At 33.4% G+C, this 56,680-nt stretch overlaps 4 protein-coding genes and 2 pseudogenes across 8 annotated transcripts; 1 reads left to right on the plus strand and 5 right to left on the minus strand.

The window, feature by feature from the left end:
* The first annotated feature begins 11,647 nt into the window (after positions 1-11,647).
* On the plus strand, positions 11,648-15,685 carry LOC146899616 (mitochondrial Rho GTPase 1 pseudogene; annotated as a pseudogene). Of its 2 annotated transcripts, XR_015022497.1 has the most exons (3): positions 11,648-11,985; positions 12,077-15,084; positions 15,235-15,685. The product of XR_015022497.1 is annotated as a mitochondrial Rho GTPase 1 pseudogene, transcript variant X1 (transcript). The 2 variants fall into 2 exon arrangements; XR_015022498.1 differs by having other exon boundaries at positions 12,077-15,685.
* Positions 15,686-22,918: 7,233 nt separating this feature from the next.
* On the minus strand, positions 22,919-25,671 carry LOC146899617 (pectate lyase-like). The gene is made up of 3 exons (XM_085734964.1): positions 25,291-25,671; positions 23,982-24,633; positions 22,919-23,634 (listed from the first exon to the last, which is right to left on the minus strand). Exons 1-3 carry the CDS (start codon positions 25,512-25,514, stop codon positions 23,146-23,148), a joined length of 1,365 nt encoding a protein of 454 aa, XP_085591090.1. The 5' UTR covers positions 25,515-25,671; the 3' UTR covers positions 22,919-23,145.
* Positions 25,672-29,306: 3,635 nt separating this feature from the next.
* Positions 29,307-38,135, minus strand: AMY3 (alpha-amylase-like 3). 2 transcript variants are annotated; one of them, XM_085734962.1, is made up of 14 exons: positions 37,775-38,135; positions 37,008-37,138; positions 36,637-36,691; positions 36,420-36,542; positions 36,186-36,306; positions 35,733-35,792; positions 35,258-35,613; positions 34,184-34,848; positions 33,579-33,768; positions 32,975-33,081; positions 31,812-32,061; positions 31,116-31,238; positions 30,571-30,738; positions 29,307-29,821 (listed from the first exon to the last, which is right to left on the minus strand). In XM_085734962.1, the coding sequence occupies exons 1-14, from the start codon at positions 38,063-38,065 to the stop codon at positions 29,657-29,659; spliced, it is 2,805 nt and encodes a 934-aa protein (XP_085591088.1). In that variant the 5' UTR covers positions 38,066-38,135; the 3' UTR covers positions 29,307-29,656. The 2 variants fall into 2 exon arrangements, with proteins under 2 accessions (XP_085591088.1, XP_085591089.1); XM_085734963.1 differs by lacking the exon at positions 35,733-35,792.
* Positions 38,136-43,260: 5,125 nt separating this feature from the next.
* Positions 43,261-44,714, minus strand: LOC146899619 (ribonucleoside-diphosphate reductase small chain-like). The gene has a single exon (XM_085733802.1). The coding sequence runs from the start codon at positions 44,438-44,440 to the stop codon at positions 43,463-43,465; it is 978 nt and encodes a 325-aa protein (XP_085589928.1). The 5' UTR covers positions 44,441-44,714; the 3' UTR covers positions 43,261-43,462.
* Positions 44,715-46,387: 1,673 nt separating this feature from the next.
* On the minus strand, positions 46,388-51,287 carry LOC146899620 (FBD-associated F-box protein At4g10400-like; annotated as a pseudogene). The gene is made up of 5 exons (XR_015021498.1): positions 50,790-51,287; positions 49,325-49,811; positions 49,085-49,234; positions 48,688-48,976; positions 46,388-46,731 (listed from the first exon to the last, which is right to left on the minus strand). The product of XR_015021498.1 is annotated as an FBD-associated F-box protein At4g10400-like (transcript).
* Positions 51,288-54,435: 3,148 nt separating this feature from the next.
* LOC146899621 (toll/interleukin-1 receptor-like protein) lies at positions 54,436-56,060 on the minus strand. The gene is made up of 2 exons (XM_085732745.1): positions 55,438-56,060; positions 54,436-55,001 (listed from the first exon to the last, which is right to left on the minus strand). The coding sequence occupies exons 1-2, from the start codon at positions 55,926-55,928 to the stop codon at positions 54,599-54,601; spliced, it is 894 nt and encodes a 297-aa protein (XP_085588871.1). The 5' UTR covers positions 55,929-56,060; the 3' UTR covers positions 54,436-54,598.
* Positions 56,061-56,680: the final 620 nt, after the last annotated feature.

Raw genomic sequence — 56,680 nt, forward strand, 5'->3', positions numbered from 1 at the left:
TCAAAATAGAATTTGGGAATCCAAATACAATAGTTTGCAAATCCTAAAATAATAACAAAAATGACGCAAGCCACAAAGTTTGTTTTTTATGGTAATATGTCACGTAGTTGTCTCCATACAAATATAGAGACCTTCAAAGGAACCTGTCTTTGCCACATTAGATATGCCGATGTTTCCAAAGTCATCGAATCCTTCGAAGTTAATAGCTGGTAAACGGGCTTCCACTCCCACTGATCTGTTCAGATGATTCTACAAAACAATGTCAAGAAGTAACGTCCTACACTCCACTAACAACTCCTGCTCCCATACCCACAACCGCGTATGCAACTTCTACGCCTAAACCGCCTACCCCAACCTAATAAGGAAAACATCCAGCCACCATACTCGACTTATTCTCCGCTAAGTCAAATAAACGCCTAAACCGCACACACAAAGGAGACCGTCCTAACTACGGGTCATACCAAAAATAAGAATATGCCCATTTCCCACCTTTTTAGATACATATTTTCGATACACTCTTTTATTTGAAATTAGTACAGTTTCTAATAAAAATATTATACAGTGGACAAATTTAATATTTCCCTTCACTATATCAATTTAATATTTAATTGTAAATTCCTAAAAAAAACATCAAAATTAGTACCTAACATTTTTATACGATGGACAAATTATTCTATCGGTTATTTTTCATTCATGTTTGATTAGTTGCTCCCTAACCTGTGTCACGTTAAAGCAATGATGATTCCTTACTTATCTTGAGTACTTTGAAAATGCTTAACTCAATAAAACCATTTATGAATTTAACATGAATTGTATTTCCCAAAGGAGTGAAGGAGGAATTTGGATCACAAGCTCGATTGGGATTAGGTGACGATATGGATATATGGATGTATGGTGATTTTACTACTCAGCAAACCTTTCTAATAGAAAGAATTTGAAGCTTGGGAGCAGTTGAACTACACGATCCCAATTATGAAATGAGTAATCAGAAAAAGACAGGTCAATATGAATTACGTTTGAAAACACTTGAATGACTTTGAAAGACTCCTTTTGATCTATGATTATACGTAGAAACTTGACATTTTTAATGACATTAAAGTGAGCATCCATCACGTTGCTTCAACCAATTTGGATGTGTTCTTTCGACACGGTTTCCTACAAAAGACTTGTTCAGCATGCAAATCTTCTAGGTTGGGACAAGCAGAAAGTAAACCTATGTAATCATTCGGATTTTCAAAATAAACATATCTTAAATGTAGGGTTTTGAGCGAGGGAAGATCAACACAGGAAGTATCGTTTCCAATGTCTACCCACGTAAGTTTGAGAGAACAACAAGGGTTTGAGAGATGAAAGTTATGGAATTTAAGATGTGAAAAAACATAGTTACATGAAACTCCTCAACACGAAGCTGTTTCGCCGCTTCAAACCATGCATTGAAGATGTGATTATATTGCTCGCCCTTTCCAAAAGAGATGAGGAGAAAAGTTTTGAGGGGTTTGTTGGTTGAAATATGAGAGAGCATGAGAGTGTCTAAAAAATGGCTGAAGCGATAGAAGGTGTCTTCGACGTGTTGCTCAGATAGACCGCAGTTCTCCCTACCAAATTCAAAGTGGAGAACAGGGAGTGAATAGCAGAGTGGGGTCCATCACTTGGAAAGAACGGTTGTAGCGAAAGCAAGTTTAGTTGGGAGAAAATAGAGAATGTGCGAAAATAACTCATCCGATAAATCACTGATTCGATCCACCGTCATGGTTGAGGCGAAGGAAGGAACCAATGGAAGGGTTTGGGAGAGCGGTTGGGGATTAGTCAAATAGGGAGAAGGAAGGGTTTGCGACAACATGTGAATTAGGGTAACTTTCTATTTATAAGAAACTTTCTATTTATAAGATGAAAGATAGTTTGCGACAACATGTGAATTAGGGTAACTTTCTATTGATAAGAAACTTTCTATTTATAAGATGAAAGATTACCGAAACAAATAGAATTGGGTAACAGGTAAACATAAAAAATCACCTTTCCCTCAAAAAAAAAAAAAATTCCGTCAAAAATGTCATCGTAAAAAAATATTCAAATCTTATATGATACCATTAAAGCTTTGCTTTTTTTTTTAAATATATATTTTTTTAAGGAAAAAAAAAGCAAAGCTTTATATATATATATATATTCTCTAATTACTTGTCAAAAAAAATATATTCTCTAATTAGCAAAGTTAAAATGCCTAGCAAAAAGACAATTTTGCCCCATCTTAATATTTTGTCACCGGAGCTATATTTCCCCATTTGTGTTTTTCTTTATTAATTTTTTTTTGACAGAAATCGATAAGTTTTTCTTTATTAATTATTAATTATTATTAATTATATATATTTCTATTCTCTAATTATGAAACTTAATGAGTACCACAAATACAATCTTACCCTTTCTTAATTTTTTGACACATCATCAAAATTATATCTTTTTGTGTCTTTTGGTTCAACCTCCCACTATTTTTTCTGGCCTAAAAAACAAATTAAAACAAACTCACTCAAGTAAAACACACTAACTTAATCTTTTTTCCTTGAAAAAAACTTAATCCTTTTTATTTAAGAAAAAACATAAACTTAATCTTAACCCGATCAAAAAATAAACTTAATCTTTTTTTTAAAGAACAAATTAACTTATGGCCCGTTTGTTACGGATTAAAATAAAAGTGATTTTGACATAAAATAATTTAGAGATTATTTTTTAGAGATTTTGGATGTGTTTGTTTTAGCTTTAAAAAATAGATTTTGTGTTAAAAGAATCTAGAGATTAATTTTTAGAGATTTTTAAAAAAATCTGAAGTTATTTTTGTTTGCCTACTACCCATAAAAATCTATTTTTTTTAAAAGAAAATGAGTTTTAACATGTACATTTATTACCTCATTGTTTTTGAAAAAAATGAGAAAAGTTAATCCTAATAGCTTTTCATTTTAGGGTCAAAATAAATTTTTTTTGATAAAATGATTTTTCTAAAAATCTAAAACAAACACTTAAAAATGAAAAAAGTTATTTATTTAAGAAAAAAATAGATATTTTTGGAAAAAATCCAAAACAAACGGGGCCTTAGGGCCTGTTTATTACGGATTAAAATAAAAGTGATTTTACCATAAATAATATTTTATAGACATTTTAAGAAAATTAAGAATCTACATTTCGTTTGTTGACTCTAATAGAAGTCTCCGTGAGCTTAACTCAGTTGGTAGGACAATGCATAATATATGTAAGATCTAAGGTTCGAACCCCGGCCAGCACCAAAAAAACTCTAATAAAAATCACTTTTTTAAAAAAAAATAATTGAGTTTGTTTGGATACAGCTATAATTTAAAAGCGATTTTTTGTTACAAAATTAATTCAATCTTTTGATCCATATTTTCTCATTTGAAGTTGTTTTTAGATTTTTTTTAGATTCTGATTTTTTTTTTAAAAGCTATAACTAATGGATGCAATACTCTTAAAAGTGATTATTTTTATAAAAAAATAATTTATTTATTTTTTTTTGAAAGAATAAACTAACAAAACAAAACAAAAGAATAAACTAACAAAACAAAACAAATTTTCCTATAATTTCACTTCTAAAAAACAAAAGAGTCTTTCTATAATTATGAAAGTTAACAAAAGAGAAATTTTCCTATAATTTCTCTAATTATGAAAGTTTTTTTTTGAACAAGCCAAAATGAAATATATTACCACCACAAATGTAATTGTTATAGCACAAGGAGTGCTAAACAATCACAAAAAGAACAAGGTCCTCTCAAATTTACAAAGTTTTTAGTCGATACCCATACATACCAAAGGGCTCGACCACCAATTATGAGTTGCAAAGCTAAAAACAACATTACTAACTTTTAACCACCACAATGAAGATGATTTTACTTTGTCCAACATTTGTGGTAAAGAGCTCTGCTTATTTCTAAAAATCCTGTCATTCCTGTCATTCTATAATTATGAAAGTTAATCACCAGTAAAAACAATTTTATCTCATCTTAATCATTTCTCACAAAACCGACCAGAAAGCACCACAGTATTTCATGAGAACCCTTTTTTCTCTTCTTGTAACATTCCTCTGATAAATCTGAGTTGTTAAGATTCATACCTTGGAAGGGCATGTTGTATCCTGAGATATTTGTGAGGCAAATAAATCCTCAAGTCAACGACTAAGGTTATATAACAGTTTATCATTTTGCAGGTTGTCCTCGTTCATGATTTCGTGATGGTTTACCTGCCGTTGCCAATATCAAATTACCACCATTTTGATCATGGATAAGTTTACTAGATCTCTTTCTTATTTATTCCAATTTAACATGTAATTGATGCTCATATTTACATGCTAGATTTTTATACTAAGAAATTGTTATGCTCATATATTTTTATTTTGTGAAGTACTTTGGTTAAATGTCAAAAGAGAACTTCACATTACCAAATCTCCATTAATTGAGAGAACCATTATCCCTTTATTCTTTTTTTTTTTTTTGTCAACCATTAATTGTGAGTGTTTTACTTATTATTATTTTGCCTACTTTTACTCAATTGTTCAGTTACACATTTGACCACATGTTTCTTTTATTTAGCATACTTGGTCAGAGGCTAACCTTTAGCCAATAACTATATTTCACTTGCTATATATATGGAACATATACTATTAATGGATCCACAAATTTCTATGTTTTTCTAACAAAACAGATCAGAAAGCATCACACTATTTAATATGAAAATATACCACTTTCATGAGAACGTCAATACCCCCTTTTGTCTCTTCTTTTCTTCTCCTATTTTTGGTTTTTTCTGGTAACATCCACCTCTGATCTCTGATAAATCCGAGTTGTTATGTTAGCTTATGTAAGATTTGTACTTGCAAAAAGCACAATAAGGGATACTAGGATTCAGTATCGTATTCTAGGTTTTAGACAGATTATTGGATGCCTTGAAAGTGTTCTCAAGGTTGTATTTATAGCCTTATATGGGTTTTGGATTATGGTCACTTGAGCCTCAAGTAATAAGGGTATTTTGGTATATAAGGCGCGTTCTAGATGCTTCTAGAAGCGGATGAAGGTGGTCTATGAGATTTAGGCGCGCTTTGGGCCTAATGACCCTTCTAAAGGGCGTTGAGGCCTCATGGAGGGTTTAAGAGCCCTTTTGGGGGTCTCTTAAACCTTTAGGAATATTATGACAGTTCAAGATTCTTACTCGAGAAGGGCATGTTGTATCAATGACTCAGGTTATATAACTGTTTATCATTGGTTATATAAGATTTTATCATTTTGCATAGGACTGAGCAAAAAGGCCGGACCCGCCCGTAACCCGACCAGTCCGATTGAGAAATGAAGTAAACGGGCGGATATGAACGGTTTGCGAAGTTGGATAAATCAGTCTTGCACGGGTATCTATGGTCGGATGCGGATTTGAAAAGCTTGAATTGTCGGTACCCGAGCCCGACCGTAACTTAATTATACCATAGTGCTTTACGGTAGCTTGTCCAATCAATACTTTTCAAAGACAACTCTATTAACCTACTACACCTAGTACATATACACTCATGTTCCTTGAGACCCACAAAAACCCACTTTTCCTGTTTTCCATTAAACAATTCACTGACTCAGCAGTTATTTTCAAGACACACGTCTTGTTTCTTTGATAGATTTCCAAGACATTGCCATAAATATTAATATAAAATAGTATGTGATGTTAATAAAATAAGTATATTATAATATAATTAATAATTGCAGTAGTAGTACTCCTTATTTCTTTCACACATAAACTAACCTCTCTAATCTTTATTCTACAAGCAGGAACTCAACCACACCTCCATCGTGGAACTCCACCACCACGCCTCTCTCTTCCTTGGAACCTCTCTAACCTCAAACTTCAATCTCCATTGTTTTTCAAACTCCATCGTCCTCTTCTCTTTTCACCCTCATATTCTTCTTTTTCTCATGTTCTGTGCGTATTTGCATTGTATGTTTGTTATTTTCTGCAGAGGTAAAAAGAGAGGCTCAACTCATGTCCATTTTCTTCCTCTTCCTGCTTGTCTGTAATTTTTTGGGCTTAAAAGTGGACTTTAAAATAAAGCAGATTTTTTATATTATTTTTTTCAAAAAATTTCATAACCGATTCAACCCAACCGCCCAAACCGAGAGTCGCCCAAACCGAGAACCGCCCAAACCGAAAGTGTATGTGGGCGGAATTGGGCCTTGGAATCAGGTGATCGGTTTCATCCATCATGGCAGGTTCAGCCCCGAACCCGTCCGAAACCGACCGTTGCTCACTCCTAATTTTGCAGGTTGTCGTCACTCATGATTTCGTGATGGTTTACTTGCGGTTGCCAATATCAAATTACCACCATTTTGATCATGGATAAGTTTACTATATCTCTTTCTTATTTATTCTCATTTAACATTTAATTGATTCTCATATTTATATGTTGATTTTTATTAGAAGATATTGTTATGACAATGAGTGAAATTGGATAAACTTATAAAAAATCACTAATCACTAATCACTAATCACATCTCCTTGTTTAAGTGTAAATTGGATTCTACATCATAATTCATACTTTTTTGAGAAGTTATTTAATTTAATTTAACTCTAGAAATCTATAGTTCATACATACTTTTCCGTAAGTTAAGAATCACAAAATTTAATTTAATTGAAAAGCTTCCTTTAATTCATACTTTTCCGTAAAACAATATAAGTTATCATATCTTAATCTATTTTTGTTGCAGTTACAAGTTTTTGGGCTTATTTGAGTTTCCTCCTATTTTTGTTGCACTTTCACATTGTTTTCAATGGTGTTGTATACAATTTTCTTACGACAATGCAGCAATCCTATGGTTCATGCATTTTTGAATTTATTGAATTTATGTGTTCATTATTTAAGAAACAGAACATTCTTTATTCACATTGGTACTTTTGATGCCATCGTCCAGACTTATACCAACTGAAGGTGACTCGAATTTTTATTTCCAGGTAAGCATACTTCAATTCATTGTGATACCATTTCTCAATGGTGTTGCATCTTTTTTTTTTCAGCGAGATAATCATTTTTTTTGTGCGTAGCATAGATTTGATAATGTTTGTGCTTATATTTTGATTATTTGTAATACTTATAAATACTTTGAGGCTCAAAATGACTTTTACCTAAGTTGAAGTTAAACATATGAACAATCATTCAAAATGACATTTACCTATGGACAATGCATAATTGACGATAAAATAGAAAAATCACATTCCAATGACAGACCGTGGTTAGTTTTTTTTTTTTTTTAACTTTTTAGGTGCCTCTAAATTTGAGGCCCTGTGCTATAGCTATAGACTAATTACTTTTTTATTTGGAGTGGACAAAAAATTTCAATGTGGCATAGACAATCAGAGGGATTGAAAGAGTAAAGTTCATAAAGCCTACACAAAACTCAAAGGTATGAGATCCTTTTCGCGTGTCATGGAAATATAGTAATATAGTACTTGAACTTCATCGTTTTTTTTTCTTTCAATTCTATAAATTTAATAACAATCATATCCAAAAAATAAATAATATTTTTTCCTTGACATAGCTTCACTAGCACATTTTCTGTTTTTATCTTCTTCTATCTATCTTCTCATACCTTGCGTTCTGCCCTCCTACTTATTCATATTCAAACTTTCAAGAAAAGTCTATGCAAATTGCATAGACTTACTTGTCTTAAATGCTACCCTAGTATACTCGTAGTGCCACAATAAGTCAACCCATTCAGTGGTTTTTATGGTGTCTTTGCCAACTCACGATGTAATTTTTTGTGAGTTGGCAAGGACACCATAAAAACAACGGACAGGGTTGAGATTTTGTGGTCGTACAAGTATTCAAGCGTTGCATTTAAGACAGGCAAGTCTAGGAAATTTACGTAGACTTTTTATTGGATGTTTGAACATGAAAAGGTAGGAAAGCGGGACGTACTATATGAGAAGAAAGATAAAAAAAAAAAGAAAAAAAACATAAATTGTGTTAGTGAAGGCATGTTTGAGGGAGAAAGAGCTTTTTTTTGTTTTGTTTTATTTCTTGGATTCTCCTTATTCTTCGTTTTGATTGTCTCGGATTCTCCACCCTTTTTATAGCCTGGACAACGAAACTCCTCTGCTAGCCATTTGTATTTCACTTACACCCGATCCTTTTCATGACGATCGATTTTCTCGTGTATTCATGATTGAATCATATCCTCAATTGATTCCTCAGTCTTAATCGATTCCTGATTGAGTCACATCTTGCTCTGATTTTCTCGTGTGTTTTGAATGGCTAAATCACATTCTCACATCAAGAATCACCTTCGATTCTCTCATGTATTTTGACTAGAAAATAGTAAACCAAGATCCCACTAACTTGCAAGATTTGGATAAGATGAAGCAATATTTTGCATCTCTATCTCATTCAGGGCAGTCTTAACAAATTTGTTGGCCCTGTTTTGGTTTTTAAGGATGGAAAAAAAAAAATTTAAATTTTGGGCCCCAAAAGACTAAATAATGCACTAAAAAGAAAATTATTAAAGAAAATTATATTCAGGGCTGTCTTAACAAATTTGTTGGCCCTGTTTTGGTTTTTAAGGATGGAAAAAAAAAATTTAAATTTTGGGCCCCAAAAGACTAAATAATGCACTAAAAAGAAAATTATTAAAGAAAATTATATTCAGGGCTGTCTTAACAAATTTGTTGGCCCTGTTTTGGTTTTTAAGGATGGAAAAAAAACATTAAATTTTGGGCCCCAAAAGACTAAATAATGCACTAAAAGAAAATTATTAATAAAAATCCCTCTAATGAAAATTAAATTATTAATAAAAAATCCCTCTAGGTAGGTGCGCCACTGAAACACGCTAATTTGTTTGAAATATTAGTGCATTAACTAAATATAAATATTAATTAGGGTTAAATATGTTTTTGGTCCCTATAAAATTGCGACCTTCTAAGTTTAGTCCTTACTTAATTTTAATAGCTTTTTTAATCCCTACAAAAAAAAATTACTTCTAATTTTAGTCCCTGCTAAAGTAAATTTTGTATAATTATCCTTAAACTCTTAAATTTTTTAACGATTCTTTTTATACAAGTTTAGAACACTACGAAAGATTCATTTACTAAAATCTATAATTTTTTAACATGAAATAAATTAAATATGAATTTTTTAAAACGACAAAAATTTAAGATATAAGTAACAAAAATATGGACGTAGAAATCAAATTTTTGCGATATTTTTTTCGAAGGACCTTTTAATAATGTTCTTAACACGCCTGTAAAAAATTGTTGAAAAACTTAAGAGTTTAAACATAAATTAAACAAATTTGGATTGAGTAAGGACTAATATTGAGTGCAGAAATTTTTTGTAGGGACCAAAAACATAATTAACCCTATTAATTAAGTGCCTTGCATATTAAAAAAAAATCTGTTTTGGGCCCCCAAAAAATCAAGGCCCAGTGCCATCGCCCAGCCTCGACGAGCTATGGGTCGGCCCTGATCTCATTACAACCCACCAACTTTAGGATGATGAAGCAATATTTAGATAAGATGAAGTTATTTATACATTTATGTTATCATTTTACTAATTAGCATTGGAATAAACAATAAATGATCGTAATTTTGTTTTTATTTTATATACAGATAAACCAAAATGCATCGGGTTAATAAATAATTTCCTTATATATTTTGACAATAAGTTGTAGATAAATCGATGTACGACTTATTTTCATTAACATTTAAAAAAAATTATCACGGTTGACCATAGTTTTTTAGTGAGAGAAACTCGAAGTTCTCTCTAAACTTTCTTTCTCCTTCATTCATCGAAGAGGGATGGTTTTAGGTCATTTTTGACCTAAAATCACCCTTCTACATATTTTTTCCTCTTTTCTTTCAATCTAAATAAGTGGTTTTCACATATATCAAGTTTTTCCTTTTGTGTTTTAGTCATTTCGTCGTCAAATTGAGGAGTTGTGTTGTTAGTTGTCTTGTGCGGCGTTTGATTTCGCGTCTTGTCGCGCTGTTCGTTTAGTTCCTATTGAAAGATCGACATCAGTCAATTACAAATTTAATCAATGATTTGGGCGTCAACGTTGCAAATCCGGAAGCATGGGTAGTTCGGTGATTTAGATTTTATCATATTATTTGTAGGAATTTTGTCGTTGTATGTTATTAACTTGGGTGTTTTGAGTTTGTTCGCAGATTCATCCTTTACATTTTTAGCGATGTTTGTATCTGATGTACTTTATCAATTTGAATGAATGAATATCGTTTTGTTTTTGTCAAAAAATTAAAATTAAAATTTTAATCAAAATTATATAAACAAGCATAATAAAATATACACACACGGTAGCGTAGTAAAAAGAGACATTGTCCATATCTTATATGGAATAGTCGTAAAATGATCATTAATGCCACAATACTTTTTTTTTATTTGAAATATTAGTGCCACAATTATTAATAATAAAATTTTCAAGTATGTCTCCTTAAGCTTAGCTTAATTGGTAGGGACAATTGATAATATATGCAGGGGTCGGGGTTCGAACTCAGACACCTCACTTCTCAATATTTAAAATGTGTGAGCTACATCCAGTACTAGAAAAAAAATTAAAAAAAATCAATTATTTTATAGGTGGCTTCTAGGATGAGGGCTCAATTATGTCTCTCACTGGCGGACAATGAGAAAAACACCGTTTAACTGAATCAATGGTCAAGATTTATTGAAAATAAAATTGAGAATAACTAGACATTTTCTTATACAATCTTGTCTCTATTATATTTCTTCATCCTCTTCCTTAGAATCTTGAAATCTGTAAATCTATATGCTTGCAGAAAAAATCTACATCCATTCTAAAATGAAAAAGTAGAGATGGGAAAGTGACAATGATCGCAATTTCTTTCACCAAACATTTTCACATCGTTACAAAATGCAAAATTAAAATCAGTGTCGATCACTACTGTGTCAAAAGAAAAACCATAAAATTTGAAACTTTAAATACTTCATGGTGAAAAACGCTACCAAGAATAATGTTAGGTTCCGGCTTCAACAAAAAAAAAAAAAAAATTGAAACTTCGTTTGAAATGAAGGTGATAAAAAATGGCCTTTCAGCTTTAAAATTATTCGTAGGAACATTGCAAAATTGATATGCTTTCTTTTTGGTCTTAGCATATACATATATAAGCAAAGACAACTAATTAAAGTGTACATCTTTAACGAAAGTTGAATGTTTGCAAACACTAGTTAGTCACAATTGAATGTATGAACATGTGTTCATTTTTTTATTTTAATAAATCTAGACCATTAAATAGATCTAATGGTATTTTTGTCATGGTACAACGGTGAAGGATTCTTTTTTTTGATGGTCTCATTTTTTATTTTAATAAATCTAGACCATTAATTAGATCTAATGGTATTTTTGTCATGGTACAACGGTGAGGGTTTTTTTTTTTGTAGTGAAGGGTGAGGGATTTAATTGAGCTGTCACTTTAGAATCTACCTATTTTATAATAATGCATATTTTTTTATAATTTTTTTTTTGTTTTGTTTTGGTAGTGAAAAAAAAATCATTTAACAAATATTTAAGAATTAAGACCCATCTAACCAATATTGATACAAATGTGTTCCAATAATTAAGGGAAAGTTTGTAGTGTTTTTCTCTCTCTCTCTTCACTAAGCTGAAGAATTTGAAATTTATTATAATTAAATTTTCCTGATCTATCATTAATAGAATTAAATTTATGTCACGATTTTTTCCATGTTTTTAGTGTTTTGAAACAACACGGTATCGGGTCAGATTCACCATCTTGATTTCCGCCCCTGGTTTTTATATTAGGGTTTGGTGTGTTGCTCTGATACGTATTAGGGTTTGGTTTATTAGTATAAATAGAAACCAAGTTATACAATTGGAGAATTATTGATTCATTCCTTCAGCTGTGAAGAAAAGAAGGGAACAACGAGAATCGAAGGAAAAAGTAGCTTCATCTTCTTCTACGATTCAGGTTAACTGCTACTGCTTTGTATATCTGTTTGTATGAAATAATCATAGATTTTTATTCATAGCCAACTAATATTTTTTATTTATTTTTCCAGACTTTATACTCATGAAAAAAGGGTTACTCAGAGTCAGAATTCTGAGAGAGGTTTCTTCGCGATTCTAAGGTTTCTTATCGCGTGTTTTGCTGTAAGTCTCGATGCCGGAAGTGAGAGCTTCATCTAAGTCGGTGAATCGTATTGTTGTCGCTGGAGACAGTGGAACGGGTAAAACCAGCCTCATTGTAACCGAGGCTTGCCTTAAATTCCAGGAAAATCTCGGCCCCATCTTATTACCCTCGTATTGCAATTTCGACTCAGTCACATACATAGACACCTCTTCCCGTATTGGGGATGCTGATAAAGTTGCTGAAGAATTACAGCTGGCTGACTCAGTTATCCTAACATATGCATGTGATCGCACTGAGACACTTGAAGATATAACTACATTTTGGCTCCCCCGTCTTCGCAAATTACAGGTCAAAGTTCCAGTTATAGTAGCTGGTTGCAAACTTGATATGATAGATGAAAATCAACAGGCGGGCCTAGAACAGGCGATGTCACAAATGAGGAAGCAGTTCTGCGAGATTGAATCATACATTCAGTGTTCAGCACACAAGCGGATCCAGGTTTCTGATGTTTTCTACTTGGCACAAAAGGCCGCTCTTTATCCCACGGCTCCTTTATTTGACAAGGAGTCAAAGACTCTAAATTCTCGATGTGGGCGGGCTTTGAAGCGAATTTTTATTCTTTGTGACCGTGACAAAGATGGCGCACTAAGCGATGCCGAACTTAATGCTTTCCAGCTTAAATGTTTCTATGCTCCTTTGAAACCATGCGAGATTGTGACTGTTAAGAAGGTTGTGCAGAAAAATTTCTCCGAAGGTGTGAATGAACGAGGACTTACTCTGAAAGGATTTCTATTTCTTCATGCCCTTTTTGTCGAAAAAGGTCCTATTGAGATAACATGGACCACACTCAGGAACTTTGGATATAATGATGATTTCCAGCTTGCTCATGATTTGTTTCCACCTTTGAAGCGTGCACCTGATCAGAGTGTTGAATTGACCAAGGAGGCACTTGATTTTTTGGAGACAGTCTTTGATGAATTTGATGGTGATTTTGACAAGGTGCTGCAACCCCATGAACTTGAAGAATTGTTTTCGACTGCCCCGGAAAATCCCTGGATTGAAAATCCATACAAGGATGCCGTAAAAAGGAATGCAGTTGGGGGACTATCACTTGATGCATTTTTGTCAGAGTGGGCACTCATGACACTTATAAACCCAACCTTAAGCATGAAGAACCTGCGATACATTGGTTATCCTGGTGATTCATCATCTGCTATCCATGTGACTAGGAGGCGACACCTGGATCGCAAAAAACAACACTCAGAAAGAAATGTATTGCAGTGCTTTATTTTTGGCACTATGAAGGCTGGAAAATCTGCTTTAATGAATTCTTTCATTGGAAGGCCATATTCTGAAGCTTACAACCCAACCAACGAGGATCGTTATGCTGTGAATGCTGTTGATATCTCGAGGGAAAACAAAAAATATCTTGTGCTGAGAGAGATTTCTGAAGGTGGAGTCACAAAGCTTCTGGCCGACAAGGAGTCTTTGGCCACATGTGACGTTGCAGTTTTTGTTTACGACAGGTCTGACGAGTCTTCATGGGAGGCATCATCTGAACTCTTGTTAAAAATTACTGGTCATGGAGAAGACACTGGCTTTCAGGTGCCCTGTGTAATAGTTGCAGCTAAAGATGATCAGGATTCATTTACAATGGATATACCAGAGGCAACTATGGTTAGTCAGGACATGGCAGCAGAGGCTCCCATGCCAATCAGTGTGACGTTAGAAGATTTCGACAATATATTTCGCCGAATTGTAACTGCTGCCAAGCACCCTCATTTAGGCATCCCAAAAACTAAACCTGAAAAAACCTACAAACAGTACCACACACTCATAGATCGTTCTCTTTTGTTTGTTTCAGTTGGACTTGGAGTGGCTGTGGCGGTTGGTGTGCGTGTTGCAAGGAATAATGCGTCATGACTCATATCTATACATTTTGATCTGGATGCAGCCTGCTCCTGGTTAAAGCTATGTTTCCTTTAACATTAAAGGCATTTTTGCGACATCTATCGTAAAGTTTTCAATTTTATTTTTGTCAAGGTTGAACTATGTTAACACAATGGCTTGAGGGTCTGATTTAATATATATTATATATAATAGATTAAAAAAAAAAAAATTTTTTTTTTACAGCACGCACTCTACAATTGTGGAAACAGCTCGGTCGATAGAATAAGCGATTTACCAGATGAGTTATTGATTTACATTCTCGCTTTTCTCCCAACCAAACTAGCTTTTACTACAACCATTCTTTCCAAGCGGTGGACCCCACTCTGCTATTCACTCCCCATAATCGACCTCAGCTATAAAACCATAAAAAAAATGTAGAACCTTTAAGCGCTTCTGTCGTTTTGTCAATAATGTCATGCTCTCTCCTCTTTCAACCAACCAACCCATGAAAATTTTCCGCTTCAAGTGTCTCTTTATATACCACCAGAGAAATAGTAAATTTAATGTGACTAAGTGGCTAGAAGCAGCAAAACAGCGCCATATAGAGGAAATTCATCTCAGTTTGCCTTCCCATACCTTGATGCCCGATCTTTTTGTCTCTCAAACCCTTGTTCTAAAACTTGAAGGTTTATATGTTGGAAAGGGTACTTCGTGTGTTCATCTTCCATCAATTAAAACCCTAAATCTGACATCAGTTTGTTTTCAAAATTGGAATGATTACATAAATTTTATTTATGCTCGTCCTATCCTAGAAGATTTGTATGCAGAATAGGGATAAGGGCTGCTGTGGTTATTGGTATTAATAATGTCACGTTTCTACGCGTAGACATGGATTGCACAAAAGCTTTATCTTTGAAATCCATTCCACTCTTTCAAAACTTAATTTCCATCGAACTAGTGTTTCCTAGTTATTCATATATTTGTTGGAATGGTGTAGTAGAATTACTCTGCCATTGTCCCAAGCTTCAAATTCTTTTCATTAAAAAGGTATTTTTGTTTGTGTGTTGTTTTTTGTTTCTCCATATATTTTTATAAATGTTATTTTATAGATCATTATGGCGTCATGCGATCTATGTTGTAGCTGACCTCACTTAGTTGAATAATGCTTGTTAATGTTAATTTTTATCCCTTTGACAGTGGTGGTGGTTAACCAGCTTATCCGAGGAATGGAAATGTCCAATTTCAGTACTTGAATGTGTTTCATCTCACCTTAGATCATGCACTATTTTAAATATCGATGGTACGAGCAATGATATTCAATTGGCAAATGATATTCGATTTGCAAAAAATATTTTACAGAACGCGGGTCTTTTACAAGACATGACAATTGGCATTATAATTGGCGTTATTCCTGATTTCTTCGATAGCAAGTCAAATTGAAGAAGAATTGTCCTACTATCCAAGGATATCTCCGGGATGTAAACTTTCATTTGAATTTAAGTATGAAGATGTTCCGTGACCTTGCAAGGGAAGGAAGATTATTTCTACTTGTTCGTTTAATTCATTATGTTTTATTTCTGAATAAAATGTATTCGTTGTTCGTATCCAATGAACACAAGCTACTTAAATACGGTAATTTGAACTGAAATTTTGTTGCAGTCATATGCTGTTGATTTGCATACTTTTTTTGGACATTAATGCACTGTCTTTACAATCTCGAAGTTAATAAGTTCATTCTCATTCTTTTGTGTTCATACTTGTGCATGCACTTGTCTACAGTGTGACATATTGTATCTGTTTTGACTTCTCCATATTCCGCTTTTGAATTTGAATATTACTTCTGTGAATTTAAAATCTTCACCTTTGTTTGCTATTCAATTTTCTCGTCTCCTCCAAAGGGACCAAAGTTTACATGGTTCTGTTGAAGGTAACTTTTTTATTCCTTTTATGTCAATGAACATGTTGCTTTGGCGATTTGGTTGGCTAACTCAAATTTTTATTAGTTTTATTTTCAAAATATCCCTCTTCCTTTGTAATATTGTTTCTTTGGTGAGGTTTGTTTATACTTTGAAATCCGATAAATCAACGAATTTCAACTTGAGGGGAAGCAAATATCTTATTCTCAATAGCAGCTAATAGATAGAATAAATTATAAAAAGGGCTAAAATCAAAGCTCATGGCCTTTTTGACTTTGCTGGTTTTTTAGCAGCATTGTTGATTCCTTGTATGAAGTCCATGTTAAGATGCACATTATTTTGATTCACAATTTAAAAACATGTTGTAGATGTATTTTCGGAGAAGATATAAGTGAACTAAGAAATAGAAAGCTCACACGTTTGTTTTGTAGTGAGTAGTGATGATGAATATTTTGAATTCTGTTTTTTCTGCATTATTGGTTTTCTGCATATTTTGAGTTTGTAACAGATCTGAAATTTAAGTCTAAATGAAGGCTAATTCTTATATAATAGTCAATAATATTCCTTTCATCTTACACTATCTTTCTCACAATGATTTTTTAATGCCAAGTCTAGTTGATATTCAAACCCCAAGGGTAGTTCTTTTTTTTATCTAGTTGACACTTATTGATATTCTAACTCGTTCTTTTCATCTACAAGCTTAAGTTGTTATGTGGAAATGCATGAAAGGTGTTATGTCCAACACGAAACTGGCGATTTTGCTGGCCAAATCTAATTCTATAAGTTTATGTTTAAAACTCTGCTGCTCTTCGTTTGTTTTAACTACATACTTATTTAACACAGAAGCACAGGAAAAAGAGAAATAAAACTTACCTAAGCAAGTTTTCTAACTACTAAAAAGAAAATCAAGTTTTCTAACTCCAAAGGGGAGAATCTAAAACATGAATTCCTATATTCTTCTTTAGACTCAAGGAAGTTGGCACATTCATGGAAGAAATTCTAAATGATAGTTTTTTCTATCTTATTTGCTTTGAATTTTAGTCTATGGCTTTTGTTTCATGGAAGAGGATTTGCTTATAATTAATTCTTTGTGTAACATGACTAATTAAATATAAAAAATTTGTAAGTATTGAAAATACATATAATCTAGCAATTATTTTTAAGGTATAACTATCCAAGCTTACGCCATAGAAACAATCGCCTAATTTTTAAGGTATAACTATCCGAGCTTACGCCATAGAAACAATCGCCTATTTTGCCACCAATGCATCAGAAGTCAGTTGTTTCTATGGATCTTGCGTCATTAACCTTAGCAAGAGACGTATGATGAAGGATTGCTGGAGTTATATTTGAAGCATAAAAAAGTATACAATCAATTAAGAGGAAACATACTAGGAATAGTTATTGAAATTCAATCCCATCACAACTCTATCTAGCTATCTTGTTTCAATTTAATTTTATTCGTGTACTAAAACTCTTTTATAAAATCTTGTTCATAAAATTTATGTTAAAAATAGGGGTGGGAATAGGCCAGGCTATCCGTCGAGGGCCTATGGCTCGGCCTACTAAAAGCCCGGCTCGGCCTAGCTCGTTTAATAAATGAGTCAAGCTTGAGCTTTTTAAAAAGCCTATTAACTTAATTAGGCCGGGCTTAGGCTTATAAAAAAGCCTATCAAGTCTATCAGGCCGGCCCGTATATATATATATATCAGAAAGAATTACTGATCCTTCAAATTTTCGTACCACAATTATTATTATTTCAGTTTTTATTTATTTATTTTGTATTTGGGATACAACACAACTCTTGCTATTTTCCACATATATCAGATGAAGTTCATCTAACAAGTCAAGAGTTACTCACACCAATTGTGTTTTATTAGTTTAATTTGTATCTAATTAATGTTTATCTCTGTATTAAGTATGTTGCACAAATTGAAAGGAAAAAAAATTGATGAACAAACTCTGTTTGAAATTTATAACACAAACTAGGCTTTTAGACATGCTAATAGGTCAGGTTAGACTTTTAAAAAGGCCAGGTCAGGCTTAAAATAAAGTCTTTGACAGGTAAAAGACCAAGGCTTAGGCCTTAGTTTTTTCAACTAGGCCTAGCCTATTTAAGCAAAGCCCGGCTCGGCCCGGCTCATTCCCACCCCTAGTTAAAAACATAAATCAAGCAAAGAGTGGTCTCTGTGGACTTGATATTTTATTGTTTGATGTAAACCAGCATACTTACCACCATGCTAAGGAAACCTGAAATCCTAAGGGTAGCAGATTCTTTTTCCAATGCAAATACTAGGGCTAGAAATTCTTTTTCTATGCAGTTATTAAGTACAAGTTATTTATAGGTGCTTAACATCCATCCTATTCCTTTTTTATGCAGATATAAATTCTTTTTCTATACCAATAGGTACTTAATATCTAGGAATTCTTTTTTATATAAGTAATTTATACCAATAGGTACTTAATATGTGACATTACTTGTGTCCTGTAATAAGATTTGAACATCCAAAATCAAGGTACCAATCCTCACACATAGGATATCTTTCACTTGTAGTAGCCATTAGCAAGACTACTTCAGAGTCAAAATCATCTTGAACAATATTTGCTTCTGTTGAAATATGATGCACATTTCTAGATATTTCTAGAATACATTAGAGAAAACTAGAACAAGCTTAAAGTTATTATATATTTCTAGATTGTTCCATTAATGTCTAGGTTAAGTTGTAGCCTAGAAACATCCATAATATTCTAATGTAGAAAAGGCAAATAAAGGCCTAGATTATTCTAGTTCTAGAAACATCTATAAGCACCTATAAATAGACTTATATGGGTGCAATTGTATTCAAGCCTTTAAGCCATTGAGATGCAATGTCAATAATATTAGAGGCTTCACCATATCACTAATGTGTCTCCTCCTACAATATGCTCATCACTAATGTGTGTCCCTACCACTAGCTCCCTCGCGCTATATATTTTCCAACAGCTTCTTCATCACTTGTATGACCTTTTTTTCCATCTTTCGTGTGCCAACACTCATCAACATACTATCCAAAATTCTCACAATTATACAATGGCACCTTTCTCTTATCAAAGTCTTTTATTTTACTGTGATTGTTTCCAGAACCTCCTCCTCTCTTAGAGGATTCAGCTTTGTCATTAATCTTGGACTTTCCATTATCGAACTAGTTACCTTTCTTGAATTTTCATTTACATTTGTTCTTTGAATTCTTATCATAGCCATCTTTTTTGGTGACTTGTACTTGCAATGCTTGTTGCACAAACCTCTATGCTCCTCTTTTAATCACAAGAAACTCGTGTGCTTCCAGAGATGATTGAAGCTCTTCAGTTTTCATTGCTCTAATATCTTTTGATTCTTGGATTGCTTCCACTATGAAATCAAACTTAGAGGTTAGAGATCTCATTACCTTCTCAACAACTTGTTTATCAGATACATTATAACCACAAGCTTTCATATAATTCACCATTGCAAGCAACTTTGAGAAGTAATCATTGACTCTTTGATCTTCTTCCATGAACATTATCTCAAACTTTCATCTTAGATATTGACACTTCACTTGTTTCAAATTCTCACTGCCATCATGATATTCCTCCAAGAAATCACAAGCCTCCTTTGATCTTATTACTTTTGAAACCTTTTAAAATTTATTTGTATCCACATTATGTTAAATATAGAAGAGAGCCATTCAATCTTTCATCTTTGCATCTTTAAACGGTGTTCTTTGCACCTATGTAGGATTTGCAGTCAAATCTTCATAGCCATTATGGACAATCTCAAGCACTTTTTGAGCTCAAACAAGGACTTCATCAATGTGCGCCGTCGTTCCCAATTACTCCCATCAAGAATCAACAGATTTGATGGAAAATCACCATTTGTATTCATGATTGCTTTTCAAGAAATACTAAAATCATACAGACTTCACTCGTGTTTCCCAAAGATAGTTCCCTTCATTATTCTCTCGTGTTTCTGATGGAAGAAATTGGAAAGTGCACCAAATCGTAACAAGTAATAAAGTAGTAAGTTTATCATCTCCATAAGGATTGTCGTTCAACTCAGCAATTAGCAAAACTAATTTAAAGAGTAAATGGAAAAGAGAGGAAAATAGAGTTGCAAGGTTTAATTGCTCTGCCCAATGCAAGATTAGGTTTGTGATTCAGAGGTTTAACGACGATTAGGGAATCCTTGAATTACTTCTTCATCTTTATTGGAATTAACTTAGTAAAACTTAAGTTATGTGGTGTCTACTTGTGATTTAAGAAACTGATTTTAGAACTCCTTATTAACTCTAACGACACCGTGTTCGGTAAGATAACCTTGTTAAAGTTATGGCATTACCGAAATGAAGAATTAGAAATCATCAAGTTTCATACTTAATTTCATTAATTATGATTAAGAAATAAGAAATTAGAATTGCCAAGAACAAAATAATAATTTCGAGTTGTCAATCCTACTGATTTTATACGGATCAATTTTCAAGATTACTGATACAGATTCTCAATTGTAAAAGCATTAGGCACAGGAAAGAACAAATTAAATCCGACACAAGAAAAGCATAACTGAATAGAAACTTTATTAATTGAATCCAACAAATAAGAAGGGGTTCATCTTAGAACCCTAATCAAAGATGTTTAGTTGCACATGGTAACATACATCATAACAAAACAATAGAAAAACATACCCTAGAGAGAACAAGAGGAGGATGGAGATCATCTGCCTTGGAGTTTGATGCTTGGCCCTTTTCTTTAAATTTTAGCTTTCTGAATGAATAAGAATGTGTGCAAGGGTCTCCATTTATAGCATATGATTACTTAGGGTTCAAGAGAAGAAAACTGAGTTTTTTCCACCGATCCAGCTTGAAAAACAAGCAACAGGCAGTTTTTTCCCGCAGAAAGCAGAGGCGCATAACAGGGGTTCATGAGGCAATGACGACACCGTCTCATGCGCAGAGGCGCATGGCCTGTGCACATATTGCACATGAGGCAGCCCCCTGTGCGAAGTCTTATGTTTTCATCCTGTTTTCGATCGTTCTTCGGTCTAGAAACTCATATGAACTTGAAATGAATTTTCTTCACTTTATATTGTCTTCAAAAACCTTTCTAAGAACCATTGGTCTTCAATCTTCATATCCTTGACACTTCATGTGATATCTTGATTCATCGATTTACATGATTTATCACTACAAAACACTCAAAACACCTTTGGAGTTGCATAATTTAGGATAAAAGTGAATTACAATGACTCGAGCGAAAATAATACAATATGTTCCCCAAACTATTGACAACTCCTCTAACTCTCATCTTATTTGTCTTGAAATGCAAATAAAAGTACTAAAAACATAGCAAAAAAGATCATATGATGCTATGTCATCAGTTTCCTAGACTCAGAACTCTTGATGTCAATTGTTAACACAAAACACATAACTTGCATTACAAGCAGTCAAATAGAATGAATAAAACAGAGAGAGAGAGAGAGAGAGAGAGAGAGAGAGAGAGAGAGAGAGAGTTTGTTGTAACTGCGTTTCATTGATTGATAAATTGTGAGTTTACAACTTGTATATAGAGGTGACTTGTTGGTTAAGAAGTTTACATTTAAAATCTCTTTCCACGGAAAGTATCGAAAAATTTAAACTACTTAAACACATGGGTAATAGAAATACATCGAACCATATATTATTTATATCCAGAATATAAAACTACAAAAGACACCATAGCTATCCGAAACTAGGTAATGATCTTCGTCATGTGATACTAGCGTCTCCATCGTAAGCTGCATTAAGAGCAGAGACTAGGACATCAAGCTTCTGCTGCAAACCTTGATCGGTGAGATTATTGTGCAAAAAATGAGCAAGTATACTCAGTCAATAACAAGTTGACAAGGCTGCACGGATCAAGAAATAGAGAGACGGTAGCGGAAGATGCTATGGTTGTTTCAGATTTTGGGATTATGGTAAAAAAAGTGTTGGAATTCAAATGTGAGTGGCTAGTCCTATATTGAAAATGAATGAAAAGGAAGAATATACAAGTTCAGTGACTCGTATACTCCATGTAGTGCCGAGATCTCTCGGTGGTTTGGGTCCTTGCGCCCCCTTGCCTTGCCAACAACTGGTATTAAGAGCTTTGATTCGGTGGGATATTAAATTCTCAATGTGCTCGAAGTTACTCGTCGGATATTGCTACTATATTACTTGATCCTTTCAACGAAGTAATGAACATTTGATATGCTAGGTCCCTACCGTATATTCTAAAGGTGCACAATGTTACTGGATTTGCAAGGACTTGTGCCCACTTGTGTTAATGCATAAACTATGTGCTCATGGTCATTAGATCTTTTTAGGAAAAATAAATAATCATAGTCTTGTTTGAGCTTGATGATTGAATTAAATTCTAGTAAGTTTATTTTAATGATTGGTGAAATGGAACCTTTACTTCATTGGAGTAAATGCATGAGTTGATCGGAGCAAATGACATTATAAAATTAAAGCCCTAATTTTTCAAAACTTTGATCTATGTTTAAACTGATCTCTGGTTAAATCAAGTTAATGTGCATATGCTGACATTTTTTATGTATATTCCTGTATTTTTTCGATGCCATAGTAGCATCTAGTTCATTTCATTTGAGAACAGGATCAATATTTTTTTGTTCTTAATAATGTCTTTAAAATGCTGATTTATATTGTATTTTTTTCTATAATGCTGATTTATAAGAATCACTTGTAAATACTCCACAATGTATCGAATAAAAAGAAAAAATACAAAAACAAAAAAAAACATTGGGGGGACTACACCAAAATCCAATGAAAGTTAAAAATAAACGATAGTCGAGGAAACATAACTATCTCTTAAAAACTCAAACCTAATAAAACTAACTAAACTATACCACCAAAAGAGAAATCTTGAACTATGTGGCCATGACGTGCTACACAAATACAAAAGAAAAGGAAAGAACATTGGAGGAAAATAAGGCAAATATGCCTAAAACAAATGAAAAAATTTCATATTGAATACTCCTGCTTTTTGTACATTGAAAATAAAGATTTCTTGAGTATGCTCTACCAAAAATAAAATTGAAGTGAAATGAAATATTCTTTTAGAGAAACTATTTTAGGAAACTCCATATTGCTCTTCATTCTTCTTTAACTCCTTTACCAAGCCTTTGTTGTAGCAATGACCTAAACTAACATGGTTCACCAACACGGCATCGTAGGTTTCCAGAATACCGTGTAAGTCTTCCAACATAACTTCCTGGTTTAGCTGTAATCATGTCTTCACTTGAAAATGGTCTGTCCTTTAGCTCTGGTCCAGATTGTACGAAAAATGCTCCGTTCAAAAAAAAGTCGTTGATTGATCTCCATTGCCATTTTTTCCATTCGCTCTCCTCTGTGTATTCCCTTTTTGTTATTTCTTTTGAATTGATTAGGTCATTGCCGAGCATTTTGTTATAAGGGCCAATAAATCGGTTACCCTCACTAATAATGGTAGGGTTCTGGCTACCACCAATGGCATACATTTCCCAATGAGTGTAGTCATTGTTAACACAATGAACAAAACCATATCTTACTCTTGGCATTCTTTGGACTAATCTCTTTCCAAAGTGGTTGAATGCCAATGTGATTTGCATGATTTTATCTTCGGTATAGTCGTTACTAGCACCAAAAAGCATCACCTGTATTGCATCACAAATACTCAAAAGTAAGGAAAATTAACCCTGCCACAGATTTCATTATCGGTGCAGCTGCTGCAAAACCGTTGGAGCTCAAACAAAAAATCTCCAAACTTAGATCCAACAATTAAATATTATCGACCGATATTGAATTGGACTAAATAAAGAAACACACTAAAATTTGTGTTATTTTAATATTTTTTGAGATTTAAATTTGTGTTCGTGAAAGAAAAAAAAGATGGGAACTTGAAATCTCTCTGTCCAATTTAATTTTGGCTGATAAAAACATCACTCGGCCAAGATTGAATTGGACTGAGCTTGGAAAGGCGAAGAATGAAGGAATAACTCACCTCATTGTGGTCAGTGAAGTGACTATTAGAGATGGTAATTGCAGTGGAACCCATTATAGCATCAATCAAACCATCAGTACAATTTTTCATGGAAACATGATCAACCCAAACATTACTAGCACCAAAGATGGAAATACCATCACCATCACTCTTTGTTCTAAAACCATAATGGGTCTCGGAATCTCTAATCAGACCACCATTTCGGACTTGAATGTCGTAAATTTTAATTCCATGGATGATAATGTTCTTAACAAATTGAATGGTGATACCGGCACCATTGGAAATGTAAACATCAACGCCTCTACCGTCGATGGTTTTGTCACTAGACATAATAAGCTCTTGTTGGAGTGTGATGGCCATGCTGCGAGCGAATGTGATCCAAAGGGGACCGTTACGTGTCACCGCGTAACGGAGGGTTCCGGGTTTTGGGTCCATCAAGTCGTCGTCAGAAGGATCGGTGACAACATAGATTGGACCGCCTTGACCTCCGCGGGTGTTTCTTCCGAATCCTTGGACACAATCTGCTAGCTTTTGGCGGTTGTTAGCCCAATTTGGGTCACACCTCCAGCATCTGTCAATAGGGTTTGTGGCCATGCATGCTCCATCTTTAAGTCCTCCCAAGTTCCTTCCTTTGTCCCTTGCGGCTATGATTCTGTTTGTCAAAAAAATCCCATTTTAGTTTATCTTATACTATAGATAGATTTTATGCATTTGTGCAAAGACTTTAGGTTATGAATCTTAAACCATTTTAATAAATTTTAAGAATGAATTGCATTTTTTGTAAAAGAATGATATGTATGCAAGGAATTTTTTACTCGATGTCTATCTTATGAATATGATATGGTGTGTTAATAATAAAACGCTGAAATATATCCAAATTAATTAAGAGATGCTTTTATCCCCAACAATTTGTAAAAATCCGACAAATGCCCGAATGCACCGTTTCGGAAAGACAAAAACATATGGTTTTCTTCAGATGCACCATCTAATCAAAAACGGTGCATCTAGACAAAATCGAAGTCTTAGAAACAATGGGCAAAGTTCCTCTAAAATTAATTCTATGTTTCTGGAATCATTTTTACATAAACACAATCATGCACTATTTTTCTGTTATAAAATTGAATGTGTCATGAATATGATAGGGTAAGATCAGAAATAGCAAAAAGCTCACTAGCTTGCTAATAAAATACTCAACCATATCAAATTTAATTTTATGTTTCTGCATCATTTTTATGTAAAAGCAAACATGCACTATTTTTACCTTATGAAATTAAATGTGTTATAAATATGTAAATAGCAAAATGCTCACTCGGAAATAGAAGCAGTCAAGTTTCCAGAGACAGCATAAGGATCAGGAAAATAAGCAGCCTTATTCTCTTGTTTTGCAACCTTAGCCCTTTCTTGCCAATATGAATCAAACTCAGGTCTTTGTTCTTTCCAATACTCATTATTCTCTAATTTATTGGCATTCAATGTAGGGGTAAGAATTGCCAAACAAAGCACAAAAAGAATAATGTCAAGTGATCTTGCCATTTTTTATTTTTTATTGGTTTTTTTTATGTTGACCAAAAAAGGGGTTTGGACTTCAAATCATATGAAGTTAACCCCAAGGCCAACAAAATGAAAAGAAAGAACACTTGTTCTTAGGGAAACTTTATAATTAATAATATCTGTTTCCCGACTATGTTACCATCGTTGCATAGGTATTTATACACCAAAATTAAAATCCAATTATGGATTATGTTGGAGAAACATTATGCTAGATAAACGGGTTACTTGTCTTTTGACCATGAACATTTTTTAGGTCAAAACTTGTAGTGGATTTGCTTTGACCTTGTCATAGCCATAAAAAAAAATAGGTGTTCATTCTTAGCATCTAAATCTAAAAAAGGAAGTGGTTATTTGCCAAATTGTACATGGAAATAAAATGGCTGCTCCTCCTAGTGACAAGGAACTTTAATTCGTAATGCATAGTCACATGCTAAAATTCAACTAGTCCATAACCCGTGCTGCCGCGCGATGAGGTGTGTGACGTTTTGTCGTGGTGTGAGATCAAGAACTAAATAATAGTTGAAGTTAAAAGGCATAGATAAAAACTAATATATAGTTCACCTTAAATTTCATAAATAAAAATATACTAACACTATTCACACGCACAAATATATATATATATATATATATATATATATATATATATATAATGACATATTCCCATAAAAAAGGATATATACTTAGATTTTTTTTAGACTAATATATAAACTTAGATATATTTTTATTAATATATTTTTTTGAAAGAATATTTTTATTAATATATAGTCCGTACACTCACATATATTTTATAATTTTTTTAAAAACTATATATTTTATTAATATAGTTCTTAGTAAATATACATATACTGACATATTCACGTAAAAAAAATATACTCACATATATTTTATTAATATATAGTTCATATTAAATTCCATGAATAAAGATATACCGACATATTCCCGTATTAAAAAATATAGTCCGTACACTCTTATATTTTTGAAAGGAGGTTGTTAAAATAAAATTGTACACCTTAATTTTTACTAATGATTTTTTCCAAAGATGAGAAAATTGTACACCTTAATAAAATTGAGAAAATTTAAATAGATTATTTTTTTCCAAAGATTATTATTATTGTAATTATTTGACAGAATTATTAATATTAAGAAAAGAGTTTATTTATTTAAAAAAAATTAAAACAAACAAAGCACTACAAAAGAGAACACCATAAATATATGCATAAAAAATTAGTAGAAGATGAGAAGTAGAGAAGAGGACATTGATGAAGAAAAATTATAGAAAGAATATGCAAGAGAGCGAATATAGAAGTTGATGAAATTTGAAATTTGAATTATTTGATAGAATGAAGTGACAAGTGACAATTAGGCATGGCAATGGGGCGGGGTGGGGACAGGTTTTTGCCTTCCCCATCCCCATCCCCTACTCCCATATACCCGTTACCCTACCCATATCCAACGAGGATAAGAAATTGAATCTCATCCCCGTCCCCAATGGGTTCGGGTATTCCCGCCCCATCCCCATCCCCGCAGTGGACCAGTTTTTTTTAATAAAAAAAGAGTTTTTTTTTTACGCTTCAATGGTAATGTTGTAATGCATTATCCAACAATTTGCGCTCATTTTAACATTTACTTACCGAATAATTTGGTTGCTCCTTTAACTATCAATGAAAGTTCTTATATCATGACAATTATCAAACCAAATAACATGACATATCATTATCAACCCCCTCAACAAAAACAAAAACATGACCTTTCTACATTCGGGTAGGGTTTGGGTATGGGTTCGGGGTGGGTGCATATATCCCTGTTACCCGTCCCGTACCCGTTTTTTAAATCGGGAAAAACTCAAACCCAGTCAAATCGGGGAAAACCCGTCAAATCGAGGTTGGTTTGGGCAGGTATCCATGGGCACGGGTTTTGTTGACATGCCTAGTAGGGGTGTTCAAAACCGAACAAACCCAATAGAAAAACCGCAAACCGAACCAATCCAAACCGAAACCGCAAAAAACCGCATTTGGTTCGGATGTAATCGGATCATTTTTTTACTCAACCGCATGGTTTGGTTTGGTTTGCAGTTTTCATTTTACCAAACAAACCAAACCGCAATATAAGAAAAATGTTAACTAAACATATATATACTCATATAAACTCAATGAAAACTTTTATAAAATGAAATATTTTTTTCTATTGTTAAGTTCCTTCTTTGCTTTTTATTTCAAAAACGTATTTATGTGCTACTTGAACTCTTAGCTAATGATAAAATCTTAGTCTTTTCATTTCTTAAAAAATATGAATACTTTTTTTCCACGTTTTTAACTTGGTCTATGTTGTTTGAAACATTATAAAATGAAAATTAAATTGTAATGTTTGATGAAATTTAAAACATTGCGAAAAATATGTTGTGTTTCAGCTTTTTAACTTAACTTTAATGTTGGAAACAAAAAATAATATCGGCTAAAAAAAACGCTCTAACCGATCAAGCTCAAACCGCATTTGTTTGGTTTGGTTTGGTTCGGATTTTATTTTTAAAGTCAACCGAACTAAATCAAACCGCATGTTTTTTCATCTTGCGGTTCGGATGACTTTTACCTTTAAAACCGAACCAAACCGCACCGCGAACACCACTAATGCCTAGTGACAATGTAATGAAGAAAAGATGGTTGGATAAAGTGAAAAGCTAATAAAGTTGGTTTTGATTAGGATTTGACGAAAATGCCCTCCAATAGAAAAACATTGTTTTTTCACACTTTTGAACACGTGTGCTTTTTTGGAAAACTCCCTAATTAATTTGCTTATTGGACTTTAGCTTTCAAAATAGCATTTAAATTTAAATTGCAACGGACTTTCACATATTTTAGAATATTTTTTTTTTGTCATCGTGAGCTTAGCTCAGATGGTTGAGACAATGCATGATATATGCAAGGTCAATGGTTCAAATGATATATGCAAAGTCAATGGTTCAAACCCTGACAGCCACCAAAAAAAGAATAACTTTTTTTTGACGGAAAGCAAAGAATTTTATAAACACAGCCACCAAAAAAAGAATAACTTTTTTTTGACGGAAAGCAAAGAATTTTATAAAGCAAAGAATTTTATAAACACAATTTTTATATTATTATGTAATTAAAATCAACTTATAGATGGTTTTAGCATGATATATAATATTGTCAAGGTTGATGGTTCAAACCCTGACAACCACCAAAAAAAGAATAACTTTTTTTATTGGATTACTGAATATGAACAAGAAGTCTCACATTAGATTGAAATGTAAATATTGAGAAACATACAGTGAGAGAACTCATATACTTTATGTCTTACAATTTTAGGTGAATATGAGCTATCCCAACTATTTGTGATGTTGCTTTTAGCTCAAGATGATAATCTTTCAATGATTTGGACATTTCTCACAACTCAACAATGGTATTAATTAAAGATTTTCTAGAATTTGGTGGTCAGACTAGTGTCCCATGATGTTGTGACCCAATAATGGTGTAATGAGTATATGTGAATGAAAAAACTCCGGTTTGAAGTAGAGCATTTCATATGAATGATTAGCTCACATTTGAGTGAGAGATTGTTGGGATATTATATGTAAATGAGAAGTATTGGAAGAGCCCGGATGTGGCTCCCTTCACGAACCAACATATAAACATAATCCCTAGGTTACAACTACATCTTCACGTAAAATCTTTAAGACTTTAGGTATATAATTTCTAAGTAAAATCCACCGCTAACACTCCTCCAAACAGTATATCAGTTCTTAGATGGACCCATCAATTACTTCAAAAGTTTATGGCTTATGTACTATAAGTGCCAATTGTTCAATACACTTTTTGTCACAATAATCTAAATACAATATATGAATTGTAAACATAGGAAATATGATACAATTCAGTTTCAAATATTGATTTGAAGGCTTCTAGTTTCAGATGAGCCAGACTTAAGCTGAAATGAACCCTCTGCAACCTTCTCTATAATGATACTTCTGTGCAGCAAGCTCACTTGAATTGTAGCTTGCCACACCTGACACCATCATCCAATTATACAATAAGCCTATGGTAAGGCAATGAGATATACAAGATTTTCTAAAGGAATAAATACATATTATAAGATGTAAAATAAAAGTATTATGATTCCTCCAGCTCCCAAATATTGTAGTCTCTTCCGTCCCAAGCTGATTTCCATTTTTGGGAATCACTAGGTGGTTCATAATGACCAGGACCGATCTTCATAGCAACTTTTTCGTCTATGATAGCAGCATAAACGTCCCTTTCTGATTTGGTAATTTTAACCTTGAACATGAAAATAGAAAGGTGAGTAAGTGTTCCAATGCAAATAATTGACCATCTAAAGCACATTTTCAGAGTTTGATTATGAGAATCATCAAAAACATTATTTGTCCAAGAAATAGTGAAAACGAGAAAATGTTGTTTTCGCGGTTTCATTCATAAATCTTTGAAAATAGGCTACAGATTGAAAACAAGAAGAGAGTTTTGAAAATAAAAGTAAAAAACATAAAAAGAAAACAGAAATTATTTTCTCATATCAAGTAGGCCCTAAGCATGCATATGGTTTCCATAACACCAAGGAAAAAATTTAGGCCCCAATTACTTTGTGAAAATATTTTCTATTTTCATTTCCTCAAATATGTATTCATTTTAACTTACTGATAGAAAAATGTGAGACTCTTGAAATTAATTTCTAGTTTTAGGGATGATGTATTTTTGAAATGATGAAAACAATTCTTTTGGCATTTTCATTGTTTCTGAAAAAATGCACACAATTGTTCACTTCAAGAGTTAGTATCTTCTTGTAAGCAAGTAAAATTAACTCAAATTTTAGGAAATGAAAATATAAAATGTTTCCACAAAGTAAAGGAGGCCGTTATGTTTTTCTTGTTTTATCTCCCAGCACCCAAAAACATAGCTGTGGCCAAGCCATTCAATAAACATGCATAGAAGAAGTTTATCATCATCCACCTAAAAAATATCAACATAAACGCTACTAAGTGGTATATAATAAAAAAAATCCTGATACTCACTGTGCTTCTGCAGTTGATCCCGTTTCGTTTCCGAATAGAGAGAAGTGCCCCTATTTCAGTTTTATAGTGAGAAAAAATGTGGTCAAAGAACACTGACGGAGTTCCTGGGTGAGTAAGAGTATAAGCATATCCTTGCATTTCTTTTCCGTGGGGAAATCTCCAGTGACCCTTCAAAAGAAAATACAAAAGAAATGATAGTTAGCGCATCAAAACAGTATTTAAATGGTTTTAGTTCTAAATTCCGCTTTATGATATTATGCTTATCCAATGAACACTTCTAAGAGTGAATAAAAACATAAGCCCTTTCAACTACTACTTATATAAACAAAAGCTATTGCAAAGGTTTATAATTACACTATAATGGATTTACATGTACATATTATAAATCTACAAAAATAGTCTAAGAAATTTATAAGAACCTGCCAAATCAGAATCTCGAGTTTTACTTGTGGCATTGTTCAAAACAAAAGGTGAAGTACAGACAATCAAAATGAATTATTCCAATCAAAAATTACTGAGCTAATTTTGAAAGGGGAAGTCCAAACCTGTGTAGAACCAGTGTCGTGGTTTTCTATAAAAGTAACGGCACGAGACGGCCACCATCCCATAACGCCGGGGGGTTTTCCCTGCTGATCCGACAAGCGCCAATATTCACATCTTTCCAATGCCTGCAACGGAGCCAAATTCAAATGAAATGTCATCTAGTAGGTTGCAAAATAAACAGACTTGTCTACTAAAAAGCAAAATTGGTAACAGCATAAACTTTTCTCTGCTCATTTTTAAGTATCCTTAGAGAGGTGCGGTGAGTTTCAGTTCCAAAACAAATTTGAAATTATTATTATTAATAAAGGTAGCACTAATGATCATTTTACAACTGCCCCGTATAGGATTTGAACTCATGACAGTCTAATCTCGACCCAACTACCACTGATGTGCTGACTGTGTGACTGCATGAAATTTGTGACTGCAGCAAATCCAATTCTTTCAAAAGAAGCATTGTCATTGTAGCTTCACTGTTATTGGGGAAAAAACAAAAGCTCAAGAAACATAGTAGACTGTTGTCTTGCTACAAAAAGATTGTAAACAAATTCCAATAAGGTGGTGAAACTCGTATATCTCAAAACATGTTGCTTTGTCAAATTATCATTTTGTGTAAGTGCTATACGCTATTCGAAGAATCCCACAGGATTGAAGAGTAAGTTTGAAGAGAAATTATTGAAACCGTCAAGTTGAGTACTCACAGAGTGAAGAATCCCTTTGGTTGTAACATCAAATGCACCTGCAGTACCACCGGCAGCACTAATCCAGTCAACGATCCTCTGCCTGTGTGCATCTTGATTATGATCCATTTCACCATATGTATAACTGAGGGAATCCCAGTACTCTCCCACGCAAAAGTATGGTTTGGTTGCATCCATGTAGTCCTTTACATAACCACCCCAAAATCCTCTGACAAAGTCAAGCCTCCATCCATCATATCCAATTTCATCTCTGAAAATGACACGGAATTAGAAAAAGATACAATTCCTGTAATTTGTAATACGATAACTACTCCAAAGGTATCATCTAAAATATTTTATGATACAATGAAAACACTGTGTAGGCATTCTAACATTTCCTCAACATGAAGCTTATGCTACAATTACATGAAATGAAGGAAAATAATGAGGCGAGTGAGTTGTGATGGATGTGCATGAATATTGGAGTGAACCATTATGATTAAGCCGAGAGAGAGAGAGAGAGAGAGAGAGTTTTCTCTTTCTCTGAGTGGAGTAGATTGGGCTTCTTTCCCTTCTACAGTTTTTCTTTCCATTGTTTGATCCATTTCTTTACTTAATTTCAGCTTCTGAAATCAGGGTTCCCATCAGATAGCATCTGGGATTGGAGACGCAGCCAGAATGTTCTGAGACAAAGATGGAGCTGGCGAGAGTCATGGACAATATATGTTTGATTCGTCCACGTGAAAGGAATATGAGCCAGATGTGCATAAGAAAGGAAGGTTAGACAGATTCTGGGGACTGGTTACTTGATCAGAAGCGATTGACAAAGTCTAGGAGCTTGAGGCAATGCGTGGAGGCTCTGATGAAAGCATAATGTCAAGCGCTAGCAAATCTCGACACCATAGAGTTAGTGAAGTGAAAAGCACAGCAAGGACGGGAAAGGCACGTTAAAAAGAGACAGAAAGTGGATGCTCGAAAGGTGTCCCTACTGCTACCGCCTACCAGATACCATCTCAATTCTCCAACATTTCCAATGAAACCAAGACTAAACAAAATATGAATATAACATACGAACTGACTGATTTCTTCAAAAAAAAAAAAAAAAAAACATACGAACTGATTGATTATAATTTCAATTGACACAACATTTTGGACTAATGAAATTGAGAATTTGGAATATAAACCTTAACCAGCATAACCATTCTTTAATATCGTTTCTCACAAAGTCCTGTGAATGATCAATGTTTGGAGCCGCATGGAAACTATCTCCACTACTCTTGTTGCCCCTCCCCTGTATAGAAGAAATAATATTCAATTACCAATATATATCATATTTACCTAGAAAGACAGCAGTATCAAATTACGTAAGCTACAAACAAAACGAACTTTCAATTGCTTTGATATTGTCAGATTTTGTTCGTCATGAAGACTTCAATTTCAATCACAAGTAGTTTAACAACATAGAATGATATGCTAGGCAAAAAAGAAGATATAAATAAATAAAAAAATTACAATTCAATTTCAATAAATAGATTTCAAATGTACTCCACGTTATTTACTAGGGAAACAAAGAATCAAGCATACAATATATCTTCTTTCCTGAAAATGTGTGACGAGTTTTAACATAAAGTATCAAACGTTCTCAGTCACTGGAGCGTGGGAAAAGTACAAGTGTATAACCGAAATCCATGGATCTTCAACCACAAAAAGGAACTAGATATGTTGCTGACAATATAAAAAAGGCAGAGCAAAGAGCAAAGTACACATCAAAAACCCTCACAAACAAACCTGAAAATGTGGATCATCAGCTACAACTGCACGATCATCCCAGTTGAGACGACCTCCAAATATGTTCCAAATACCATTCTTATTCTGATGCTCGGCACAACGATGATTCAAAACAGCATCTCCTAGCACTTTGATTCCAACTTTATGAAATTCTTTCACCACATCCTTCAGTTCATCAATGGTACCATACCTGAGATATAAAATAACAGTTAATATCAAAAGTTCCTATTTGCAAAGATGTATGATTTATCTTACATCCTACTCTCTTATAAATCACCACATGATTGAACATTGCATGCTACTCAAGTGAATCAATGATAATACCATCAGGTCTAAGCAATTTGCCTAACACATGGTCTTGTATCTAAATATTTGAAGGTAAGTGACATATGTAGCACCGACACTTCACATTGAAGCCATGTCCAGTGTCCAAGACATATCGGTGTTAGACAGGGACACGACATATGTGATTACATTCAATTATTCTACTTTTTAAAATTATTTCCGGTGTCAACATATCTGTCAGTGTTTGTGTTCGTGTCCGTGCTTCGTAGACATAAACAACTATGAAATAATGAGATCTTTAAGGGATTTTAATCAAGTACCTAGAATTTAAATTATATAAATCCCTTGGCATGTATCCTTCGGGTGAAACAGAGTCTGTAGGTGGCGGTAACCAAATAACAGTAAAGCCAAGAGATGCTAGTTCTTTAGCTTTCTCTTTAAGCTCCATGTACCATCTTCCAGATTTATTAGACTCCCAATTAAACCCTTGGCATACTATTTCATACCCTGTGCCAGTTCCCGACATTATTTTTGGAGGCAACTCGGGTGATTCGGATTCCAAAACAACCTCGGATTCCACAATAGCTTCCTCGGAGAAAGCTGGAACAGAGGTTCTGAAGATACTATAGGCTTCAGCGGCCAGTCTTTCAATTTCTTGAAGAATGGTTTCTTGAGCTTCTTTGGATTTCGTTTTTCGTCTCTTCACAGATGAAATGCCAGTAACCAAATGCCTTATTTCATTGATTATTTCATTGGTAAATTCAGAGTTAGATTCCTCTTCGCCTGCCTCTTCACTCTTTACAACTTTCGATTGATCCTCTCTGTTGCCAATAACTGAGCTACCGGAAGTTGAGAGAGGGACGTAAAAATCAATTCCCTTGTTATTTAACCATGAATTTTCATTTATCTTAAGAACAAAAAGAAATCCTGAAAATTCTTCTCCCAAAGAGATTTGTGCTGAACTTCCCTTTCCACTTCCTTTTGGCTACATAACAGATCGGACAAGCAAATATGTCAAAGAACACGAAGCAATGCAGGAACCAATCTTAATATATAATTCAAAATATTCTAAATTACTAAAAATACAGTCAAAAAAAAATTTTACTTTTTTTTTTAGGGGAATAAATACAATTAAATGTTAAAGAGAGATATTGCATATATTATAATTTATAACACATAATAGCTTATAATACATCAGTATTTAAAGAACAACTTCAGTAATATAAAAGAGGAAGATAGAAGGTAAAATACCATATTATAAGATTTATCTATTACGATTTAAATAAATGCGGAAGAATCAGATCTAGAATCTTATGGAAGTATAGTAACATCACCAATGAAACAATAGAGTTGAAAAGTGCTAAAATATAGAAAACGAAAAAACGGACCACTACCTTTAATTGAGTTCGCCAAACTGTGTCTTTATATGCTACAGTTTGTGGTGGATGAGGAGCAGGTGGAGCTTCCCAACTTCTTAAATCATCTCTACAAACTCCCCAATGAAGGAAAATATCACCTGGTATATCCGTTTCTAAATCCAAAATATTTTTAGCTGTTTCTGAGCATTTCCTAACGGAGACACTGATAGAGTTATTGACAGTAACTTCCTTGGTTAAAGGCAGTTCTACATTGAAACCTTCTGCTTGACTATTTTCCTTTTTTGGATTTTCCGATTCACTGTTGCTATCTTGAACTTTGTCATCGGTTGCTTCTGAATTCAGGATAACTTTAGATACCTGCCCTATGTCCCCTATGAGTGAGGAAAACCAGTGAAATGTAAGTCAGATCAAGCTCATTAAATAAATGTTGTGAGGACAAAGCTGAAAGGATTAAATAAATTGATTAAAAGGAAAAAAGAGTGTTACTGACTTATAAGCTTGATTAATGATCTTTTGAAAATTGAGAAGACAGATGGTTCGCTATTCCAAGCTTTTATCGACACAAGATTAAAATTCGAATTAATGTCAGGATCCAAGCAAATTTCTTTTTTCTGACAAGTAGATATCAACCATATTGTTATATTTCAAATCGAAATATTACAGTATTAAATGTTTTCACTACATTTTCTTCTTTCTCACCTTTTCTTTGCTGCACTAGTTTTTAATGGCAGTTCACTCTATTGTTTGTTACTTGTAAGTATCTTTGAAAGCAATATATAGAAACAGGAAACAATTGGAACTGTGAGATAGAATGTATCATAGGATTATGATTGATTTCATACCATAAAAGAAAATAAAACCATGATATAGGGCAAATTTAAGCGAGCGACACAAAATAGAGTTTACTGCAGAAGCGAAAATAATGCAGTGATTTCAAAATCACCTTGGGACAAACTAAAGCCTGTTTTAGGTCCAATTAAATTAGGATCCTCCTTAAGATAGTTTACCAGAGGAACTTTGAAGTCTCTTCCTTTGTGTTGATACCAAGTGCCAGTTTCCTCGTCCTGCATCGACAAGACCACCCAAATTGGAATGGAGGGAAAAAAATAATGATTTTTCTTTTGTTACAAGATTCTTAGACAAACTACATCCAATTGCTAATTGTATAGACATAAACCTTAAGAACAAAATTAATCGCTGAAATCTCATCGCTGGGCTTAAAACCGATCCTGACTTCATAAAGAGTATCTCCTTCCGGTGATGATGATGATTTCTTCAAAGGTGTCTCTATTGCATAGTCCTGAAATTTTCACTTCATACTTAAACATTCTACATGGAAAAAATCAACATGTGTCAAATGTGAGATCATGAGAAGTCATGAAACTATTGTCTACCTTTATAGGAATAGATCCAGGAGGTATCATATCACGGGGTGGTTGATTCCATTCCCTGCGCAATCAAGATTTACACTGTAAGCATCTTCATTGGATCATTATGATTTAGATCTTTGTATCTCGATTCTCAATTCGAACAAATCCCTAGTGTTTATCCTGTTACAAATTAATATAATCTTGAATTCCAATTCATTACGATGAATCGCGATTCACTTTAATGAATCTCAATTCATTCCAATGAATCATTACCTAAACTTAGTGACCCGGCTATTTTTTTTGTCAACTTTGTGAAGTCAACCGTTTTTTTTCTTCTGATTCAATGAATCTCGATATGATAACTATTGAATTCAAACACCTTATTTAACATGTACCTTCCAATATCATCCACACCAGAAACTCCCCAATGAAGAATCCAATTTCCTGGTAGATTGCATCCAACTATAAGCTCCGAATTCTTCAAATCATTCCCTTGATCTAATCTTATAAACACCTTTCCCTCCACCTGCAGATTACATTTCAAGTAAGAGAAAAAAATCCATCAATGCCAAACACTAAAATATATCTATCTACTTCTAAAATAAAAAGGGAAAATAAATAAGGAATATTAACAAAAACCCTTCCAAAAAAGTAAGGAGAAAAGATCTTTGCATTTAATGTATTGTGACTTTCTTTTTTATGGGAAATTAAAAGTACAAACATGAAACTTTTACAAAATCAGAAAAAGAAGAAAAAAAATGTTATGACTCAAAAATCAAATAATATAATAACAATAACAATAATCAATCTAATACATCCACAAAGTCCTAGCTCCGGCAAAAGCTGAAATTGTTAGACCGGATGTCGTGACCAGTGTGAACATAGGATCCCCACTTGTGTGTGACTATTCAATTGGTTATTGTCATTTGATCAATCTATCACAAAAATCAATCTGATCCAAACTTTTACCACATTTATACAAAACAAAATTCAAACACTCTTCAACATTTTCACTATATCCACTATAAAAATCCAACGCCCTTTAACATTTTTACTATTTCCACTATAAAAATCATAATTTTTTCATCTGGGTATTTCCAGAATATTCTCTACAAACCAAAAACAATGTTCCAATCCAAAAAGTTGATATATACATATATACCAGTTCAATTCTGTTGATGGGATGAGTCTGACTGAAAATGACATCATCAGAAGATTGAATCTGTTGAAGGGTATCAGTATTTGTAGCAAAAGTTTCAAATTTTGGAGAGAGAAACTTATGGGGTGGCTGCTTCAATGTCCAAGAACAAGAACCATAGTTAATAGTATTGGAAGTGGAAGAGAGAGAGTGTGAAGAATTTGGCTTGAAACGGTTAATGGTAGCTAATCTGTGGCAGTGAGATAGTTTGAAATGGAAGAGTGGTTCAGAGAAAACAGTGGTGGAGATGCTCATGGTATGATATGGTGGTCGTGGTGATGGTTCCTTTTGCAAGGAAGATGTTACAAAGACAACATAAAAAGACACCTTTTGCTTCTTAGTATTAGCTTCTAAGAAGGACCAACTTGTGTTGTGTTGTGTGTGAATAGTTGTGGACAAGAAAAATAATTGAAAAAATGTTTGATTATTGATGTTATTTTAATGATTTTTCTTTTGTTCTTGGGGTTTATGAGATGGGATATCTTTACTTCTTTTTAAAGTAAAGTTGCTGTTGAATTTTTGAACAAAAAAAAATGATGTTTTTATAGAATAAAAAATGGACGGACAGATTTTTTTTGTTGGAAAGAAATGGATATTTATAGAAGTTGTCCTTGTCAAGGTGAGTGGACATGTGCCGACATGGGAACAATCAAAAATTAATATCATGCGAGATTTTTGAAGGAAAAAATAAACGATTATCATTGGACAAAATAAATAAGAGGAGTACTACAAGTCACAAGAGTTCTAATTTAACCGAAAAGATGTGTTCTCACGTATAATATAAGAGTTTCGCTGAAAAGTGTCCTAAGAGCATCCACAATGGAGACACCTATTTTTGAGTACTTAAATGGGTCCCACACGTACACATCACTCTTTTATTATTTTTTAATAGTAGTACCTAATAAGCACTCAATCCCTCCAACCCAGATCTCACACAAAGTTCTTAAATGGGACCCACTAATCAACTATCAATAACTTTATATCACTACATTTCAATTTTTTAATATTAAAAGCGTGCGGGTCCCGTTTAAAGTTGGGGGTCTTAAATAAGACCCCGGGTCTTAAGAGACCCCCAAAAAAAAAAATTCCCCAATGGGGGTACCTATTAGGTACAGTGTCTTAATTGGTAAAGACACCACCATTGGGGATGGTCTAAGAATTTATAAATGAATTTATAAATGAAAATAGAGTAAATTGTCGTTTTAATCTTTGACTTTACACCTTATTATCATAAAGTTCCTAATCATAAAGGTTTCTAACTCATAATTAAATATGGGTTATGATAGAAGACACCTTTTGTGAAGGTGTCTTTTATCAAGTTACTCTATGAGCATATGCGAAAAGACACCAACTTACTTTTAGGAAGGTGTCTTTTATCAAAGTTATAACTAAAAAGTGAAAATCACACCTTAAGGTGTGACTTGATAAAAGACACCACCAAAGGGTGGCTTGTAACATAACCCATTAAATATAAAGTAGTCAATGAATGACACTTTTGTTATCACTTTAGTCTCGGTATTAAATAATATTGTTAACTGATGATGTGGTAAATGTTTTATGGTGGCAAGGAGTATGAGATGTCACATGACTAAAGTGAAAGTAAAAAATAGTTATTTTGGTCTTTGAACCAAAAATCAATATCCCTGAACTGAAAATGAATATCCTCAAACTCGTCCCAACGAAGTGTTGCTCTTCATCAAGAATTGGGTCATCTTCCTCAAAAAAGTTGTTATGTGGTTGCGGGAGACTTGTTGTTAGGTCTATAACTATACATATTTACTATCAATTAGGTCCCTGACAATAAACACTTATTGTCACTAAGGTCCCCGATAATAAACACTTACAGGCACAAAGTAGGTCAACTATGATTCTATTTTATATCAATTTATCAATTCAAGCAATATGAAGAATTGTTTCAAGCTTTCAGGTCTCAATCACATTTTCCCAAATTCAGTATTTGTCTATCTTGAATTCCTTCATGGTTTCTTCTTTTTAATCTCGATGTTAACTTTAAAGTATATTATTTCATTTTTTAAGAAATATTATTAGTTTCAAGAATACATATTCAACTAAACTTCAATTGATTATTTACAAATATTGTCCTAATGTATTTATCTGAGCATGTGCATTTCTGCATTATGATTGCACAACAGAAACTTAAGCCACTTGATTCAGTATTTGTTTTCATATTAGTTATTATAATAATCATGGATATAACGACAAAACCTTTTATGTGAATTGTTAGCTTATATATAGTGTTTGCTGTCACATTTTTAGGCATGTCGTGTGTTCATGGAATAGCAGTCATGACATGAAAATATGACAAATGTTGTAGGTGTGGAATAACAGCCATTGCATGGAAGCATGACAAATGTTGTGTGCATGTAAGTGTTTACTGTCAAGGACTTTAGTGACAGTAAGTGTTTACTGTCAGGGACCTAACTGATAGTAAGTATGAATAGTCAGGGACCTAACAACAAGTCTCCTGCAACCACAGAACAAGTTCATTGAGGAAGATGACCCAGTTCTTGACAAAGAGCAACACTTTGTTGGGACGAGCTCATGGATATTGATTTTCGATTCAGGGATAATGATTTTTGTGGATATTTATTTTCGGTTCAGGGAGCAAAGTGGCAATTTTCTACTTTCACATTAGTCCATGTGACACCTCATACTCCTTGTCAGCGTAAAACATTTGTCTCATCATCATTTAACAGAATTATTTAGGCTTAATTGCAGTTTTAGCCCCCTAACTTTCCTAAAGTTGCGATTTTGGCCCCCTAAGAAAAAAAACTACAAAATCGCCCCCGAAGTTTTGAAACTGTAGCAGTTTTGGCCCCCCAAGGCAAAAAAAAATTAGAAAATGACACGTGGCACCTCACTTAGGGTGCCACGTCAGCGTAGACCGAGTCAAAATTGGCCTTGGGGACCAAAACTGCCACAGTTGCAAAACTTAGGGGGCGGTTTTGTAGTTTTTTCTTAGGGGGCCAAAATCGCAACTTTGGGAAAGTTAGGGGGTTAAAATTGCAATTAAGCCAATTATTTAACATTAGAGACTAAAGTGATAACAGAAGTGAAAATTTAGAGACTACTTTGTGTTTAATCCTGAATCAGAGACCTTTGCGACAGTGAGGTGCAGAGTCAGGGACCAAAGGACAATTTACTCGATGAAAATAATTGATAACTTTTATGTAGAAAAATTTGTTTATTGATATTCAATGTGTATACACAAATTCCAAAATAAAATTTTTATTTTAAACTTTTTATCAAATGTCCTAAAGACGCTCATTAACATTCTCTTAAATAACAATGATATAATCTACTTTGAGTCTGAAAGCGATATTTATATTTGAGGAAGGACATTTGTACAATTATTTTTAGGATGACTATTTATTTTTTCTTCTTTTGAGACAAAAGCAATGAAGGAAGAAGAGAGAGAAAGTAAAAATACGTGAGTGTGAGAAAGTTGTCATAAAATAATTGTATAAATATAATTTTTCTTTACATTTAAGCTATGTTTGATAAAAAAATGTGGATAGTTGATAAACTAAGGGATGAGTTTGAGTGGATGACTTATATGCTAACTGATAACGGATAAATTAGTTGGTTGAATTTATAGTGTTTGGTAAAATTAGTGGTTGAAGTGGTTTATAATTATGAAATGACATAAAAAAGATCTGTGCATTTAATTAATATTTTTTTCAATTAAGATTGCAGGGGTATAATTGAGATAAAAAATTATAAGCTATACACTACTTGAATTAGATTATCAAAAACCGCTATAAGCTCGTAAAAATAAGCTCAAAAAACCGCTAAGCAGCATGGTGGCTTAGGACTTCTTTCCGCAAGTATGGTTATTGAAGTTTCCCTTATGAAACTAGGATGGAACTTGAGTGCTAAAAAATAATCCTTATGGATGCAGGTTTGGATAGAGGGTGATTCTTCGAGCGTTTGTTCAAGAATTCACACATTGTCCCTTTTTGTTTATGTAGCCGGTGGCATAATTGTTTTCATCTTAGTATTTAGGCTATATGTTCTCATATTTTTCGGTAAGGTAATTGTTGAGCGGATAAATTAGCAACCCATGGTCACTTAGTTACATGCAATGTTTGGTTGACTTCTCTTCCTCAGTCTTTGATGGCCGACTTCACTAGGGATCGTAATGGATTGTCGAAATTTCGCTTTCCTTAATTGGCAGTTTTGCATATTTAATTTTTCGCTACTTTATGCCTTTTAGAGGGTTTTGGTTTGATCCTCCCTCTTTGTATATATTTTTCCTCTAATTTAATAATATATATTGAGGATGTGGTATGGGATGAGGGTTTGAGCAAGATGTCAACTTAATTGACATGTCTCTTATTCTCCTTGATGTCCTCCCTATTTTTGACTTATAAAAAAAAAAATCATAATTAATACAAAAGTAGAATTTCTCTATACACCCAAAAGAAATTTTTTAATATTTTATGGACTTAATTTTCAGCACATAAAAAGAAAAATTTACAAAAATTTGAATTTTTAAATTTGTGCAGAAATAATTTCAAGAACATAAAATTTGTTTGGGCAAGAAATCAAAATTGCATATACACTTGACCAAAAAAAAATATTGCTTATACGATGCGAATTCACAAATTTAAAGAAGATTGAAAATCGACGTTTACACATGTTCAACTATTTTCTTTCTCACTTTATAGCCTACATCATGTCCCTTATCATAGATGAGAGATTTTTTCCATTTTTCACTATTGATATTTGCATATTACGACAACAAGTCTTGACTCAACTAATAAAAATGTTGAAATTGCAAAGCCGAACGTCGTAGACGAAGTTTGAACCCTCTCGGTTCACATTCACTTATATGCATGAGTCTGATATAGTTATTTGTAATTTCTTCTATCTACCAAAAAAACAGTATTTGCATTACAATCAGAATTTCATGAGCTCTCATGATTCTGACAGTTTTGAACCAATAATAGACTTCAATCTCTAATTGAACTCAAGAGAAACTCCAAATCTTAACACCTTCAAAATTTGGTCTATGATCTTCACCTTCACTCAGCTTCACTCCAATAACTGTTCAATCGCCAATTGTGTAAGCCCTTTCATAGATGAAATCAAACTCTACATAAACTCCAGAATCACAATCTCATAGGAAAATAATCTTATTTTGCTTCAACCTTGATATAATTGAACAATTCTTATTCCTTAAACTATATCATGGTCACTCTAAAACAACCGCCAATGTTCTGTTTATCTCACTCACACTACAAAAATACACTTGTACATAAAGTTGTTTAATCTAAACTAAAGCTATTCAATCAAATTCCTTTCATTTTATTTGAGTCCAAAACAAAATTAAATTTAATCAAATGAATTCTTGATCAAGAACAAATTCAGTCAAACTACTTTTAAAATAAACTCAGTTCCCCAAAAAAATAAAGAATAAACATCAATTATTTTGATAGAAGGATACTTCATTAAACTTTGAAACTGCGTTTATACATAGAACATCATCATAATAAAAAACTAAGAAAATAAAACTAAGAGGCATAAGAACGTAACCATTAAAATGGTGACAAACACATAAACATAACCCTAAAGAATTAATTAAACAAGATTAGTAGATAGATAGATAAACCCTAATTTCTTCATAATCTAAAAATCCTCATCCAAAGTAAAGCAATAATCAGCACCACCATTCATAACAGAAGCTTTCTGATACTCCCCAACGCGCTTCTCAAAAAAATTGGTTTTCCCCTGAAGCGAAATCAAATCCATCCAATCAAACGGATTCTGAACATTATAAACTTTTTCACAACCAAGCTCACCCAACAACCTATCAGCAACAAACTCAATATACTGACTCATCAATTCACCGTTCATCCCAACCAACGCGCAAGGAAGCGCGTCGCATACAAACTCCCGTTCAATCTCAACTGCATCACGAACAATCTTCACCACGCGCTCTGTACTCAGCTTCTGACGCAATAGCGAGTATAACAAACAAGCGAAATCACAGTGTAAACCTTCGTCACGTGAAATAAGCTCATTTGAGAAGGTTAATCCCGGCATTAAACCGCGCTTTTTCAACCAGAAAATCGCACAGAAACTTCCTGAAAAGAAAATTCCTTCAACACAAGCGAAAGCAACAATTCTTTCTGCAAAAGAATCGCTTGAATCGATCCATTTCAAAGCCCAATCAGCTTTCTTAGCAATACACGGAATTGTGTCAATTGCGTGAAATAATCGATTCTTTTCAGCAGAATCGCTTATATACGTTTCGAGGAGAAGAGAATACATCTCAGAATGAATGTTTTCAATAGCGATCTGGAAACCATAGAAAGCACGCGCTTCGGAGATTTGGACTTCTTTCATGAATCTTCCGGCGAGGTTTTCGAGGACGATACCGTCGGAAGCGGCGAAGAAGGCGAGGATGTGAGAGACGAAGTGGCGTTCGCCGTCGGTGAGATTGTTCCAGTGTTGAAGATCGGAGGAAAGATCGACTTCTTCGGCAGTCCAGAAAGAAGCTTCGGCTTTTTTGTACATTTCCCAGATTTTTGGGTATTGGATTGGGAACATGCAGAATCGGTCTGGGTTTGGAGCGAGAAGAGGTTCTTCTGGGAAAGAAGGCATTGTTTGGTTTTGGGGGTTGAAAAAAGTGATTATTTGAGAAAGAGCAAGAAAGGGTTTTGTTTTGATTTGTTTTGTTGATGAAGAATGAGGAAGAGATAAGGGGTTTAAATAAGTGATTTTGAGTGAAAATAGAAGCGGGTGATTTGAAAATTTTGGGGGGTTTTGGATTTGGAAAAAACGTGCGGGAGAATCTTTGAAAGGACGCGGGTGATTTTGAATTTTTTTGGTGAAAGCTTTCTTGAGAAGATTTTGGTAGGGGTAGTTTGGGGAGAAAAATGTGGTGGAGGATGTTTTGGGGAGAGAAATATCTGAAGGAGGGTGATGTTGACAAGGTCGGTTTTTTAGGTTAGTGTTGTTCAAATCCAATCAAAATAATATGGCAAATATTTATAAAAAAAAATATTATATGTTTAAAAAAAAGATCCGTTATTAATTTATTATTATTTATTGGTTTTAAAAAAAAAAATACTGCTTATTATTTTAATTTAATCTATTGTTTAACTATTTCAATATGTTTCAAATATAATTGATCATTGTTGTTTCGTAAAATTATCTTTTAATATATTATATGTTGCATTAAATCTATAATTTTACCGCTTTTTTTATAATATTAATATTATGGGTTAAATATATTTTTAGTCCATACAAAATAGTCCTCCATAATATTTTAGTTTGTACGAGTAGTTTCTATTTTTTGTAAAACTTTTTACAAAAAAATGATACTTTTAATCCTCCAAAAATAGTTCATATAAAATGTAAATAGGGACAAAAATTGAATAAAAAAAATTTAGAGACTAAAAACATATGTAACCCTAAATACAAATAGTCCCTAAAAGCTTATAATTTTGTTGGGGCTAAAAACATATGTAACCCTAATATTAATACCAAAATTGCAATCCACTTGGGTTGACACAATGATGTTGATTTCAAACCTTAGGAGTGTGCTTTTCTCAATGTCTGCACAGAGCTTTGTGTTTTAAATAGAGTTATCGCAAGTGGACGATGAAATTTGATTCTTCGGATTAGTCCATCATTGAATCAGATACCAAAGTTTTATAAAAATACAAATTAGAATATGGATATTCAAAAAATCGATTCAAATTAAACCGAAGCAAACGACGTGTTGTTTTTATCTTTGAATTGAATGAATTTTTGTCTCAAATCCACCATACTGCGAACACGGCTAGTATCACTGGGGTAGACGTGCTTAAATGTTATTCCTTAAATTCATTATGAAAATGTTATTCCTTAAATGTTATTCATTATGAAAATTCATTATCTAGGAAGACACAATATAATCTGAATTCATTATCTAGTGCAACCACCAATTGTTTTCTGGACTCTGAAACCTGAATCTATTGGGAGATGGTGGATATCTTCCCGTGTATAATTTTACCTGATGGGAGAGAGATAACAGTGAAGCAGTTCAAAACTGGGACAAGTATCATTAGTGGCATACATCATCGCCATTTGGTTTCTTTAGTAGGATAATGCATTCAAGATAACAGAAAATTACTTATACATGACCATGTCCCTAACAATACCCTTTATTTTCATTTACACGGTAAAGATAACCCTACTTCTCAGTTGGTATATTAAAAGATTGTTTCATACATGAGAATTTTTTAATAGCTTTGATTGTATTATGTTAAGAAAAATATCGGTATTTGCAGCAGGTCAACCGGTGCTGGAATGGGAGAAACATGTTAAAATAGCAGCTGCTGCAGCTCATGGAATATGTAGCAGAAGCTATATGCATACATATTTCTCCCCTGAACTATAAATTGATATTCTTATATTTATTCTAAGAACTTTGCAAATTAACTAGAAAATCAACGTTGTGATTTGACTATTACTCAAAGTATTCATGTCTAAAACTGCAATGACTACCGCAAACAAGACGTAGTAAAGAAAATCAAATTCTTGTGATCAAAATATGTAACACCCTTTTGCGCCTTAAAATCTTAAGGACTGTTACTTTAGTAGCGCCCAGAACTTTTGAAAGACAAAAAGATTCCAACTATATAACCAGTCACAGATACATTTGACAAATTTATCTCGATTATCGGAGTTGATGTTGAGTTGTGACATTATTGAGTTGTAGTCATTGAAAGCGAACCAGAAAACATACTATCTGAAATGCAAAATACATATTTATATATTTGTTCTCAATATCATCTTTTGAAAGAAGTATATGTTTCCTCTCACTCAATGTCATCTTTGAATGAAGCCCCAAGCATCTGACCAAATATGATTGTGCCAGCTTCAGACATTGACATTCCAAATGCACACTGCCAAGTAGAAAGTGTTATTCAAATCCCACAAAGCTTACTACTAACAAGATTGAAAATTAGAATCTGTAAATGCCTAAACTATGCTGCTATAACACAATACAACTATTTACCAATAGTAAGTTGCATCAGTCCGATCCATTGACATAATCAGGTTTTACAACTCATAACATATAGTATCATATAATAATAATAATTTGAATTTGTCAAGTTATCTTTTTTTTGGTCAAGAATTTGTCAAGTTATCTAATAACCAAGAAAAGGCAAGTCGAGAATGGCAGCATCATATAACACAGATTATTAGAGCTTTTATGTTTTCCTTTGCCAAAAAAATTTATATACAACAAGCAAACTATGGCTTGAGTTTTGCCTTGCATGCTAGGCCAACTTAAAGGTTACATGAGCATGATTTTAGTCAGAAAATAAAATAGATAACAATTGCCCAATTAACGAACAAAAAGCAGGCCTCTTCTGCAGCAAAAAAAGTTTCTTTTTCTTGTTTCCATAAACTTAGAGGTTGAAACTGCTAAATTATAATGTTCAGTATACAAATCTGTAACAAAATCCATGGCAGTCTGACACAAAAAACTTTGAAACGTATTATAATGTATACTTGGGTAAAGTTTGTACGCAAAATTTGCAAGAATTGTTAAACATCAAAATTAATTGATTATTATTGAAAAGAAATTCTCAGCAATCGAAAACAATAAACAGTAGTATACATTGAAGAAGCACAAAATTCTATCAACTTGCTTAACCAAAAAGTTTCAACAAGAGCTCATGAACATTCTAAGCATTGCTGTGTATTTCAAGAGCGAAAATATTCTCTAAAAATTCTAACAAATGCAATCTCATAAATTTATACTTCTCTTTTTAAGCAAAAATAGAATATGCTTGTACAGTATAGAGTCAAAGTATCTCTAAAGTAAGACTTGGTTTATGATAATAACATAACATCATAATATAAATTAATTTCTGAAATTTCGTTTGTAGGATAAAATATGGTTGAACCTACTAAAATTGCTTAACAATTAGAACTAGTTTATAAAAATGTAAAAAAAAAAAAAAAAAAAATGAAGGAAATTTTTAATTGATGCATGAGAATTGAGAATTGAAAGTTTAAATGTATCCACCACACAGGTGGCTTGTTTTCTTCAATATTTGTAATTGTAAAACCTAAAAGCATTTTCTCTTATTTTAGACTTCTAGAAGATCGATGAAGTTCATGAATATAAAGATCAAAACTAGATTAAAACAAAAAGACAGGGCTCCATTGACAAAGGTTATGTGGATTCATAGAAGTGCAGACCTCTGCCCCAAATAAACAAAGATTTAGCAATTGATAGCAATAACAAGACTACACAACAAAATATCACTAAGTTACAATAAGTGGCATAAAATGCATTAGTTTTTCCTTGAATATTAGTAGCAAGTTGAAGTTGTCTTAAACATAATAAATCTTGCAAATCTCTACTCTTACAAAACTTGAAATCCTTAAAAAAGAATAGTAGTAGGGGAAAGACTAAAATAATTTAGTTTAGTAGAGAGGGTCAATCCCAAATAGATGTTATAATGAAAAACTAACTAGATCAAATACAAATAGGTATTCCATAGTTCAGCAACAAAATAGTTGAAAATGTGATGACAATAACATGAATGTAAAACCACAAGGTACATTTAATTTTGGCGGAAATCAGAGGATGAGGAGAGGAAGGGAAAAGAAAACTTGTGAGCTTGGGGTTTGAGAAAAATTCTCAAAAGGAACCACATTGAAAAGGTATTGAAATTAGTACAAGACTCTATAATTTAGCGAGCTTATTAGACACTAACTATCTACCTAACAGAAAAGCTAACAAACGTATATCATGAAACACGTCTAACCGTGCAAATGAAACCCCGTCTTAATCATCATTAGTTTAACATGCCAAATAAAAAAGAAACTGTGAGAGTTTGCACCTTATGGAGACACAGCTGAATCAAATTTAAGTTGGCATGTGACAGAGCCCCTTGGTATATCAGTTAATCTTCTGATAGAACAGTTCTTGTTAGTTAGGTCCATTGATGTATCGAAAAAAACGAGCATTGTGTGTAAAACAAGTCCGTTCCGCAAAACATATTCAGCAAATGCCAGCTCATCTTCAAATCCTTGATATCCTTCTATGTGAATAAAGGTCAGGTGGGATTTGAAACATTTAGGAACTGTTGTTGACTTTGGCTCCCATGTTCTTAAAGGTGATGGTTCCTCCTAGCAGCAACAAGGGACACAATGACTCGATTATATTTGTGTGTATGTAGAGAGAGAGATATACATACATAGGTAGATAGACCAAGAATTAATTTAAATAAAGCAAACCTTGCTACTCTGAATTAAGAGAACTTGAAGCACATGGCATTTCTCAAGCACGTTGAGCAGAAGACTCATGTTGAAGCAGGGAAGAATGAACTTTAGATGATGTAAATTGCAAAATTCTGGATAATTTAGAACAGGGGTGCGAAGTGGCCACTGCTTGTGCGCATAATCACAAGTGATGGCACAACATTAGTACAGAAGTACATATACAAATACATATAAACCATAATAATAAAACTTCACCTTTGATGTGAAATGACGCATAAGTAGTTGTATATCACCATTATCTCGGAGGTAGCTGAGCACAGGGTCCACAAATTCACTTTCACGGCGGGAAAAGACATCAAAATATGCTTCCTCCACACTCTGCAAGTTTCCAATGATGCCCAATGTGGTTTAGCCCGTGCTACGACTGTCGTCTACACAGAGCCAGTCAGAATCTATTTGAAGACAAGTCCAAGAGAAATTTACGCCGGTTAATTTCAACCTCTTGAAGAAAGGTGACACAGGAACATTGGCCAAGAAACTAGCACAAAAGACGCAATCTAGAGTTTCGAGTACGGGGCAGCCAGAGAGAAAGACAAGTAATGAATCCACAGTGTCTATGTTGTCGAATTCCACAGTGTTGCCTATGTCGAATTCCACAACGCCTGCGCCGAGTTTCAACATCTTCAATGATGGAAGATGAATTGAGGAAGGTTGAAATATTATATGAATTGCACCAACAAGACTGCAGTTTTTTCAAAACACATGTTACATAACATTCTATATATAAGTGTTAAAAACAAAGAGAGAACAAGAGATGAAATCATGAAAGCAACCAAATTTTGGATATTATTAAAACGTGAGAATCTTGCCAAATTCTTAAGGTGCATTTGATTTGCTAAAATACATGGAACTGGACCGTACAACTTTTTTTGTACCCTGCTGATTTAGAAATTGATCATGGGACTGGACAAAAACAAGAACTCTTGTCACTCGCTAAACCATGTGACAACGTTTTGATCAGAGTACCTGCCACATACTTTCAAAAATAGCAAAATACCGTTTTTATTTACCAACATAAAAAATAGGCGAAATCCAAAATGCATCTTAGAGAGTTTAACGTTTGTGCCAGATTAGTCCTTTTAGTTTTTTTAGTTTCAAATTGGTAAAATTGAACAACTTAAGACATTTTTCTTTTTTTGTAACATATTGATCATTTTTTTCAATCAAACTTTGTTAAAAAGTGCTTGCATAACCTTTTAAAGTTGACTTAGAACGTCCAGAAAGTGTTTATGACACCAAACCTGATTACTTACATACATTCTCTTCTCATTGTTTCTCAATTCAATCCTAATTTTGCATATAAATATTTCACCAACAACATTATAAATTATAAATCAAGTAATCGATTTTGTTTCAAACTAAAATCGACTGATACACCCATCAACCATATCATTGAGAGCGGTGAATTTTAGACATACAAACTTATCCATTATCGATAGGCGTCCACATAAACACTTTTTAACCGAGTTAGTTTCAAACTAAGACCGAGGTTTTAACCGATTTTGTTTCAAACTAAGACTGAGGAAGTAACTTACAACAACAATAAGCGTCCACATAAACACTTTTTAACCGAGTTTGTTTCAAACTAAGACCAAGGTTTTAACCGATATTGTTCCAAACTAACACCGAGGGAGTAACTTACAACAACAAGTAGGGTTACCTGAGGGAAACGAGATAGGTGCAATTCAGGAGAGAAGAAGGAACCAGCACTTGCCAGTCTTGATCGCAGTATTCAATGGAAACAAACAGTTCTTCAAGTTGAGGCCCAATGGCAGCACGGACCCATACCTCGAAGCAATCGCTACGAAACCAGTCATCATTCAACAGGCCGCTGGTGAGACGAAACTTTTTAATGTCGCGGGATCGACGGAGGGAGAGCACGGCGTTGACGAAGAATGCAAACCTTCTGAACAATCTTGGCCGTTTTCCGTCTTCGTGTGAGTCGTCGGAGAATTCGAAGGCTTGTAGATTCTGCCAGAGATTTCGCCACCTGCGAGAGATGAGACTCGTTGTAGCAACGGAGGTTCTGGTTGGGAGGAAGGAGAGTATATGGAAGAGGAGTGGGTCCGGTAGAGTGCTTAATCTGTCGGTGGTCGGCGGCGCCATGGAGAGTTTGGGTGGTTCCGATGACAATTGCTAAACCTTCATTTCAGATTTCAATTTTTTTTTTCTTTTCGTCGTTTTGTTATGTATGTCGGAGTGTGACTCAAATTACAAAATAGTCCCCTTACTTCCTTTCTTTTACAAAAATAAAATCAAATGAGGAGAAGTTAAAAAATCTTTGGATAACATTTTTTTTTTCAAGCATATTCTAGTTGCTAGAACTTACTTACACATTATAAGTGTGGAGAAGTTAAAAATTTAGGGTTTGGCTCCGACTCTGCATATATTATTCAATGCCTTTACCAGAATTGCGTATTAAAGAATTTGAATGAAAATTTTATGTTTGAAATTACGTATTTAACACATTAAAACGTTAAAAAATAACATTTTTTAGTTAAAATGTTTCCTAAAAAAATTATATAAAATATGTCAATTGTTTCATTTTTTTAATCATTAAGTGTTGGAACACATAGTATGTGAATTGAAAATAAAAATTCTAAAGTCCCATTTCGGATAGTTGAGTGTTTTGGTTAATGTAATTAGAAAAACACTTATGTCCCACGTCACCTAGTTTGCAAATCTTGACTGCAAACCTTATCCTGACAATCATACATGTTGGCATGGATGTGAGTAACCCTCGTCCCTAGAGAGCTACCTTCGGCATGTGTAGGTGTGGTCAACCCCCGGACCTCGTGTGTAACCCATGGCCCGCACCATAATCTGGTGGATTTTAAGGCGTGTCCATAGTATAATATCGTTTGTTTAGTGGACTCGAGTTAGACTTGAGCGGGGCTGGATTAGGATTTGGCCCAGAAACAATTTCCAACACTACATAGGAATTTCCTTAAAAAAACACTACATAAGAATTGTTCGCTCTCTGTTTTCCTTACAAAAAGAATTATCCACTCTCTCTGTTCCCATATACTCATTCCTTCTTCCAGTTGATCCATCATATAACACAATTAACATTAGAAAATGGCAAGAAATAGGGAACCATGTGATATTTATTGTTAAGTTTGGAGGAGATCAATGTGCAATTGCATTTCTCAACCAGATCGAAAGAAGTGCCTAATGAATGAGTGGAGTAGAAACACATTATGTTTAGCTTCAGTAACATCACAAGAAATGTTATCGTTGTCTGAGAAAAATTGCTCGTAATTTGAAGTAGACTTTGAGAGAGAAAATTCTAAAAGGGAAATATAGGTATGATGAATAGAAAGAACTTCAATTCCCATAAATGGTAGTCCTAAGATCTCTTAATTGTCAGGAAGAGTGAGAGTCATCATTCCCCATGGAAAGATGAAATATTTAGAACCTAGTAACCAATATGATATGAGCGCAGATAAATGTTATGTTCGGATAGTAATGTCCATTTTTTAGAGCATGATCAGATCATACAGACCCCATTTTTTAGAGTCTGATTAGGCCTACTAGCATGTTTAAAAGTTTATTTCATATGAACATCTTTAAATAAGTAATGTGATCCAATGTTAATTAAAAAGGAACATAACAAAGAAAATTTCTAGCAGCAGGAGAATTCCTAGCATAATAAAAAAGAAACATAACAAAGAAAATATCTCTACTAAAGTTATTTAAAGACAGTGACCTAATGATTAGGAAGACATATCTCATATATTTGGGAGAATCAATGTTATCGTGAAGGTAAATGAATCCGCAAGGGTTAATTAAATTCAGACTCATCTCAAGCCGAATAAAAAGGTTAGTAGATAGTTTTCTATCTTTATGGCGTAATGACGACATTGATCACGCGCAACTTTGATATTTGTCTTGCATCATCTCGTCACTCAGGGGTCAATGATAATAATCTTAAAATGATTATCGTGTTAGCCTATCACGAAAGATAAGTGATTGGACTTTAGGCGAGTAAGGCTTCAATCCGGTCGTGTAAGGTTTGGCGATGCTAAAGTAGCCAAGCGAGGGGAGCCAATTCTTTCTCGAGGCCACTAACTCAATATGCGGGTAGTAGAATCCTCAAACTGAGTCAAAACATAATAGGACTGGACAATAATGTGTGAAACCATATTTCATGTTTATAGTATCACTAACCACATTGGGGATGAAGATAGAGACACAATCATAATGGAGCAGCACACAAATATGGTGTCAACGAATCATGTTATGAAGGAGGAGACTGACAACCGAACATGGAGCGTCATGATCCCCTCAATGAGGGAAACTCACACATTACCCTCGAAACTAGCCGAACATATGTTTAGTATTCTAGGTTACATAGTTAGGCTTATAAGTAATAGTTTTACTGTAAATAACCATTTCATACATCGTAATTAATACATCCATTCAATCAACAATCTATTTTTGCATTTTTATCCATTTATCCTTTTGCCTTTATCTTTATTATTTTATGTATTTCTTAATGTAGCTCAAAAACCCCAAGCAACTATACCTAACGCTCTACTAGAGAAGTTAGGAATCACACAACTGAGGAACATAGTTCCTCCCTCAGTGTCAATCGCTTGAAGCAAAGTGAATCACAGTTGCGAAAACTCTATCGAACATCGGCTAATTTCACACCTCCATCAACACATAAATATTTGTAGAAATATCTTATGAACTAACTTAAAAAAAGACAAGTTCGATTAGATGCATGTGATAAAAGTTTTACACCATTAGTGTATACAAAATAAATCATTAATTAATTAGTTAATAAAACAAGGGTTAAGCGGTGTTTACCCCCTGCCATTTGGGTGAGTTTTGATTTACTTCCTATAAAAAAAACTTTGGATTCCAACTTGTAATTTGAAGATTATTTGGTTTTGGATCTTCATGATATTAAATTTCAAAATTTAAGGTACTTTCGTTCCGTGTAATTTGAGTGATTTGGTTTACCCCATGTCATATCATCTATTTTGTACACTCAAAATCCATGAAAGTCTAAAACCAAAGAATATTCAAATTACAATGTTGGAATCAAAAGTTTTTTTTTTATAATGAGTAAACCAAAACTCGTTGAAATGACAGACGGTAAACATCATTTATCCCACAAAACAATTAGGTGAACATGGCAGCACTCTTAAAGTTTGGCTTGATATAAATTTATCATACAATTATTCAATGACATGTCACACTTGAATAAATTTATTTAAAAACTAAATCAAATTTTGGATGAGTTTTGTTCATAGAACAACCAAACTTTAGGTACATAAGAATTTAAAAAACAATTATAGTCCAACTCTTTAATTTTTCAATGTATCATAAAAGCACCCAACTAATAATAATATTAATACAATGATGCTTACCTTTCAACATTGTATTTAATGTATTAAAATAATTCAAATTTAAATTTTAGAAAGATGGCACTTGTTCATGATGAATAACTGTATCTATCTATATACCACGGAACCCCATCTTACTATTGAATTGCTCCCTCTGAATATGCAATACATGGTTCCTAACAGCCTTTAATTCCTCCAAATCTTGTGCATTAAACGTACGCATCCACTTGTCTTGTTTAAGTTGCATGATACGTTCATATGTAGCTAAAACATCACCCCAATCACTTGAGTCATTTGATTTTGTGGCTTTCTCCAATTTTAGTTCAGCAAGTTGGTACAATGTTGTGATCAATTCTTCCATGTCTGCAAGATTACCTGTCCTAAGGGATTTCTCTAGTTTTTGTTGTGCAATTTGCTTGTATGTGTTGATGCGTCTTTCTAATCCTCCACTTGTTATGGAGTCTAGCTTTTGTAATATGTCCATTGCAATTTGTTCTACTAGTTCAGACTCGTTCCTGTTCATTTTATCAGTTAGTGAATAAAAATTTGTGTGACAATTTAAGAATTTATCTTATATTATTCGAATTTGGATTAGGTACAGACGGTACATGCATCTTAGTCGTCTAATTTGGATTGGACGGTCCAAATTTAAAAGAACATTTTAAATTTTTAAATCTTAAAAACTGAACTTGAAATAAACCATACAGACGATCATGATGCATGTAATTGTCATAAAGTTGCGACTCCACAAAACCCGGATCCATTTTTAGTTGTAATTCTTGTACAAGCAGGTATAAAGAAGTGTAAACTTAATTTTATCATAATTAAACTTAAAGTTATTGTGCCAAATATATACTAACATAGGAATTATTGATTAATTACATCAATCTTCAAATGAGAACTTGGGGTTAGTGCAAGATTATGTGATGAGTTAAGGTGAATATTAATTACCTTGTGCCTAAGCAATCCCATCCAGAGAAATTGGCAGCTTCTGTCAAAGCTAGCCGCCATGTTTGAACCTTATTCATGTCCCTACGTTTTTCTTGCTCTGCCAAAGCAAGTCCATAGCTACCCGTTTGATTCCTTACATGTGTTGGGTTAACATGGTAAAAAATAGGAACTAATATTTGTCCATTACTTTTCTTACATTCCAAGATTTTCACAAGCTCTTCCAAACACCATCGAGAAGAAGCATAATTTTCCGAGAAGATAATTACGGATAATTTTGCATCATCGATTGCCTTGAGAAGTGAAGGTGATATTTCATCACCTCTTTCGAGCTCGTTGTCAATGTAAGTTTTGATTTGAAGTCTGGTTAACGCGGCATAAAGATGGCTCGTGAAAGTATAGCGAGTGTCCTCGCCTCTGAAGCTGAGGAAAACGTCGTGGATTTGTTGAGGAACTTTGGGTGTAAAAGAAGGAGGAGGAAAAATGGATGCCATGAGTGTTTGAAAGCTAGCTTGCTTTTGAATGGAAATATGTACGTTGATTTAAACTTTGAATGTTCTTGAGGGAAAAAACTTGTGAAGGTTACCTATATAATGAAAAATATGATGAAAATAGGACCCTTAAAATGAATGTCTGAAACAAAATGAAATTCACTTTGGTTTCTTCTTTATCTTATCGTTGACAATGACAATATTCTATCCCAACACATTTGTTTTATTCTTGAAATGAAAAATGCTAGAAAAAAAATAGTCAAAAATCTACGCTTAGTCTACATGAACGACAAGAAAATAATTTTTTTTTTCCTTCAAAAAAAGAAAATAATTTTTTTTCCAAGTCAACGATCCGAAACATTTTCGTGTTCTGCGGCCGGTGTTGTGTCACACTCGGGTAGGCTTAAATCCAAATCAAACCAATAAAATTGGTAACATTCTTCTTTTTTCATGTTTATTTACTTGAGTTCTATGAAGCCTTTCAATTTAAAACTAAATATCTAAATGTACAAATCCTTCAAAAAAAAAAATCTAAATGTACAATATTTTTTTTAAGAATTCTAAATGCATAATATATAAATATAAGTATTATTGGTAATAAAGATAGTTGCAATAAGTCAATTACATATATCAGAAAAAGAAAACACCATTACTTACGCAAAAATATAAATATTTTAATTTCCTTCATTATTGTGTGTGTCCAAATAATTTAATTTGTAATTGTGTGTATATATGTAAGACTAACTCATTGTATA

The sequence above is a fragment of the Medicago sativa genome, chromosome 8, assembly GCF_051527215.1.
Source record: "Medicago sativa cultivar Bolivia chromosome 8, Bolivia_mono, whole genome shotgun sequence".
Lineage (NCBI taxonomy): Eukaryota > Viridiplantae > Streptophyta > Magnoliopsida > Fabales > Fabaceae > Medicago > Medicago sativa.

Excerpts from the sequence above, each read along its gene's own strand:
- LOC146899617 (XM_085734964.1), bottom strand. The coding sequence starts at position 25,514 with ATGGCAAGATCACTTGACATTATTCTTTTTGTGCTTTGTTTGGCAATT. Across the intron at positions 24,634-25,290 it reads TTGACTGCTTCTATTTCCGA|AATCATAGCCGCAAGGGACA; the intron begins GTGAGCATTTTG and ends TTTGACAAACAG. Across the intron at positions 23,635-23,981 it reads ACTTCACTGACCACAATGAG|GTGATGCTTTTTGGTGCTAG; the intron begins GTGAGTTATTCC and ends GATGCAATACAG.
- AMY3 (XM_085734962.1), bottom strand. The coding sequence starts at position 38,065 with ATGAGCATCTCCACCACTGTTTTCTCTGAACCACTCTTCCATTTCAAA. Across the intron at positions 36,692-37,007 it reads GGTGTGGATGATATTGGAAG|GGAATGGAATCAACCACCCC; the intron begins GTACATGTTAAA and ends TTGATTGCGCAG. Across the intron at positions 35,793-36,185 it reads AGGCTTTAGTTTGTCCCAAG|CTTGGAATAGCGAACCATCT; the intron begins GTGATTTTGAAA and ends TGTCGATAAAAG.
- LOC146899619 (XM_085733802.1), bottom strand. The coding sequence starts at position 44,440 with ATGCCTTCTTTCCCAGAAGAACCTCTTCTCGCTCCAAACCCAGACCGA.
- LOC146899621 (XM_085732745.1), bottom strand. The coding sequence starts at position 55,928 with ATGGCATCCATTTTTCCTCCTCCTTCTTTTACACCCAAAGTTCCTCAA. Across the intron at positions 55,002-55,437 it reads TGGGATTGCTTAGGCACAAG|GAACGAGTCTGAACTAGTAG; the intron begins GTAATTAATATT and ends TAAAATGAACAG.